Source organism: Botrytis porri (genome assembly GCF_014898465.1).
Source record: "Botrytis porri strain MUCL 3234 chromosome Unknown BPOR_002, whole genome shotgun sequence".
NCBI lineage: Eukaryota > Fungi > Ascomycota > Leotiomycetes > Helotiales > Sclerotiniaceae > Botrytis > Botrytis porri.
This window is the reverse complement of record NW_024066076.1, coordinates 1-72,089: the sequence shown is the minus strand read 5'-3', so window position 1 is coordinate 72,089 and position 72,089 is coordinate 1. Positions and strand designations below refer to the sequence as shown.

Genomic DNA, 72,089 nt, shown 5'->3' with positions numbered 1-72,089 from the left:
AAATTGTTATTTTAATTATTATATTTATTAGTTTTATCATAAAGTTTTATAAGGTTATTTAAAAACTAATTGATATGAAGTGAATCACATAGTATTATAAGAAGAGTTGAATTGTATTCGTTCTCCCCATTGCCTACTACTCGAAGGGTAGTATATATATAGGGATTTTGAGTACCTGTAGGGCCCTTACCAGGCCCGAAGAGGCCCGGTTTCTCACTATGTCACATGATATATTATATAAGCGTGACCTTCGGCCCCGGCCGAGATTCCCCTGGAACCCCACATTCTTCACATGATATTTATAGGTTTTTAAAAAGATAAAATATTTTGAATAATATTAGTACCTTTTAGATTATTTCTTTCTTTACTTTTATAGTATCAATCCTAATTTGAAATATTGTTTTTTTTACTTCTATTATTTCCTTTTTCCTTGTTTATATTGTTATTGAGTGGATTATTAATTAATTGTTTAAATTATTATTGTAGAATTGTATTATTATCAAATTAATAAAATATTTATAACTTTATTAGAATTAATTTTGATTATTCTTAACCAAGATTTTAGAGATTGAATTAAGGATGTAATTGTAGGAGTATCGGGATAACCTTAGTATTAAATTATTAAATAAATCGAATAAATATTAGTTTTATCAGACTATAATACTCTTTTATGAATAATAAATTAATTATAATAATTTATTGAAAAATATTAGTAATATAATTTTGAATTATTAGTGTTTATTATTATAATAATAGTTTTAATAAAAAGGAATATATAATTTGTACTTTTTGATATTTTTATTTTTATTTTTATTATTATGTTAATATAAATGAATATTTGATGGTTTAAATATAGTATTTAAAAGTTATAGAAGTCTACCTTGATTATAAATAATTAATCTAATTGAATCTTTTATTTTGATTATTTCGGGGGTAATTAATAATATTTTTAATTTTCTTATAATTTTCTTAAGTATACTTAATAATCGAAATTAAAACTCTTTTTTCTTAAAAATATTTGTAATTTTAGAATTCAATTATTATTAAAATATTATAAATCATATATCAATTAATACCTTATCAATCATTTATTTCAAGTAAATAATATATTTTATAATAAGTAATTTATATATATAGAGTTTATATTATAATTTATATAATAATTATATTTTAATAAATAGAAAATACTTTAATTTAAAGTTCTTAAAATTTATAATATAATTTAACTACAGTTCTTTATTATAGAAATTATTGAATTTATATTTATATAATTTATATTTGTAGAAATCTCGTATTTCCTTTTTGTTTGTATAATTAATATCAAAAGAATAATCTTTTTATCTATTTATTATTAATTTATAATTAATAGACGTGATTTTTAATGGAATTAGAGATTCGATAATAAATTTAATAAATTCAGTATTATCAAGTTGTTTTAGGACTAAATATTCAACATTTTTAATACAACGCTTTTAAAATACAAAAGAATCTACAAATGATTCTGTTATATTCAACAAATAACAAATAGATAATGGGATATTAACTCTACCAAGATATAACAAAGTTTGAATTCAAAGAATATAATACTGAACTCGAATTAAATACTACTGATTCTTATTCTTTAATATATATTGTAATAAAGAATAAAATATAAACTAAAGTTAATATAAAAACTGCCGCCACATTACCGACCATTTTTATTCATACAAAAACAAATATTAAATTACATTAAAATAATATAAAAGTTTATACCTCTTCAAAAAAATACTAACCTTAATTCAAACTATACATTATAGTTTTAAAATTAAGGTGTCAGGCTTCTGATCTATAATATCACTAATTAGTATTAACATTATTATAGGAATAATGAAGTTAATATAGTACTATGGTTTACACTATTATTATATTACTTGAGGTTCTAAAAGCTAGGACTACGAAACGTATTACTATAGTGTCGGAAGACGCTAGCGTCAACGCTAGCGTAGTCACATGATCCCTGTCCCAACAAATATTAATAAGTATAATAAAAAATACTTTCTTTAATAATAATATAAATAAATCAACTGTCAAGGTACAGGTAAAGACTTATATTGTATCATAAGAATAAAAGAACTATGGAAGGGTGAGGCCCTACTTATAGGAGATAGGGCACGCTAGTAGTCTATGCCTTCGTGCCTCAGGCAACTACAGATCATATAGTTGGCGCCGTGACATTAACATACTTATAATTATTAAGAAAGATCGAGAATTTATAAACAAAATTATTATCTTAATCATTATATTTATTAGCTTTATTATAAAGTTTTATAAGATTATTCAAAAGCTAATTGATATTTATAGATCTTTATAATTAAGAAAATAAAGTTTCTTAAATAATATTACTACCTTTTAGATTGTTTCCTCCTTTACTTTTATAATATCGATTCTAATGTAGAATATTATTTCTTCTACTTTATTATTTCCTTTTCCTCTACTTATATTATTATTATTATCAAATAAATTATTAATTAGTTATTCAGCTTACTATTATAAAACTATATTGTTATCAAACTAATAGGATATTCATACCTTTATTAAAGTTGATTTTGATTACTATTAATTAAGATTTTGAAGATTAAATTAAGGATATAATTATAATGATATTAGAATAATATTAATATTAAATTGTTGAATAAATTACATAGGTATTAGTTTTATTGGATTATAATATTATTTTATAAATAATAAATTAATTATAATTACTTATTGAAAAAGATTAATAATATAATCTTAAATTATTAATATTTGTTATGATAATAATAATTTTAATAAAAAAAGAATATTTAATTTGTTCTTCTTAATTTCTTTATCTTTATTATTATATTGATATAGATTAATATTTAATAATTCAAATGTAGTACTTAGAAGTTATAGAAATCTATCTTGATTATAAATAATCGATCTAATTAAATCTTTTATTTTAATTATTTCGGGAATAATTAATAATATTTTCAATCCTTTTATAATTCTCTTAAGTATACTTAGTAATCAAAACTTAAACTCTTTTTCCTTAAAAATATTTATAATTTTAGGATTTAATTATTATTGGAATATAATATATTCTATATTGATTAATACCTTATTAATCATTCATTTTAAATAAATAATATACTTTATAATGAATAGTTCATATATATAAAGTTTATATTATAATTTATATAATAATCACATTTTAGTAAATAGAAAATACTTTAATTTAAAATCTTTAAAACTTATAATATAATTTAATTCTAATTCCTTATTATAGAAGTTATTGTATTTGTATTTACATAATTCGAATTTATAGAAATCTCATATTTCCTTTTCATTTATATAATCAATATTGAAAGGATAACTTAATCTTTCCATTTATTTATTATTGATTTATAATTATTAGACATAATTTCTAATAGAATTAAAGACTTGATAGTAAATCTAATAGATTTGATATTATCAAATTGTTTTAGGGCTAAATACTTAACATTTTTAGTATAATATTTTCAAGATATGAGAGAGTTTGTAAACAATCCTATTATATTTAATGGATAATAAGTAAATAATGAGATATTAATTCTATTGAAATTTAGTAAAATTATATTTGAAGAATATAATACTAAACTTAAACTGAATACTACTAATTCTCGCTCTTTAATATATATTATAATGAAGAATAAGATAGAAATTAAAGTTAGTATAAAAATTGTTATTATATTATCAATCATTCTTATTTATATAAAGGTAAATATCAAATTATATTGAAATAATATAAAAGTTTGTGTCTCTTTAAGAAATACTAATCTTAATTTAAATTATACATTATAATTGAAATTAAGATGTTAGACTCCTAATTTATAATATTACTAATTAATATTGATATTATTATGAGGATAATAAAGTCAATATAATATTATAATTTACATTATTGTTTATATTGCTTGAGGTTCTAAAAGCTAAAACTATGAGACGTATTATTATAGTGTCGAAAGATGCTAGCGTCAATGCTAGCGTAGTCACATGATCCCTATCTGTCGGAATACGTAACTAACGGCGTGACATTATATATCACGCTTTACCTTACATACATATTTCGTATGTATATAAGGGTAGTACACATATATAGATATAGCAATTCCCTCTTCGTACAAAGAGGGTAGACAGAAATAAACAACCCTTTTACCTATACATATTGTATATACACACCTTACCAAGTCTGCCCAACACTATCCCAACAGACTGATTCGTAATAATAATATTAATTCAAACTTATATTGAAAATTTAAAGAAAATAAAGGAAATAATAATCTCAAATACAAAAAGAAAAGTAACAAATTGAAATAATTAAATAAGAGTATCAAATTAATTAATAAAACTTCAAAGGAAATTCATAAAAAGATTAAAATAATATATTTAATCTCATCAAATATTCTAACGATTTAGAAATTATTATTAAAAACCTTTCCTTAAATAAAAAACAATTAATAATAACAATATTAAAGATAATAATTTGTTTAATCAAAATAAATATAAACCTTACTAAAAGTACTATATTAATTAAGAATATTAAAAAAAACGGTTAATTTCTATTTCAAAATATTAAAGAATATCAAAATAACTCTTTATAGTTTAAATACTTGAATAAAAAATGATTTTAAAACTAGTTGTAAAAATATTATTAAAATCAAATTGAATCTTAAGATAAAGAAAATTAATTAAAGGAAATTGATTTAATAATTCATTAAGAAAAAAATCGAAACAAAATATAAAAACATAATTAGAAAGATATCGATCGTTTCTAAATTGAATAAAAAATTACACATAAAAAGAAACCTCAAAAGATAATAAAATAAGAGATATAAGAATAATATAAGAAATGAGGAAAAAAGATAGTGTAGGAAATGATATAAAGAATGGAAAAGGGGGTGGCACAGGATAAAGCACTGGATACAGAGGGTGTAGAAATAGTGGGACAAGATTTGCCATCTGAAGTTTCCTAGAAACAAGCCTATAGACTTTTCTGATTAGGTCATTCACCGTATACAAGTTGGTTGTGCTTAATTTTACATGGTCACATTACGATTGTAAACGCCCATTTAGAGTGATTGTTGGTTCGAGAAGGATACGGAAGACGTAGCACCCACAGTATTCGTAGGTCCTAAATGTCTATATTGTATTCTATCTAAAGAGCTAGCTAAGTACAGGAGATTGTAGGTCTTATATAGACGCTACAAGAGCTAGTCTCTTCTGCTTTCGCTTGAGGCTACTGTATCCCACATTCGCTAAAGACTTCAATACAGTAGCTAATGAATTGAAGCTATTCACTAGATCCTAATGATCAGTGTCCATACAGTGATGCATAGTTTCATTCAAACGAAGACTACCTTCAACACTAAACAAATGATATTCCCTACATAGACGCAGGCTTTACTCCCCTCAACGATATGCTAGCCCGTACCCTCGCTCCATCACCAATATCAAAATTATCCTGTAGTGTCATATCCGGAGCCCCTTGTAGATCCTCAAAAGGTATTTCCACAGCACCAACTTCCGACTCTCCATTCATACATACAATCCGCAAATTTCCATCGGTTATATCTGTGGCAGTGACTGGAATTCGGAAGTGCTGATCAAAGGTCGGATTGTTAATGTCTGTACCGGGTGCATCTGTCTGTACAGCTGTCTGGAAACGTTGTTTACTTCCCCACCTCACAACTACACTTGGTTTTAAAGTTTCTCGCTGGCCTTTGATGTCGAAAGCACCTGCGACAAGTACATTGAGGATTCCGCACATGAGACCATCACCACTATGATTAGATGCCGAGAAGCTATTGCTATCCTCAGAAGTGAATTGGAAGAACTCGCATGATAGCGCGACTTTACTGTCGCTCTCCGACCCCTGATGCAACATTGCGAGCTCTTGCTTACCACCAGCCACAAGCATCTCCCTGACTGTGGTAACAGCTACACCGACCTCATCATCAGAATTCAGGTCGTGATCGGATACAACGACTTTGATGCGTTGATCAAAATCTGATACCACGAAATCATGTGTCTCGCCCCATGCCGGAGTTGTAGTATTATCCTTAGTCGTCGTCCTCCATGGTGCTTCGGCGCCAACTTCAATCTCAGCATAGCAATCCGGACTCGCCCTTGTCAACTTAGAAAATAACTTCTTCGTCTTGGACTGTGACTCCTCCGCAAATCCCCATGCTTTTTCTGCGGTGATTCGAACGATTCCTAATGGTTGATGGTACGTCTTGAAATAATCATTATTTGCGTCAAGTTTGACCATGATACGGTTGGGCAAAACGACCACACTGTTAATTATGCCAATTAACACCTTGCGAACGGCGTCGTCAATGAGGGACAGGTCAGCGATGTTAGCGGCGCCTGTGAAATTTAATTTGAGTTCGGGTGGGTTTATGAAGGATATTTGAGTGGCACCAATCTAAGGGGTGATTTAGTACGAGAAACTTAACTGTTCGGCTTTGAAGTGCTACGGTGAGCCACTTACTAATGGAATAATATTCGTAAGAGGACACAGTAGGATGGAGAGTCTGCCGTTTAATAAAACCTCTTTAACTCCCTATTGAACGATAAGTCATTATATGTAACTAGTGAATGTGTCGGTGACTTGTCAAAACTTACAACTTTGGGCATCATATTTCCATCCAATTCAATGTCACACCGGCCATTCCAATTTACATTCAAATCGAGCTTAATACCATCGTGAGCGGTCTTTGTAACCTTGACATCAGAAAAGACGATTGGTGTGGCGCCAAGCTCAATCTTGGTGAAATGTAGGGTCGCCAGCGGACCAGGGAGCATGGTTTTAAACATGGGTTCGACGATGTCCTTAATCATTTTGCTGCCGGCAACCTCGATGTTGGGCCATAGCTGTGCGACGATATCGTTTAGGAAGCCTACTCAATTATATGGTTGGTCAATTTTAATTGCTGTAATCCTCTATCGAGTTCATGGTTAGTATTATTCAGAGCCATTGTGAACATACCGGCAGACTCTCCACCACCTTCAGTCGTCAATTTTTCGATGAGTGCGGACATTTTAGCGCAAGAACTTAAAGATCTACCAACTTTGGCTTTAAGATCGAGATGATGATTGAATCTGGAAGTTCCTCGTGGTGAAATCAAATTCTTTTGTCGACGAGATCCAAGATCGTGAGTATATATCGTGGAGGAGAATTTATCGTGGTCAATTTGCGGGGCAATCATGATAGTCGTCCGTAGCCATTCGCCATGACATCAACGTGCACCACGTCAGTTGTTGTGGCCACGTCGTGTGGGGCAGATCCAATGGGAACCAAGCCAAGCTATTCGCCAAGACTTAAATCAGGACAGCAATCAGGTAAATAATTACTAACTGAAGCTTAAGACTTAAGCATACATCATGAGTACGAAGAACAGGCTTCATGAGACCGTGCCTCTCGTGGTGCATAGTATGAACAGGGGGACTTCGACTGGATAATTTGTTTGATTTAAAGATTTCTATATTCAGGAAATACTATTATAAAATATTCATATTAATTGAAATAAATATGATTATCCCTTGAATTATACTTTTAAATGTAATTAGATGTTATTATTAAATAAATCTCAATAATCTTCTTGACTTATGTTAAGGTTTATATAATATAATAATTAATAACTTTAAGGAACCTAAGTATTAGAGAAATGTACTTTTGAAATAGAATAATATTTCATTTAAAACATATATCAAGAAGAACCCTAATATAAATCTCTAAGAAATATTCAATATAATATTTACAGATCTTTGTTTTCTTTAGTATATTATTCCTATAAGAAATATTCAATATAATAATTACAGATCTTTATTTTCTTTAGTATATTATTCCTATAATAATATATAACTTCTAATCATATTATATTAAGATTTTATTTATATACAATAGTATCTCGAAATATTATAATACAATTTACAATTCTGATCTTAATATCACTAATCTCATCAACTATTTTAAACAAACTATTAATTCTTACTAAAAGATATTCTTAAAACGGAACATATTAATAATCAAGACTTTTCTTATAAATCGATATTTCTACAATAATAACTCTTCAAGCTCTTCTTTTCGAAAACTCTATAAACATAATAGAAAAAAATCCTTTATTATATTATTAAATAAGAATAAGAATAAATACTACTTTTCTAATTATAAGAAAAAAGACTACAAATATTATAAATACAATAAAAAAAAAGATTAATTTAAATTAAATTACCATATTAAATATAACAATCTTAATAATAAGAACTTTAAGAAACAATATATTTAATTTATTATAGTTATTAAGCAAAACAATAATTAAAAAGATAATGATAATAATAAGAATCGTTTTATTAATTAATATTTCATTAATAATAACAATATTAAAGAATTTTCTAAAATATTCTTTATATTAATAAATACTTTTAATAATTTTTCGGTAATAATTATTCTCAATAATTTAATAAATACTTATTTATTAATAGTCAAGATATATACTATAAATAACGGAAGATATTATATAAATAAATTCTTTAGAATTATAACTAATATAGGTATAGTTTGAAAATGTATTATTAAATATGATTGATATTTAGTATAAAAGAAGATTAATAATGTTAAGTATAATTAGTTTATTACTAATTAGATAATAATTTAATATAATATTATTGAGATCACTTGGGGGGGGGGGGGGGTCGTTAACTCGAATCATCATATATAGTACTGTATAGTCTATATAGTCTATATAAAATAAATAATATAAATTGAAATGATTTAGAATAAGATATAATTCTTCTTATTATATATATAATGAAAAGAATCATATGATTTGCTTAAGTATATAATTATATATTTCAATATAAACAGAATTTTCATTTTTAATGAAAATTCGGAATATATAATATAAAGAGTGAATTATACTAGCTAAGTCTTTTAAAATCTAAAACCAATCTAACTAAAGATTCTCCTTCTCCTTCGTTTTATAATCAAATTAAAGAAAGCAGGAAAAGAATAAATCGAATTGAAAATTATATATAAATAAGGAAAAGTTTTATCTATTAAAATAGAATAATTGAAAGAAGGAAAAGATATTAAATTAATTTGATTAAACAAAGTATTGAAATTTAATTGATTTTGAAAAAACTAAGAATAAAAGGGAAGGTTTAATTATTATATAAGGATAAATAGAAATAAGTTATTTTTCTACTTTTTTGTAAAACTTGAAATATAAATAATTGAATTCTTTTTGATAAGGGAATAGCGGTTTGAAGCTTGTAAGGCTTTAATTCAGTATATTTTTTTAAGAGTACAAATAAAGGTCGAATTCTTATAGAATTTTTAAAGCTATTTTATTAAATAGCTATTTATATTGTAATAGACTCTTCAATTTTATAACCTTTTTCCTTTGCTCTTTTGATTCGAATGAATTAGGTTTATTGAAGATAATAGACAGGCCTTTTTTTTTCTGACTTAATAGTTGCATGAAGAAGAGTGTTTCGTACTATAAGGTAGAGAAGGAGGGTCTAATAAAAGGGTTCTAATGAAAAGGGGGCGGCGGAGCAGTTCTTTTTGTTCGAAGGGAGGGAAGGGGGCTTCGAATTCGAAAAAGCATGTTGGACTTTAAGCAGGATATGGTGGATGTAGATTGAACTATCGATTCATTGAATTCTATAAATATAATAATCTAATTTATAAATCAATTAATCCATTCAATCCTAAAGAAATCAACTATAATTAGAGATTCCTTTTTAGTATATTAATCGAAAAAAAAAATATAAAGAATATAGTATTCTAGTTTTTAATATAAATTATATATAAATATAATCTAATACAATCTTATTCATCTTTTTAAAGAATATCTTATCAAATAGCCTAAAGCACCTTTTTCATTTTTATATAAATATCTTTATGTAAAACCTTAAAAAGTAATCTAATTTATAAATACCTTCAAAGAAGGTAAACACTAATTAGTATTGAAATCACTTAAAAAGAAAAGAATCATCAACTCGAATTATTATATGCAGTACTGTATAGCCTATATAAAATGAATAATATAAATTGAGATAATCTAGAATAAGGTATGATTCTTCTCATTATATATATAGTGGAAAGAATCATATGATTCGCTTAAGCACGTGATCATACGTTCCGACAAATATTAAAACAATTATTCCTATTAATTCCTTCTGAATGAAATTTTTATCCGATATTATAAAATAGAATATAATAAAAATAAATATTTTATTTCTATTTGGCTTCATAGATATGAATAGATTCAAATTTAAATATAACAATCTTAATAATATTATTATTATATCTAAAGACATTTAACATGGTTTAACATCGAGTGGCTCATATCACCGAGTGGCTTATTTAAAAATATACTAAAATTAGGCTTTTTCTAATATTCATATTTTGATAACTAAATACTATTTTTGAGAAAGAAAAAGATATTAGATATTAATAAAAATTAGCTTTTTATAAATCTAGTTTATTTTATAAATATCTCTATCATATTCTAAAAAAGTAGAAATTATTACGATTTTTGTTACTAAAAAGTTTTTTTTATAATAACTAGTATAATAATTCGAATTTTTGATAAATAACTAGATTTTTATAATATTTATATAACTAAATTTTAGTATTTTCAAATCTTTTCAAATTTTATTAATAAATAAAGAAAGTATATTACGAATCGGCCTTAATCGTAACTACGATCGCTTATATACGCATATATATATATATACGATTACATATATATAACTAATATATAAGTACATTTTATAAACGCTTTACTCTCGATTTTATAATTATAGATTCTAAGAATAGATTATATTCTGTTTTTATAGTTCTTTTATAACAAATTGTTATATTATTTATAACTTATTATATAATTATATAATTATTTAATGATTAGTTAAATAATACTACTTTATAATTTAATATTTTCTTGAATGAATTATATAAATTCGATATTACTTATAAAAAGAAGATCTATTTCAAGTAATTTTCAATAAAGATATATTCTTCTAAACATCTGAATTATAAGTATTATTATTTATATCTATATATATAAACCTCAATATTAATTCATTTACATTAATATCTAACATATATCAATCTCTAATCAATTAATTTATTTAATATAAACAGAAACAATCTTATGAAAATAATATTAACGTTACTTCAAGCTTTAATATTGATATTAATAAAAAGAAAAAGGATAAAAAAAGAAAAATTATTTATTAACCTCAAAACAATATTACTATAATTGAAATACAAGTATACTAACTTATAAAACAAATATAAACACTTCAATTTTTATAAGAATAAATTGTTTGATTTTAAGTAGAAATTAATAATGCTCAAAACATTATTAATTTATCTTATACTCTCTTAAAGTAATCTTATATAACTCTCCTTATAAAGTATAATGTCTATCTTTATCTTATTTATATTCCAACTTTATTTAGAGTATATAATAATTAGCTATACATATAACGAATGAATTTCCTATATCATTTTATTTTAGTGAATCTAAAGTCTCATATATATTCCAAAATTTATTTCACTTTTGAAATTATAATCTAATAAATGTTAATAACTTTAATGTTATTAATACTTTTGATTCTTTTAATACTTTATTAAACAAATTCAATTGTACCTCAATTCCACCTCGTTCTTAAACACTTAAGTTTTCTTTTATTAAAAAAACCCTTTTATATAAGCAAAACAAGTATATTTAATAAAAAAGTATTTTCTATTAAATACACACCTGTTTACTTAATTTATATTAAAACATTTAAGATCGAAAAGAATCTATTCTAATTGTTATATTCATTTCTATTAACTATAAGAACAATAATAATAATAAAGATTTAAATAAAATAATTAATAATCAATATTTTGAAAATCGTTTAAAAAAAGCAAAAGCTTTTAATGATATTTTCCATTTAATAACAATATATTTAACCTTTTAAAATGTTTTATAAAATATCGATAAAGAAAATAATGATATTTGTTGGGACAGGGATCATGTGACTACGCTAGCGTTGACGCTAGCGTCTTCTGACACTACAGCAATACGTTTCGTAGTCCTAGCTTTTAGAACCTCAAGCAATATAACAATAATATGAACTATAATACTATATTGACTTTACCATCCCTATAATAATACTAATATTGATTAATGATATCACAAATCAAAAGCCTAATACCTTAATTTTAATTACAACATATGATTTGAACTAATGTTGATATTTCTTTAAAAAAATATAAACTCTTATATCATTTCAATCTAATTTGATATTTACTTTTATATAAATAAAAGTAATTGGTAATATAACAATAACTTTTATACTAACTTTAATCTATATTTTATTCTTTATTATAATGTATATTAAAGAATAAGAATTAATAATATTTAGTTTAAGTTTAGTATTATATTCTTCAAACTCAAACTTTATTATATCTTAATAAAATTAATATTCTATTATCTATTTATTATTTGTTAAATATAGTAGGATTATTTGTAGATTCTTTTATATCTTAAAAGTGTTATATTGAAAATATCGAGTATTTAGTTCTAGAACAACTTGATAATATCAAATCCATTAAATCTGCTATCAAATCTCTAATTTTATTAGACATTATACTTAATGATTATAAATTTATAGTAAATAGATGAAAAGATTATCCTTTCGATATTAATTATATGAATAAAAGGGAAATATAAGATTTTTATAAATATAAATTGTACGAATATAAATTCAATGATTTCTATAATAAGGAATTGTAATTGGATTATATTATAAGTTTTAAGGACTTTAAATTAGAGTATTTTCTATTTATTAGAATGCGATTATTATATAAGTTATAATACAAACTTCATATATATAAATTATTTATTATAAAGTATATTATCTATTTAAAGCGAATAATCGATAAGGTATTAATTTATATACGATTTATAATATTCTAATAATAATTGGATCCTGAAATTACAAATGTTTTTAAGGAAAAAGGGTTTTAATTTTGATTATTAAATATACTTGAAAGAATTATATAAGAATTGAAAATTCTATTAATTATTCTCAAAATAATTAAAGTAGAAGATTCAATTAGATCAATTACTTATAATCAAGGTAAACTCTCGTAAATTTTAAGTATTATATTTGGATTATTAGGCATTAATTTATATCGATATAATAATAAAAATAAAAATGTTCAGAAGTATAAATTAGATATTCCTTTTTTATTGAAATTATCATTATGATAGCAAATACTAATGATTTAAGACTATATTATTAATCTTTCTTAATAAAAAATTATAATCGATTTATTATTTATAAAAGAATATTATAGTTTGATAAAACCAATATTTATTCGATCTATTTAATGATTCAATATTAAGACTATTCTAATATTATTATAATTGTATCCTCAACTTAATCTCCGAAATCTTAGTCAAAAGTAATCAAAATTAATTTCAATAAAAATATAAACATTTTATTAGTTTGATAATAATATAGTTTTATAATAATAAATCAGATAATTAATTAACAATCTATTTAATAATAATAATGATATAAATAAGAAAGAAAGAAATAATAAAGATAAAAGAAATAATATTCCAAATTAAGGTCGATATTACAAAAACGAAGGAGGAAATGACCTAAAAGACATCAATATTATTCAAAACATTTTATCTCAAAGATTTATAAATATTAATCAGTTTTTAAGCAATCTTATAAAACTTTATAATAAAACTGATAAATATAGCGATCAAAATAACAATTTTGCTTACAAATTCTCGATCTTTTTTAATAATTATAAGTATATCGATATATTTATAGTATTATTAAAAAAGATATTTCTTATTATACTTATTAATACTATACTCAACTTTTATTATATAAATCTAAATAATTTACTCAATATAATAACTAAGATTTATAATCTGATAATATTTATATTTGAAGGCCTAGAATATAAGCACAACCTTATATAACAATAATAAATTATTACATTCAAAAATATAATAACAAAATTAGAAATAAAAGGGAAGATAATACTTTAATATCTATAATTTATAATTATAAAACTTTGTTATATATATAAAGGATTTAGTTTTATAATAAAAACAAAAGAATTATTTTATTAAAAGATTATTATTATATATATTTTAATACAGATATACTCTTTAATTTACTTTCATTTTACTAAAAATACTTTAAATCTTTTAAAAAAATTATATTTAATTATTATAATATAGAAATAAGCTTATTCTAATGAAGTCATAATATTCTATAACAATTATAAGTACTATTATAATCGAGATAAATATAATTAGAATAAAGGTTTTAAATAAAATAATCAATGCTCATTCAAATTATATATAAAGAAGAAATGCTTTATTTATAAGAAGGAAGATTACTGGTTAATCTGATATAATAAAAAAGAATATAAGGAATTCCAATACAAATATAAGGAATAATTTAAAAGCAATAATTTCAATAAAAGCTTTAAATAATTTCTTATCGAATATAAAGAATTTGTTGAAGATTCTAACCCTAATATAGATAATAAAGTTATAGTTTATTTCATATAATTCGAACTTTAAAATCTATTTGTATAAAAATTATATTCAAGCTTTATTATTTAAAGTAAATCTATAAATGAATAAAAAATTATTAAGGATTTATTTAATAAATTCTTTATATATATTTTAACATATCAATCTCAATCTAAAAGTATGATATATATTAGTAGATATAATATAAAGGAATTTCAAGAAACTATTATTAATATAGTTATAATATAATAATTAATAATGGATTATAAGTAATATGTTGGAAGTTGTGGCACGTGCTCTAAGCTACTGTGCATATATCACTTCCACTTCGTAGTTAGATTTTACCTTAGTACAATTAATCTACATAGTCAATAATACATGCATTCCACTGGCCTGCTCCTTTATTGTGAACAGGTTATGAGCCCGGTAGCTCTGCAGTAAGACTAAGGCCGAAAGCTCTTTGAATAGCTTACGTTGCCAAAGGAGAGGTTGACGACGAGAAGCTCCTACGCAACGCGACGTCAACATACGAGGTGCGCACAGCAAACAGATTGCTGAGCAGCGACAGCGAAGTAACCACTTACATCGCGCCTTTTCCTCAAGTAAGAAAACTACGAGTTATTACTGAAAAGACCATTCATTCCAGCTTAACGCTGAAGAGCATCACCTGCTACATAGTGTTCGATATCACTTCAAAAATCATTATCTACAAATCAAAATTCACTATTCTTAATTACCCCGCCTTGAAGAGAATTTCTCCCTTCAAACACTAGTACATCCCAATCGGGACAGCGCAGTCTTAAACAGTTCCTCTTCCACTCTTTCATTCCACCATCAATCACGCCTAGGTCATCGACGCAAGCTTTCTACTTGCAGAACCTTCAAAATGAACGAAGACACTGGATCCAAGGATTACTCCAAGCGCATCCCTCCTCTCACTCAAGAGAATCACGAACGCTGGACTCGTCAAATAAGAATTCAACTTCGAGGAAAAGGTTGGTTCTATACATGCGAAAAGACATTGCATGAATATGCACGGATTGCAGCAGCCGACAACTTAATCCAGGATTTCGAAGAACTTCAAGTCTCCAGCGGCAGCGGCAGTACCACTACAAAGATTCGACTCAATATCGACAAAAAGGCCACCTTTCTTAAGGACGACGCTAGTGCATTATCTTACATCTGTCGCTCATTATCTGACGATGATGAGGCTTTAGTGGACGAATATGATACAGCAAAGAAACTTTGGGATTATCTAGCCGTCAAATACTCCAGAATCGATGATATCGCAGCAGACGAGTACCTCCTCAAGATCAAGACCTTCTCTTTCGACGATACCCCTGATATGACTATTATAGGTGCATGGGATAAGCTCAAGGATCTTCGACGAAAGCTCTTATCTGCGGATGCTTCAGCCGGTGCTTTGTGTACAGATAAATCACTCTTTCAAAGCCTGACCTTGTCTCTCCCTGATGAGTACAAAGTCATCATTGATATGATCCGTGTCGTCAGTTCTACTCTAAGCATTGACGATAAGATCAAGCATCTACAGGTCAAAGAGGCAGAGATCCAGACCTCTGGAGACTCGGCACACCTTGCAAAAGGAAAGAAATATGTCCCACCTTATCGCCAGCGTAAGGCTAGCACAAGCTCGGAGACCGACACATCCATCATCACTTGCGAACTCTGCGACAAACCTGGCCACTCAATCCTAAAATGCTTCCAGCTCCGTCGCGCCAAGCGTCTCTTGAAATCCGATTCAAAGCACAAACAGAAGAGAAGACAATCCACCTCTCCAGTGCGAAAAGACAAAAAACGCAGGGAGCACAAGGCTCATATCGCCGAATCAAGCTCCGATGCTACTGAAAGTGTCGTCGATAGTGAGTCTGATTCTGAGCATTGTCATCTCACCAAAGAAAGTATTAGTAAGGCATCCCCATCGCAATGGTACGCTGATACCGGCGCCACTTCACACATGTCTGACCAACGTTCTCTATTCAGAAGTCTAATTCGTACTCCGCGACGAAGGATAACGGTTGGTGGGGGAGCTATGTACTCGGATGAGCGAGGAACAGTGGACATGGTGTGCAAGGATGGAACAAGGACATCATTAGCTGGTGTGCTATATGTACCTGGATTGGGGGTCAACCTGCTCTCAGCCAAGAGAATTTGTGAGGCAGGACTCAAGGGTACATTCAGTCTCAAGAAGATGTATTTCACACCAGAAAACGATAAGAATAATAAGATCATCAAAGCAACAATGAAAGATGGGATGTACATCATCTCGCATGTGAAACCAGGATACGAAGATTCTGCATTCTTTGCGCTCTCTGCAGAGATCATTGATGGTACAAAAGGGGAAGTCGAAGAATTAACCATGACGGAGAAGGAAAGATACCTTATCTGGCATAGACGCTTCAATCATCTCGGCCCTGACAAAATCAGGAATCTGCACAAAGTCACTACACTCCAGAGACCGATCAAGGTCCCTTCAACTCTTGATGTCTGTGAAGTGTGCGCTCTCACAAAGATGACTAACAGAATCCCAAGTCAACTAAGTGCACGAAAATCCAAAAGGCTAGAATTGATCCATTTCGATGTTGCTGGCCCTTTCCCAAGGACCATTCGAGGGCACAGATACTTTCTCCTTATTATCGATAGCGCCACAAGGGTAAATTGGGTCATCCTATTGAAACAGAAGAGCGATGCAATACCCTTACTGAAAGCCTGGAAGCAAGAAATTGAACTTGCTACAGGAGTAGCTGTAATTGCTGCCAGAACCGACAATGCACCAGAGCTTCTTCAAGCCGTCCGGGAATGGAAGACTGGTGTGCGATCAGAGGTTACAGTGGTTGTATCGTCTCACCAAAATGGTCCAGCTGAACGCAATATACGCACCGCAGAAACCGACATGAGAGCAATGTTGAAAGAAGCTCATTTACCATTAGAATTTTGGGACGAAGCTGTCGAGCACGACGTATACATTCGAAACCGCACTAGTATTGGCCCAGATGCAAATGGAATCGATCGAAGCCCACTCGAAGCATTTACAGGCAAATTACCAGATATCGATACATGCAAGGTCTGGGGGAGTCGATGTTACGCCTATATCAACCCCAAAACCATCCCAAAAGGACAAAGGCATGATAAACTTCGCGACACAGCAAGGGTTGGGATATTCCTGGGATACTCAAAAGACACCACCAAGCATATAAAGGTTTATTCACCAGAGCTAGGTTATACTTACCGCTCTTATCGTGTTACAATCGACGAAAGCTACAAAGGAGGGGATCTGGATCTCAAACTCAGAAACTGTGTAGCTGGATCACAAGGTACCAAGAATATAGAACCTGATCGCAGGCCTCGCGGCAGACCTAAGAATGTCCCTGAATCATCGTCTATTCCAGTCGATCCACCAATATCACCAAATGAAATAATCACAGACTCGATAGAGGTGCGCTTGCCAATACCAAAACGAACAAAGACTGAAATACCACGCTTTGATGAAGATGAATATGGAAATATCCGACAAGTGGCTGATGATTTAACAAGACCGGCAGGGGAAAACAACAAAGAAAGTGATGTTACTTTACCTGATATAACTTCACCACCTGATCATACACCACCGAAGTCAAGGGCACCTGAGGATATAACTTTACCACTTGATCATACACCATCGAATTCGAGTACATTACCTGAGAGTGTATTACCTGATATTGCACTACCTAATGAAACTTTACCACCTACTGCATCTACATCTGCATCTACTTCCACACCACCTTTGAGATACAATCTTAGGAAGAGAAAGAGAAGCGATGACGACGATATAGAAGAACAGAGAGACTCCAAAATCATTCGGGCCTTACTTGCTTCCTTAAATAAGCCAGGATCAGAATCAATTGAGCACGCCATGATTGCCATTCCAAATATTCATCAATTCGAACAGGAGACGAATAATGAAATTGCTTCGAAGATCTTGACTATTTTAGCAGATGCACCAGCAGAAGCTGAGACCGCTCTACCAGCAACGGAAATACTCGGGATCAAGATACCGAATACATATAAAGAAGCAATGGCAGACAAAAAGCACGCGAAAGACTGGCAAGCTGCAATTCAAGAAGAAGTAGACTCATTGGTCAAGAATGGCACTTGGGAAGAGTTCATTTTACCACAAGGGAGCAATCTAGTTTCAACGAAATGGGTATTTGTTGTTAAGACGAAGGATAATAAGGTAGAGCGATTCAAGGCCAGATTAGTGGCTAGAGGGTTCAGCCAAGTTTTAGGTAAAGATTACAACGAAACCTTCGCCCCCACTGTTCGACTCGATACTCTTCGCCTTTTCCTTGCAATTGTTGCAAGAGAGGACCTCGAGTGTTCCCATTTCGATATCAAAAATGCGTTCACCGAATCACACTTGAAAGAAGAAATCTATTTAGCACCCCCTCAAGGTGTTCATGTTCGTCGCGGCCGCGTTCTACATGCACTTCGGAGTCTTTATGGGCTAAAGCAAGCTGGTAGAGATTGGAGCCTTCTTCTGAAAGGAGAGTTAACCAAGATGGGTTTCGTACAAAGCCTTGCGGATCCGTGTTTATACACCAATCACCCGCGCCAGCTAATTCTCCTAGTGTATGTAGATGATATTGTTACTGCTGCTGCACAAAAACGAGATATTCAATGGTTTTATCACAACCTTTCTGCTCGATTCAACACCAAAGACCTGGGGGAGATTAGTAAGATCTTAGGAGTGCGCATCATTCGTAACAGATCAGAGAGAGTGTTAACTATGGATCAAGAAGAGTATCTGGATGCAATGCTTACCCGATTCGGGATCTCCCATGGTCAACACACTCCAAGGAAGATACCAATCTCGGATTACAACCAACTACGACCAACGCTCCCAGACGACGAGCTCACTGATGTAAACGAATACCAGCAAGCAATCGGCAGTACGATCCACCCTATGGTTTACACTAGACCGGACATCGCATTCGGTCTCGGGAGATTAGCACAAGCTATGTCTAACCCTGCCAAACATCACAGCGTTGCACTCAAAAACCTTATGAGATATTTGAGGTCAACTATTAAACAGAAACTACGTTTTGGGCCTGGGGGAGTTCAATCAGATATTTGCAAAGAATATGACCTCCTACAACGCACCATCAAAGTATACACCGACGCAGACTGGGCAAGCGATAGAACCGATCGAAAAAGCATCTCTGGTGGGGTAGTAATGTTCTATGGTGGACCAATCTCATGGGCAAGCAAGAAGCAGACATCTGTAGCTACATCTAGTACAGAAGCTGAGTACATTTCCATGGCGATGTTCACCAAACAAGGGCAATGGGTAGCCCAACTCTTGAGGGACTTAGAGCGACCACAGTATATCGGGAGCAACAGCGGAGTTCAAATGCTCGGAGACAACCAAGGAGCGCTAGCGTTAACCAAGAACCCACATCTACACGAGCGATCAAAGCATATTGACATATGTCACCACTTCATTCGAGATCTCACAGAAAAACATCTAGTCAATACCAGCTATGTCAATACAAGTGATATGGCTGCAGATGGATTAACAAAACCATGCGCAAGGGTGATATTTGAGAGATTCAAGAACATGCTGGGGTTTCAAAGAGAGTAAGCTCTTTGGGAGAGTATTGGAAGTTGTGGTATGTGCTCCAAAATCGACTAAATCGACCAAATTGACCAAATCGACCAAAATCACTGAATCCACCCATTTCACCTATTTCATCAGATTCATTGGATTCATCTTACGTCGAATTTATCAAAAAAAAAAAAAAAAAAAAAAAAAAAAAAAAATTAATGATTTCAAGAAAATCACGTGGAATAACAGATAAGCTTAAGGTCTGTTCGCATACGATCGGATTTTGATGGTCTACCATATTAAAACAGTAACCCTACGATCAAGGAATAACGAATTTCGAAGCAATCAGTTATTGGGCGTATAAAAGGAATTTTAAAGAAACTAACTACTGAAGCTGAGAGAGTAAGCTCTCTGGGGGAGTGTTGGAAGTTGTGGCACGTGCTCTAAGCTACTGTGCATATATCACTTCCACTTCGTAGTTAGATTTTACCTTAGTACAATTAATCTACATAGTCAATAATACATGCATTCCACTGGCCTGCTCCTTTATTGTGAACATATATAACTATTCATTCTTTTAATCTCTTTTAATCTATTTTATAACCTTAATTTTTATAGTATTATTATCAATCAGATCTTTTAGGGTTTAACACAGCTCAAATTTAATCATTATATTTGTAGGGTCAGAATTTTCATTAATCTATTTGATCTTTACAATCTCTTATTTCTTATACAGCTTTTGGATTATTATTATATCAATTATTAATCTCTTGTCGTTAGTAGTTTTGAGTTTCATAAAACAATTGTAAAATGATTTGAAATTAATATATATAACCAATAGGATCTTATAATTTAAAAAGATCTTGTTGATCATACCTTTGATTGTCGTGCTAATATTAAAGCCTAAAATCATAATGTAGAGTTCTAATACTAGTATACTTTTGGTAATTCTTTTGCATTTGATGGATGACTAATGGATGATGTTAGCTTTGTTGTACTTGTCCATTAAAACGACAATTCGTCTCGTAGATTGAACTTGAATCAACCTGGTGATTTTCCATACTTTTGATAGTATTAATAGAACTTAATAAGTTTATCAATTTCAACTTGTATAATATTATTATAACCAGTTTATTAAAGTATTTATAAAAGTCTATATACTAACAAATAGCTAAAACAATAGTATAAATATTATAGTTCTATATTAATAAGATAGTATACATTATTATTATTAATTTGTTATATAAATTATTACATATTTATTATAAAGAATATATGAGAATTGTTCTTCTATACTACTTATAATAATTATATCAAGAATATTATTATAATATATTCAAATCTGTTTATATTCTTAAGGAATAATAAGAATAGTGTTTTTATATTTATAACATAAAATTCGACAGTTTTTAATAATAAATTTAATTATATTAAACCAATTAATTTAGCTTTATCAATTCCGAATATTATACTTATGGTTTCTATTGTTTTTATATTCAAAATAACATTCTCAATTATCATTTTATATACTATATATTATGTTCACAATAAAGGAGCAGGCCAGTGGAATGCATGTATTATTGACTATGTAGATTAATTGTACTAAGGTAAAATCTAACTACGAAGTGGAAGTGATATATGCACAGTAGCTTAGAGCACGTGCCACAACTTCCAACACTCCCCCAGAGAGCTTACTCTCTCAGCTTCAGTAGTTAGTTTCTTTAAAATTCCTTTTATACGCCCAATAACTGATTGCTTCGAAATTCGTTATTCCTTGATCGTAGGGTTACTGTTTTAATATGGTAGACCATCAAAATCCGATCGTATGCGAACAGACCTTAAGCTTATCTGTTATTCCACGTGATTTTCTTGAAATCATTAATTTTTTTTTTTTTTTTTTTTTTTTTTTTTTTTTTTGATAAATTCGACGTAAGATGAATCCAATGAATCTGATGAAATAGGTGAAATGGGTGGATTCAGTGATTTTGGTCGATTTGGTCAATTTGGTCGATTTAGTCGATTTTGGAGCACATACCACAACTTCCAATACTCTCCCAAAGAGCTTACTCTCTTTGAAACCCCAGCATGTTCTTGAATCTCTCAAATATCACCCTTGCGCATGGTTTTGTTAATCCATCTGCAGCCATATCACTTGTATTGACATAGCTGGTATTGACTAGATGTTTTTCTGTGAGATCTCGAATGAAGTGGTGACATATGTCAATATGCTTTGATCGCTCGTGTAGATGTGGGTTCTTGGTTAACGCTAGCGCTCCTTGGTTGTCTCCGAGCATTTGAACTCCGCTGTTGCTCCCGATATACTGTGGTCGCTCTAAGTCCCTCAAGAGTTGGGCTACCCATTGCCCTTGTTTGGTGAACATCGCCATGGAAATGTACTCAGCTTCTGTACTAGATGTAGCTACAGATGTCTGCTTCTTGCTTGCCCATGAGATTGGTCCACCATAGAACATTACTACCCCACCAGAGATGCTTTTTCGATCGGTTCTATCGCTTGCCCAGTCTGCGTCGGTGTATACTTTGATGGTGCGTTGTAGGAGGTCATATTCTTTGCAAATATCTGATTGAACTCCCCCAGGCCCAAAACGTAGTTTCTGTTTAATAGTTGACCTCAAATATCTCATAAGGTTTTTGAGTGCAACGCTGTGATGTTTGGCAGGGTTAGACATAGCTTGTGCTAATCTCCCGAGACCGAATGCGATGTCCGGTCTAGTGTAAACCATAGGGTGGATCGTACTGCCGATTGCTTGCTGGTATTCGTTTACATCAGTGAGCTCGTCGTCTGGGAGCGTTGGTCGTAGTTGGTTGTAATCCGAGATTGGTATCTTCCTTGGAGTGTGTTGACCATGGGAGATCCCGAATCGGGTAAGCATTGCATCCAGATACTCTTCTTGATCCATAGTTAACACTCTCTCTGATCTGTTACGAATGATGCGCACTCCTAAGATCTTACTAATCTCCCCCAGGTCTTTGGTGTTGAATCGAGCAGAAAGGTTGTGATAAAACCATTGAATATCTCGTTTTTGTGCAGCAGCAGTAACAATATCATCTACATACACTAGGAGAATTAGCTGGCGCGGGTGATTGGTGTATAAACACGGATCCGCAAGGCTTTGTACGAAACCCATCTTGGTTAACTCTCCTTTCAGAAGAAGGCTCCAATCTCTACCAGCTTGCTTTAGCCCATAAAGACTCCGAAGTGCATGTAGAACGCGGCCGCGACGAACATGAACACCTTGAGGGGGTGCTAAATAGATTTCTTCTTTCAAGTGTGATTCGGTGAACGCATTTTTGATATCGAAATGGGAACACTCGAGGTCCTCTCTTGCAACAATTGCAAGGAAAAGGCGAAGAGTATCGAGTCGAACAGTGGGGGCGAAGGTTTCGTTGTAATCTTTACCTAAAACTTGGCTGAACCCTCTAGCCACTAATCTGGCCTTGAATCGCTCTACCTTATTATCCTTCGTCTTAACAACAAATACCCATTTCGTTGAAACTAGATTGCTCCCTTGTGGTAAAATGAACTCTTCCCAAGTGCCATTCTTGACCAATGAGTCTACTTCTTCTTGAATTGCAGCTTGCCAGTCTTTCGCGTGCTTTTTGTCTGCCATTGCTTCTTTATATGTATTCGGTATCTTGATCCCGAGTATTTCCGTTGCTGGTAGAGCGGTCTCAGCTTCTGCTGGTGCATCTGCTAAAATAGTCAAGATCTTCGAAGCAATTTCATTATTCGTCTCCTGTTCGAATTGATGAATATTTGGAATGGCAATCATGGCGTGCTCAATTGATTCTGATCCTGGCTTATTTAAGGAAGCAAGTAAGGCCCGAATGATTTTGGAGTCTCTCTGTTCTTCTATATCGTCGTCATCGCTTCTCTTTCTCTTCCTAAGATTGTATCTCAAAGGTGGTGTGGAAGTAGATGCAGATGTAGATGCAGTAGGTGGTAAAGTTTCATTAGGTAGTGCAATATCAGGTAATACACTCTCAGGTAATGTACTCGAATTCGATGGTGTATGATCAAGTGGTAAAGTTATATCCTCAGGTGCCCTTGACTTCGGTGGTGTATGATCAGGTGGTGAAGTTATATCAGGTAAAGTAACATCACTTTCTTTGTTGTTTTCCCCTGCCGGTCTTGTTAAATCATCAGCCACTTGTCGGATATTTCCATATTCATCTTCATCAAAGCGTGGTATTTCAGTCTTTGTTCGTTTTGGTATTGGCAAGCGCACCTCTATCGAGTCTGTGATTATTTCATTTGGTGATATTGGTGGATCGACTGGAATAGACGATGATTCAGGGACATTCTTAGGTCTGCCGCGAGGCCTGCGATCAGGTTCTATATTCTTGGTACCTTGTGATCCAGCTACACAGTTTCTGAGTTTGAGATCCAGATCCCCTCCTTTGTAGCTTTCGTCGATTGTAACACGATAAGAGCGGTAAGTATAACCTAGCTCTGGTGAATAAACCTTTATATGCTTGGTGGTGTCTTTTGAGTATCCCAGGAATATCCCAACCCTTGCTGTGTCGCGAAGTTTATCATGCCTTTGTCCTTTTGGGATGGTTTTGGGGTTGATATAGGCGTAACATCGACTCCCCCAGACCTTGCATGTATCGATATCTGGTAATGTGCCTGTAAATGCTTCGAGTGGGCTTCGATCGATTCCATTTGCATCTGGGCCAATACTAGTGCGGTTTCGAATGTATACGTCGTGCTCGACAGCTTCGTCCCAAAATTCTAATGGTAAATGAGCTTCTTTCAACATTGCTCTCATGTCGGTTTCTGCGGTGCGTATATTGCGTTCAGCTGGACCATTTTGGTGAGACGATACAACCACTGTAACCTCTGATCGCACACCAGTCTTCCATTCCCGGACGGCTTGAAGAAGCTCTGGTGCATTGTCGGTTCTGGCAGCAATTACAGCTACTCCTGTAGCAAGTTCAATTTCTTGCTTCCAGGCTTTCAGTAAGGGTATTGCATCGCTCTTCTGTTTCAATAGGATGACCCAATTTACCCTTGTGGCGCTATCGATAATAAGGAGAAAGTATCTGTGCCCTCGAATGGTCCTTGGGAAAGGGCCAGCAACATCGAAATGGATCAATTCTAGCCTTTTGGATTTTCGTGCACTTAGTTGACTTGGGATTCTGTTAGTCATCTTTGTGAGAGCGCACACTTCACAGACATCAAGAGTTGAAGGGACCTTGATCGGTCTCTGGAGTGTAGTGACTTTGTGCAGATTCCTGATTTTGTCAGGGCCGAGATGATTGAAGCGTCTATGCCAGATAAGGTATCTTTCCTTCTCCGTCATGGTTAATTCTTCGACTTCCCCTTTTGTACCATCAATGATCTCTGCAGAGAGCGCAAAGAATGCAGAATCTTCGTATCCTGGTTTCACATGCGAGATGATGTACATCCCATCTTTCATTGTTGCTTTGATGATCTTATTATTCTTATCGTTTTCTGGTGTGAAATACATCTTCTTGAGACTGAATGTACCCTTGAGTCCTGCCTCACAAATTCTCTTGGCTGAGAGCAGGTTGACCCCCAATCCAGGTACATATAGCACACCAGCTAATGATGTCCTTGTTCCATCCTTGCACACCATGTCCACTGTTCCTCGCTCATCCGAGTACATAGCTCCCCCACCAACCGTTATCCTTCGTCGCGGAGTACGAATTAGACTTCTGAATAGAGAACGTTGGTCAGACATGTGTGAAGTGGCGCCGGTATCAGCGTACCATTGCGATGGGGATGCCTTACTAATACTTTCTTTGGTGAGATGACAATGCTCAGAATCAGACTCACTATCGACGACACTTTCAGTAGCATCGGAGCTTGATTCGGCGATATGAGCCTTGTGCTCCCTGCGTTTTTTGTCTTTTCGCACTGGAGAGGTGGATTGTCTTCTCTTCTGTTTGTGCTTTGAATCGGATTTCAAGAGACGCTTGGCGCGACGGAGCTGGAAGCATTTTAGGATTGAGTGGCCAGGTTTGTCGCAGAGTTCGCAAGTGATGATGGATGTGTCGGTCTCCGAGCTTGTGCTAGCCTTACGCTGGCGATAAGGTGGGACATATTTCTTTCCTTTTGCAAGGTGTGCCGAGTCTCCAGAGGTCTGGATCTCTGCCTCTTTGACCTGTAGATGCTTGATCTTATCGTCAATGCTTAGAGTAGAACTGACGACACGGATCATATCAATGATGACTTTGTACTCATCAGGGAGAGACAAGGTCAGGCTTTGAAAGAGTGATTTATCTGTACACAAAGCACCGGCTGAAGCATCCGCAGATAAGAGCTTTCGTCGAAGATCCTTGAGCTTATCCCATGCACCTATAATAGTCATATCAGGGGTATCGTCGAAAGAGAAGGTCTTGATCTTGAGGAGGTACTCGTCTGCTGCGATATCATCGATTCTGGAGTATTTGACGGCTAGATAATCCCAAAGTTTCTTTGCTGTATCATATTCGTCCACTAAAGCCTCATCATCGTCAGATAATGAGCGACAGATGTAAGATAATGCACTAGCGTCGTCCTTAAGAAAGGTGGCCTTTTTGTCGATATTGAGTCGAATCTTTGTAGTGGTACTGCCGCTGCCGCTGGAGACTTGAAGTTCTTCGAAATCCTGGATTAAGTTGTCGGCTGCTGCAATCCGTGCATATTCATGCAATGTCTTTTCGCATGTATAGAACCAACCTTTTCCTCGAAGTTGAATTCTTATTTGACGAGTCCAGCGTTCGTGATTCTCTTGAGTGAGAGGAGGGATGCGCTTGGAGTAATCCTTGGATCCAGTGTCTTCGTTCATTTTGAAGGTTCTGCAAGTAGAAAGCTTGCGTCGATGACCTAGGCGTGATTGATGGTGGAATGAAAGAGTGGAAGAGGAACTGTTTAAGACTGCGCTGTCCCGATTGGGATGTACTAGTGTTTGAAGGGAGAAATTCTCTTCAAGGCGGGGTAATTAAGAATAGTGAATTTTGATTTGTAGATAATGATTTTTGAAGTGATATCGAACACTATGTAGCAGGTGATGCTCTTCAGCGTTAAGCTGGAATGAATGGTCTTTTCAGTAATAACTCGTAGTTTTCTTACTTGAGGAAAAGGCGCGATGTAAGTGGTTACTTCGCTGTCGCTGCTCAGCAATCTGTTTGCTGTGCGCACCTCGTATGTTGACGTCGCGTTGCGTAGGAGCTTCTCGTCGTCAACCTCTCCTTTGGCAACGTAAGCTATTCAAAGAGCTTTCGGCCTTAGTCTTACTGCAGAGCTACCGGGCTCATAACCTGTTCACAATAAAGGAGCAGGCCAGTGGAATGCATGTATTATTGACTATGTAGATTAATTGTACTAAGGTAAAATCTAACTACGAAGTGGAAGTGATATATGCACAGTAGCTTAGAGCACGTGCCACAACTTCCAACAATATAGGCAAAAGAGGTATTAACTAGAAGAATATAATTCAATGATTTTAAAGAATTGCCAGTATTGGAATAGGGATTATGTAATTACATTAGTATTGATGTTAATGTTTTCCGATATTATAGTAATACATTTCGTAGTTCTAGTTTTTAAAACCTCAAGCAATATAATAATAGTATGAACCATAATACTATATTGACTCCACCATCCTTATGATGATACCAACAATATTGATAATAAAAAAAGTATTATTAATTATATTTTATACTTAAATCATTTATTTAAAGTAACTTCGAGATAAACTTTTTTCAAAAAAAGAGTAATATTATAAGATACATATAATCATATTTAATCAAACTAGTATAACACTAAGCTTTTAACTAATCGTATATATAACTCTATAGTATACTCTCTTTAGCTCTATAGTTTTTAATTTTAAGATCGATTTCTAAACGTTTATTGGGTTTGTCACATAGTCTATAAATAAATCTTAGGGAATATAAATTTAATATTAAATTTATCAAAAATTTAAATTTCATTATCTTTATTGAAAAAAAAAATTAGTTTACAAAAGAATGAAATAATTATTACTTGATTTATTCTATTATAATAAAAATTATTTAATTATTCTTCAAGTTTTATAACTTTTGTTATCAATTTATTAAAGATTATAATATAATAATAAAAACTTTTTATGAATTTACAAAAATAAATATTGAATTCTACTTTAATAAAATCTATTAAAATGTATCTAATATATTTAAAAATTGATTTATTTTTGTTTTTCTTTTGTAATATTACGATTATGTAGTACCCTATATATTAGAAATCAATATATTTAATAATATAATTACTAATAAATTTTCCTAAAAGTATAACAATAATTAACTATTAGTTGTTTACTTTTTAAAAACAATAATTTTTATTAAGTTGGATTACAAAGTTTATAATAAAGAAATGTTTATAATTACTAAATTTCTAGGTTATTAAAAAGTCGAATTTACTAAATCCTTGTATTAGATCAAAGTATACATCGATTATAAAGTTCTTGAATATTTTACATCTATTAAATAACTAAATGCTTATTAAGCATATTAAATAGAATTATTATTAATTATAACTTCTTTATTATATACTATATTAAAAAGAATAATTTTTTTATAAATGTGTTTATATATTATATTAACGAGTTAAATTAATAAAATAATATTAAAAAGATGATTAAATGAATATAAAGATTATATATGAGTTTTTATAATAAAATCTGAATATAATTATATATATCGATATATATATAATTACATTACTTTTCAATATTATAAATCGGATTATTAAAGTAAATAAATCTTCTTTAAGTTTAAAAACTTTATATAATTATATAATCAGATTAAATAAATATTTTACTTTTGAAAAAGAATTTTTGTTTTATAATAATCGACTTTATATACTAAATACCAACAATTTACAAATTTATCCGATTTATAAAGTTTATAATTTAATTTTAATTATATATTCTAATATAAAGATGACATTCGCTCTTTTAATAAAATAATATTATTAAAATAAAATAATTTAAATCATAAATTAATCTATATAGAACTATTACAAATATAAATATAACTTTGTTTTAAAAGATCATATCCCTAGTTTTTTATATTTGTTATTTATTCCAATTTAAATTTGATAATATATTATTATAGATCATTATAATTTTAATAAAGATAAATATGATTATAATAATATACTTATTATAATGTTACGGGAGCTGCCTCTAGGGTCACGTGGAAGTGTCTAGAGATCTCTCGAGATGGTTTAAACTAAACTTCAAGTAGGAATTCAATAAGGTTGTAACTGGTTGCAATTCTCGTAACTATAGTAATGAAACTAATGATTGTTCTTGAGCACGAAGCTCTACATTGTAATGAAATCCCATTCCCTTATATAGATCTTCGTACTCTGATGTTGGTTGGAGTTTCTTGGAGTCCTGGCTCCCAAGGACCTCCTTGGAGCCCTGGCTCCTGGGGACTCCACCACGTGACACTTGTCACATGGCATTCTGTTACCCATCGTAACATATAATTAATTAAGTAATTAAATAACAATTTCTAAACCTTATTATAAATCAATTAATCTAAGAAATCAAGTTTGTTTATATTTTTACTATGTTTATAAATATTACAAATCTTTAAAGTTTATAATTTCTAATCGTTATCCTCAATTTATATTAATTTTCTAGGAAAGATTCAATAACATTTTAGAAATATAAATCAAATGCTTGATTAATTGTTACCTATAAATTAATAATTAATATTTTCAATAATGCTTACTATTCTTAATAAGCTATTTGTTACGACAGACATCACATGACACATTCGCGTGTCACGTGAGGGAGCCTTGGGGAGCTACGGGCTCCAGGAGCATACGGATCCCAGGGGCTCCAGAGGACGAAGGTCTATATAACAGAATGAGTTTCATTATAATATGGAGCTTCGTGCTCAAGAACAATCATTAGTTTCATTACTATAGTTACGAGAATTGCAACCAGTTACCAACCTTATTGAATTCCTACTTGAAGTTTAGTCTAAACCACCTCGAGAGAACTCTAGACACTTCCACGTGACCCTAGAGGCAGCTCCCGTAACACTATTATCAAGATAATTGATCTGAATTTTTATTAATAATAGATTACATTCAGTTTATACTTCTATATAAATCTTTAGGTGACTAATCTCTATATAAGACTTTATATAATCACCTATTCTATAACCCTTAAGATTAGAAACTCAATTCAATACTATCAATTAATACTAAAGAGTATATTAAACATAATAAACTAGCTTTTAATCAAACAAAAGAGAATATCTTATATATATAAGAAAAAATGTTTCAATTAATTAATTTATATTATAAATCATTTATAAATAATTTAATAATAATTTAAACTAAAGATTTATTCGATAATCTCATTTTCGATTAATTATCTTATTTCTTCTAGCTGTTAAACTTGAAAAAGGCATTTGAACTTATTTAAATTATTAAGAGTTAAATAATTTTATTATTAAGAATTAATATTTCTTATTATTAATTAAAAAAAACCTTTTATACTTTATACTTTATCAAATTTTATATTAAGTTTGACATTATTATTATTTTTAATAAACCATAAATTATAAAAGTTTATAAGTAGAAAATTGCTATTATTATTTGTTTTAGTTTATTTAAGTTATTGATAATATTCTTTAAACTTTATAACATATTAATCTCATTTTAGAACTATATTAATTATATTCTTTTTAATTTTCTAAATAGAACTTATATAATATATTTGAATAATATTTTGATTTACTTCAAAAATATTATAAATTATAAAAAACATATTTATAAGATTATTTAATAATCAATTAATGTCGGGCTATAAATTTATATTAATAAATATAAATTTAAAATGAAAAGAATTAAGTACCTGTTACGACGGCATCCAATATACCGCGTCACATGGTCAGGAAGTCACGTGATGGACCTAGAGGATCTAGGGGATCGAAGAATAAACATCTAGATCCATAGGATCCAGAGGATCCAGACAAGACAGAACTGTAGGTTCTGCAGAGCAGGAAGGTCTATATAAGAGAACAGATTTCATTACAATGTAGAGCTTCGTGCTCAAGAACAATCATTAGTTTCATTACTATAGTTACGAGAATTGCAACCAGTTACAACCTTATTGAATTCCTACTTGAAGTCTAGTCTAAACCACCTCGAGAGATCTCTAGACACTTCCACGTGACCTTAGAGGCAGCTCCCGTAACACTTTGAGCACCATTTCTGCTTCAAGTACCAATTCAATACCAACCGACGATATGGCACCCACCAGTGCATCCGCGAGCAGTCAGGCACAAGCACCCGACACCGACGATGTCGAGATGACCGACGCTCCCAAGGAAATTACCATCAACGAAACACTCAAGATTGCCTTACCAGACAAATACCAAGGAAGTCGACAGGAACTCGACACCTTCCTCTTACAACTTGAAATCTACTTCAGATTCAACGAAGACAAGTTCACCGAAAAGGAATCCAAGAGTGTATGGGCTGTATCATATCTCAGAGGAGAAGCAAGCAAGTGGATTCAACCATATTTACGAGACTATTTCGAGCATGACGACCAGGATCGCATGCAACCCACTCGAACAATCTTCAATAGTTTTGAAGGATTTAAGACAGAGATTCGTAGAATCTTCGGGAACTCCAATGAGCTAGAGGTAGCGGAAGATAAGATCTTCAACCTCAAGCAGACAGGATCAGCATTGAAGTATGCTACGGAATTTCGAAGATATGCTGGAACAACCAAGTGGGACGAAACCGCCATTATGAGTCACTATCGTAAAGGACTCAAACCAGAAGTCAGACTGGAGTTAGAAAGATCTGCCGAGAGTGTAGACTTGAACGACCTAATCCAGGACTCCATCGAATCAGATGATCGTCTTTACCGATATCGACAAAGTCAAAGATCATACAAACCCCAGGGAAATCAAAAGCAAGAGCGTTACCGCAAGAATGAGGGAAGACCACGTTACAATCCACAGAGATATGGAGACCCTATGGAACTCGACGCTACGCACCACAAAGGTGGGAATGATGATCCGGAAAAGAAACGAAGACGAGAAAACAACTTATGCTTTGAATGTGGAAAAGCAGGGCACCGGGCAGCGGATTGCCGAAGTAAGAAGACAGGAGGAAAGAAAGGCAACTTCAAACCCAAGTTCGGCAAAGGCCAACTTAACGCTACCTTTGTATCCCAGGAACATCCAGCTAAGACCGAAGAAACTGAGACCTTCACCAGTGAAGAATTCCGGAAATTATTGGACGAGTTACCGCGAAACCAAGAGGGTATGAATGCAGTAGACTTGTGGGAACAGGAGTACTACCGAACCCCATCACCATCGGTAACGGAAGAATGTATTAAGGAAGAGATACCAGCAGATCACGCGATGATGAGCTGGACTGCTTGCTATGATGAATTCTGCGGAATCCATCGATCAGATAAAGAAGCAACCGGATGGTTCCCCAAGAAAAGAAAGACAAGAAACCAACAATCCAACGAAACAGACAAAAAACAAGTTACCCAGCAATTGAATGCTACAGGACAAGCAGGACAGATATACTGCAAGGTCAAAATAAACGGACAAATACAGCAAGCCATGATAGATTCAGGGGCTACAGGAAACTTTATTGCACCAGAAGCTGCAAAGTACTTGGGAGTTCCACTCCAGAAGAAACAAAAACCCTACCAATTGCAGTTAGTTGACGGACAACTAGCAGGATCTGACGGGAATGTTTCACAGGAGACACGACCAGTACAAATGAACATAACCCAACATTCAGAGGTTATACAGCTTGACGTTGTGCCATTGGGCCAACAACAGATCATCTTAGGAATGCCATGGTTGAAGGCACACAATCCTAAGATAGATTGGTCACAAGAGACAGTGACATTCGATCAGTGCAAGAACGGTCACAAGGACACGTTCAAGGCGTCCGCGAGACGGAACACGCGCCAAGGGGAGTTGAACGCGAACAATCCCGGCGACGTAGGACACCCAGTCCAGGGTCCTCCATTAAGAGCGAAGGCCAGTACACCTCCTCTACAAATGCAGAAGCCAACGACACGGCAGGAAATCGCAATCAAGGCAGAAGAGCCTATGATACCAGAACAGTACAAGAAATACGAACATGTGTTCAAGGAACCAGGGATCCATGAGGCTTTGCCAGAACACAAGCCATGGGATCATGAGATAATATTGGAGGAAGGCAAGATGCCTGTGCACACCCCAATTTATTCAATGTCAGCCGATGAGCTGAAGACGCTCAGGGAATATATCGATGACAATTTGGCCAAGGGATGGATCAGGGAATCCACGTCCCAAGTGGCAAGTCCAACTATGTGGGTACCCAAGAAGGATGGTACTAAGAGACTAGTTGTGGACTACAGAAAGCTCAACACGCTTACCAAGAAGGATCGATATCCACTTCCATTAGCTACGGAATTAAGAGATCGATTAGGCGGAGCTACCATATTCACCAAGATGGACCTGCGCAACGGGTACCATTTGATCAGAATGAAGGAAGGCGAGGAATGGAAAACCGCTTTCAAAACAAGATACGGGCTATACGAGTACCAAGTTATGCCGTTCGGGCTAACTAACGCACCAGCTACTTTCATGAGACTCATGAACAATGTGTTGTCACCATACTTAGACACTTGTTGTATATGCTACTTGGACGACATCCTAGTATATTCAAACAACGAGAGCCAACACATCAAGGATGTTAGCAGCATCCTCGAAAGCTTAGCCAAGGCAGATTTGCTATGTAAACCAAGCAAATGCGAATTCCACGTCAAGGAAACAGAATTCTTAGGGTTCACCGTATCAAGCCAAGGGCTCAAGATGAGCAAGGACAAGGTTAGGGCAGTGCTCGAATGGAGGCAGCCAACCACAATCAAAGAAGTACAGTCCTTCTTGGGATTTGTCAACTTCTACAGAAGATTCATCAAGGGTTATTCAGGGATTACTACACCCTTAACCACGTTAACCAGAAAAGATCAAGGAAGCTTCGAATGGACCGCCAAGGCGCAGGAGTCATTCGAGACGCTCAAACAAGCAGTGGCCGAGGAGCCAATACTGTTGACATTTGATCCAGAAAAGCAAATCATAGTGGAGACCGACTCCTCTGATTTCGCTATAGGGGCAGTTCTGAGCCAGCCGGGCCAGAATGAGAAATAGCAACCAATCGCATTCTACTCTCGAAAACTATCACCAGCCGAATTGAACTACGAAATATATGACAAAGAATTACTGGCGATAGTCGACGCATTTAGAGAATGGCGAGTATATTTGGAAGGATCAAAATACACAGTACAGGTGTATACGGATCATAAGAACTTGGTTTACTTCACCACAACGAAGCAGTTAAACAGACGACAGGTCAGATGGTCGGAAACCATGGCCAACTACAATTTTAAGATTTCATATGTCAAAGGATCAGAAAACGCTAGAGCCGACGCTCTTAGCCGAAAACCAGAATATCAAGAAAATAATTCGTACGAATCGTACGCTATATTCAAGAAAGAAGGCGAATCACTGGTTTACAATGCACCACAGCTTGCAGCTACTCATATATTGGAAGACAACCATCTCAGGAGTCAAATCCAATCACATTACGACAAGGATGCTACAGCTATACGCATACGCAAGACAATAGAACCAGGATTCACGATAGAAAACGAGATCATATACTTCCACGGAAAAGCATACATTCCTAGTCGAATGACTAAGGAATTCGTGACGGAACAACACGGGTTGCCGGCACATGGACATCAGGGAATTGCGAGAACATTCGCAAGATTACGGGAAATCAGTTACTTCCCACGAATGAGAACGATAGTTGAAGAAGTTGTTGGAAATTGCGATACCTGCATACGGAATAAGTCCTCTAGACACGCTCCGTATGGTCAGCTCCAGACCCCAGACATGCCTTCTCAGCCATGGAAGTCCATTACATGGGACTTTGTGGTCAAACTACCACTCTCGAAAGACCCTACTACAGGAGTTGAGTACGACGCAATACTCAACGTAGTAGACAGATTGACAAAATTTGCATACATGATACCATTCAAAGAAACATGGACTGCTGAGCAACTAGCATATGTATTCTTTAGGGTTATAGTAAGCATACATGGAGTACCAGATGAGATAATCTCGGACAGAGACAAGCTCTTTACCTCGAAATTTTGGACTACCTTATTAGCACTAATGGGTGTTAAAAGAAAACTATCAACAGCCTTTCACCCACAGGCAGATGGTCAGACAGAGAGGACCAATCAGACAATGGAAGCATATCTTAGATGCTACATAAATTATCGACAGGACAATTGGGTAGAGCTATTACCTATGGCACAATTCGCATATAACACATCGGAAACGGAAACCACAAAGATTACACCAGCACGCGCGAACTTTGGGTTTAATCCTAAAGCATACCAAACACCGATACCACAGGAAGTTAATGCCGAATCAGCAATAATACAAGTCGAACAATTAAACGATTTACAAGAGCAGCTTGCTCTTGATCTAAGATTCATATCTTCCAGAACAGCAGCGTACTACAATACGAAACGTAGTATGGAACCTACGCTTAAAGAGGGGGATAAAGTTTACTTGCTACGACGAAACATTGAAACCAAAAGACCAAGCAATAAACTCGACCACAGGAAACTAGGACCATTCAAGATTGATAAAGTAATAGGAACGGTTAACTATCGATTGAAATTACCAGACACAATGAATATTCACCCAGTATTCCACATATCCTTGCTCGAACCAGCACCACCAGGAGCGCCGAATGCGCCATTAACGGAAATCGAACCAGTCAACCCGAACGCCGTATACGATGTCGAAACAATACTAGATTGTAAATACGTCAGAGGCACGATCAAATATTTGATCAAATGGTTAGATTATCCACATACCGAAAATTCATGGGAACCAAGAACAAACCTCAACTGCCCTGAGAAGTTGGAGGCGTTCCACCAGCAATACCCGGATTTGCCCAGAAAGAAGGAGAATCCATCGAGGCAAGAAGCGAAGGGTCCAAAGAAGTATCGAAAGCAAAAGGATCGTCGCCAGAGGCAACAGTAGAGTCGGAAGCCTTTTCCTTCTCAGCACGTTCGGATTCCAGCCGTTCTTGCTCCTCAGCTTCTTCTAGCTCATCCATAGTTTTCAAACCACGACGAATTAGCTCGCTACCTCGAGCCTGAAGAAACTTACGCTGTTTTCGCAAACGCGCAAGGCGAGAGGCCGTGGCCGCCATAAGAGAAGCAGCCTTCTCTTCTTCCTCATCCAACCTTTCTTGCTCACGTATCAAACTGCGAAGATCGGCTGCGGATGGACCAGAAATATCACATTTCGCACCCCTGCGAACACATTCACTACAACGAGAAGAATTTTCCTTAAGAACAACACATGTGCGAGAGTGCGTTTCGCAATAAGTACAAGATGGCATAATATCACCTTGGAGCTCGATTAATAAAGCGAGTTCGAGACGTTCTTTATATTTCTTTGATCTTATAGGTGGCATAGTAAGAAAGGAAAGATGGCACCTAAGTTAAGTGTATTAAGGGAAACCGCTGACTATATAACGCTTGGGACAAGCGCTAAGCTAAGAAGGGGATAGTGTTACGACGGCATCCAATATACCGCGTCACATGGTCAGGAAGTCACGTGATGGACCTAGAGGATCTAGGGGATCGAAGAATAAACATCTAGATCCATAGGATCCAGAGGATCCAGACAAGACAGAACTGTAGGTTCTGCAGAGCAGGAAGGTCTATATAAGAGAACAGATTTCATTACAATGTAGAGCTTCGTGCTCAAGAACAATCATTAGTTTCATTACTATAGTTACGAGAATTGCAACCAGTTACAACCTTATTGAATTCCTACTTGAAGTCTAGTCTAAACCACCTCGAGAGATCTCTAGACACTTCCACGTGACCTTAGAGGCAGCTCCCGTAACAGTACCTTAAATTTATTATTATTTTAGGAAGTATAAAAATAAATCTGGAAAAAGTTAATATTATATCTAATCAAAAATTACTAATTGAATTTAAAAAGCTTTATTATTTTCTTAAATTTGTTAATTTTTATTAATATTTTATTTAAAACTTTTTCAAGATTGTAAAGCTCTATAATTGTCTTTTAAAAAAGAAACAGATATAAAATTAAATCTTTAATTAAAAAAATGTCTTTAGAATATTGAGAACTATTTTTTTTCCTAATTTTTATTATATTTGATTATTATTATTTTATAGTTATAAAAACTAATACTTTTAATTAGACTATAAATAGTATTCTTTTATAATATAATAATAAAGGATATCTAAACTTAATAGTATATCTCTTATTAAAATATAATACTATCAAATATAACTATAAGATTTATAAGAAGGAATTTCTAATTATTATAAAATTACTAAAGAAATAAAAATCGGATTTATATAGAATTTAGGAATCATTCGAGATTATTATTTATTATAAAGATCTTGAATATTTTATATTAGTAAAGATATTTGTTGAGATCACTTGGGAGAAGGGAGTCATCAACTCGAATTATTATATACAACACTATATAGTCTATAAAAAAAATTAAAAAAAATTGAGATCATTTAAAATAAAGTATAATTCTTCCTATTATATATATAGTAAGAAGAGTTATATAATTCATTTAAGTATATAATTATATATTTCAATATAAATAGAATTTCTATTTATAATGAAATTCGGAATATATGATATAAAGAGCGAAATGTACTAGCTAAGTTTTTTAAAACTTAAAATCAATCTGAACTAAAGACCCTCCTTCTTCTTTATTCTATAATCAAGCTAAAAGGAGTAGGAAAAGAATGAATCGAATTAAAAGTTGTGTATAAGTAGGGAAGAGTTTTATTCATTAGAATAAGATGATTGAAGAAAAGGGGACATTGAATTAATTCGATCGAGTAGGGTATTCATATTCAATTGAATTTAAAAACATTAAGAGTAAAAAGGGAGGTTCAATTATTATATAAGAATAAATAGAAATAAACTATTTTTCTATTCCTTTATAAAATTCGAAATATAAATAATTGAATTGTCTTTTTAATAAAGGAATAACAATTTAAAGCTTACAAGGCTTTAATTTAATATATTCCTCTAAGATTATAAATAAACATCGAATTCGTATAGAATTTTGAAGTTATTTTGTTAAGTAGTTATTCGTATTATAATAGGCTTTTTAATTTTATAATCTTTTTCCTTTACCCTTTTGAATTAAATAGATTAGGTTTATTGAAGATAGTAGGCAAATCTTTTTCTTTAATTTAATAGTTATATAAAGGGGGCGTTTTGTATTATAAAATAAAGAAGGAAGGCCGAATAAAAGATTCCTAATAGAAGGGAACAACGAAGTGGTTCTTTTCATTCAAAGAGGAAAGATAGAAGCTTCGAATTCGAAAAAGCATACTAAGCTTTAAACAGAACATAATAAATACAAATTGAATTATCAATTTATTGAATTCTATAAATATAATAGTTTAATTTATAAATCAATAAATCTATTCAATCCTAAAGAAATCAACTATAATTAGAAATCTCTTTTTAATATATTAATCGAAAAAAATAATATAAAGAAAATAATATTCTAGTTTTTTATATAGATTATATATAAATATAATCTAATACAATCTTATTCGTCTTTTTGAAGAATATTTCATCAAATAGCCTAAAGCACCTTTTTCATTTTTATATAAATATCTTTATGTAAAATCTTAAAAAGTAATCTAATTTATAAATACCTTCAATAAGAAGATAAATATTAATTAATATTGAAATTATTTAGGAAAGAAAAGTCGTCAACTCAAATCATCATATACAGCACTATATAACCTAAATAAAAAAATAAAAAGATAGAGATCATTTAGAATAAGATATGATTCTTCTCATTATATATATAGTGGGAAGAATTATGTGATTCGCTTAAGCACGTGATCATACGTTCCGACAATTTTAAATCTAATAATTAAATAAAAAGAATTAATATCATAATCAAGTAATACCTTTAAGTCTTTATAAACTTTAACTAGAATAATTAATCTAATTAACCCTTATTCGTAAAATTCATATTAAATAATATTATATTAGAGATTATTAACATCTTTTTATTCTTTATTGATTGCAATTTTTATTTATAATTTAGTATTGAGTTATTTATATTTGTTTTATTAAATTTATTATATTAAAAAAAACAAGAATTCCTTAAAATTAATAAGATTATAGATTAATTTAATCTCATCTTAACTAAATTAAAAACATTTATAATTTAATAATTTAGAAATATAAAAATTATATTAATGCTTTTCTTTATAAAAAAAAGTAATAAAGTGTAAGTAAAGATAAAAAATATAAGAATCAGTTATTTAATGAAAAAGGATAATAATCAATAAAATTGTTTCTATAAGATTCTTAAGGTTTATAAATATATCTATTTATTCTAGCTTTTTAATATTTTATAATTTATTATTTCAACTATTTCACCACTCATTAGAACTATTAAATTAAGATATTATTAATATTACTAAATTATATAAGAATAGAAATTAAGTTTTCAAAAAAAATAACAGAATATATAAAGAAATTAAATAATAAAAGTATAAAGAAATTCTTGATTATTATAATAAAAACAAAGTCTATCATTAAATCAAATGGAAATATTATTTGGCATTTTAATAACCTATTAAAATCTTTATAACTAGAAAATATAATTTTTTTTCATTTAATAAATTTAAATAAGCTAGATCTATTACTTCTAATTCTATTAAGCTATTTTTAGTACTTATATTAGGTATATCTTTAAAATAAGATTAAGGTAGATTTAAAAAGCTCTATTAATTAACCATTTATCTCAAAAATATTCATTTTAACTCAATATTGAAAATCAAAATATTTTAATATTATTTAATTATTTTAGAATAATTTGTATTACAATTATGAACTAATTGTTTTAAATAAAAAGTATTATTATAATGTTAATTTTTTAATCTATAATTTTCTTTATATTTTAATTATAAGTTATTAGTATACTTTATTCTCTATAAGTAGGGTTTTATTTTTTTTATAGTTTTTTTATTCTTATAGTATAACATAAGTCTTTATCTATACCTTGATAAAAATTATAAAAATTAATTTAAAGATTCGATATTAATACAACGATTATTTCTATAATTAGTATTATTCTTAATAAAGAAATTCTATTAATTTTATATACTAATTTAAAGTCATTATATAACTTGCTCGTTAAGTTAAATATAATTAATAAAAAGAGATCAATAATTAATATTATAATGTTATATTAATTTTATAAGAGAAAAGAGATTGTTGAAGTTATATAAGTTAATAAATCAATTAATACAATTAATATAATAATAAGGAGAAAACTATACCAAGCATTTATTAATCTTATCAATTTAAATAAAATTGATATTAAAATAATAAGATAAATTGAGAGAAAATAGAATAGTAAGAAAAATAACTTTATTAGGTTTTAGTAAAGTTATAAATTAAAGTGATAAAAAGAGAGTTTTTATTATATAAATATTGATTATTAGGATTTAATAAATAGCTTCAATTTATTAGCTATTATATTATAATTATAAGCAAATATGACATATAATAACTTTAAACAAAAATAAAGAAAACTAGCTCTTCTTATAACATCTATATAAGACCTACAGCTTTCTATACTTAGCTAATTCTTTAAAAAGAATATAATATAGATATTTAAAACCTATAAATACTATAAATACTACATCTTTTATATTCTTCTCAAACCAAAATTAAACTAATATATTTCTTATTTCATTTTCAATTTGTTTTTATTGAAATTATTAATAGTCCATTTTAAAATAATATAACAAAATTTAGAAATCTAAATATTTGATTGTTTGTTGAAATAAATAAAAAGAAGTCGAAATTTATTATATTTAAAATAATTAAATATCAAAGAATATTAAATAAAGAATTAAATTATAAACATCTTAAAGATTTAAGGATTAATAATATAAGATTTAGAAAATTAGTTGAAATCCTTCTTCTTATCAATTATTCTTTTATATTCAAAGGAAATAGTTTTGTATATATTAATAATAGTTTTTTTTAATAATAGTTTATATATATTGAAAATGCTTCTCTTAAGTTGAAATATTAATTATTTAATATATATTTCGAAAATGTACTAACATAATATAAATATTATTAGATTAAACTACTAAATCTTATAATAATTATATTTTCATTTTATTTTACTTTTTTTTAATAAAAATGTATTATTTAAGGATTCTTATCCAAAATATATTTTCAAATCTATATTCATTAATAACAAATTATTAATATTATAAAATTTGTAAATGCTTTGAGACTCCTAATATTAAATAAAGATATAAATTAAAAAATTGATAGTAAAAATAAAAGGATTTAAAATTAAAAGAATTATTTTGTAAAGATTTAATAACTTTAACTTAAATAAGAATTTTAATAGAAAAAAAAATTAATTAAATAAAAAATCATTTTTATAAAGAATAGAACTAATAGAATTTCAAATATTAGATACATAAGTAGAAGACATTCTGAAGAATTAGAAATATAATAAAATAATAAAATCAATAAATATTTATATAAAATCTTTTAATAAAACTAAGAGATTTTATATTTTTAAATAATAAGAAACTCAAAATTATTAATGATTTGATATTAATTAATAATAATTCAATTAAATATAGGATTTAATATTATTTAAATCTAAGAATAACTTCAAATTCGTATATTTTAATTATTTTATATCAATTAAAGATTCATATTTCTTTATTTTATCAAAAATATTTAATATTAGAATAATATTGAATATCTTCAATAATATTAAATTCTATATTATACACATATATATTTCGAAAAAAATCGATATATATTATTAAACTAATCTATATACGAATTATAGGAAATACTATTATCTATATTATAAATTACATATTATATACAACTTATTATTACTATAAAAATAATTATAAAGATTGAATAATTTTAAAGAAAATCAAAATCAAATTAATCTTAAAGAATCAGTTGAATTATTCAAATAAAGACGTTCAAATCATTAAAGAATTAATCTAAATCCCCTTTCCTCTTCAAAACATCAAACGTTGATAGACTAATCAAAATCAAGAGTTTATAAACATCTAATACTCTTCTAAGAATTTGATTTTGATTTAAACTTTATAACATATCTTGGTATTAAGATCTAATATAAAACTACGAAAGTGTTAAACATTAAATACTTGGTACATCTATTCCCTCTCCTTATCAAATAAATCAAATTTCCGAAAGTATATTTTCACAGATAATAAGTAATCCTCCAAAAATAAAAGCAAAGATTTATATCGATTATACTAATTACTATTTGTATCTAATATATAGTTAAGAAGATAATTGAAAGTATAATCTGTAGATTATTTCCCATCTCCCTTTCTCGAATATCAAAAAAGTATAATAATAAATTAGAGTTTATGACACAATCACCTAACAATTACATCTTCATTTATATTAGATAAACTATACTTTCATTCAACTACAATCAAAAATTATAAATAAACTTAAAAGTGAATAGTCAGCGAAATATTTCTCCTATTCTTCCCCGAGTATTAATAACACACAATGACAAATAAAAGTCTACTCACCTACAATCCAGAGATGAGAATTTGATTTCAGTTCCAATATATATACTTTTATCCCTATATAATTAATAGTTATTGAAAAAATTAAAAGTGAGTGATCAATAAATAATCTTCCCTTGACTTTCCTCAGCTATTAACGAATCAAAATTTCAGTTATAAGTACACTTAACATATCTTTGAGAATTAGAAAATGATCAATATTTAAATAAAAGTATTTTAACTTAAAAAAAATATGTTTTAATAAAGATGATAAAGGTTGAATGCCCGATATAACGTTTTCGCTCGAAATAACTGTTTAAATGAAATCTCTGTTTCGTTAATTTAAATGAGAAATTTAAGAATTGAAGGAAAGTCCAATTTCTTTGAAAAGTCTTGAAATAGAGTTATCAGGTATAATAGCTTAAATATAATAGATTGAATACTCTATATTTCATTTCCCCTCGAAAAGTTGTTAGAACGAAACATTATTTTTAATGAATTTAGATAAGTGTCTAGAAATTAAGTATCTCTTTCAAATCTCAAATCATAAATCTCATTAATTTATCATTCATAATCATAAAAATAATTAAGATTAAATACTTGACAGTTCATTTCCCCTCAGTTAAAATCAAACAATATTTCCAATATTTTAAAATGATTATCTAAGAATCAAATACTCGTCTATATTCTTTCAATATAAATCTAACTAATCTATAATTCATACTCATAAAGATAATCAAGATTAAATAATCAAATCATTCAATATAAATAATAGTATTTCTTGTAATTCATATACAATTTGATTTAATACTTATCGATTTATTTGGAAATACATATATATATTATATAGAATTCAATATTATCCTAATATTAAATATTATTAATAAGATATAAAATCATAAATCTATAATTAATATAGAGTAAATCAAAATATACAAATTTAAGATTATTCCTAAATTTCAACAACATCAAATTCTCTATTCAATTAAATTATTATTAATTAATAATAAATTACTAATATTATCGAATATTTTAATCTTTTGATATCTTTAAATATGAATATTAATATTATTATATTATTTTCATGAATTTGAATGTTTTGAGAGTATTTTATTATTATCTAGGCTTCATTATCGAGGTCGATATGAATCATTTTATCAATATACTAAAAATAGAATTTCATTTAAGTTAAAAGCATACTTAATATTTCATAATGTGATTTTGATAGCGTCTTATTGTTTCAAACCTCTTAAACTCATTATATATTCAAATTTTTATGAAAAAGTAATATTTTAAGCAATAAGATTATACTCTAGATTAAGCAAACTCCATTAATCTTATTCTTAAGATTTTAACTTCAATATTGCTTTTAAAATTAATTATTAAACTTGAAGTAATTGAAAAAATCAAAAGAAAAGAGTTGAAGAAAAAACAATTTCTTATTTTATTAATTAAACGAATACAATTTCATTTTATCAAAATAATTTATATAATATTAAATATATGACTTTACATTAATTTATAAAAGAAATTAAAGAATAGTAAAGTTATTGATTAAAATATAAAGAAACTATTAATATTAATTATAAGAATTTAAACCAAAATTAGAGTTTTTATAAATTATATGAAAATCTTAATTTTAAATTAATATTAATATTTTAAATAGAAGAATTTATAATTAATTCAACTAATCTGATATTAACTAATTAGCGTACTTTTAATATTAGGGGTTTTAAGTAAAATAATTTCAATTAATAATATCAATCTAAATGAAGCGATTTCTTAATCTATTAATTATTTAATTTTCAAATTAGTATATGACTTCAAATTAATTTATAAAATTCAAGAAAAAGTATTTTTAGTATTAATTAGAACTTTAGCAATCGATTAATATAAATTTCAATCTTTTTTTAAATAAAAATTGAAATTATTATTAGATTTATTAAAGTTTGAATCATTTAATTATAAGAATTACTTACCTCATTATATACTTATCTTTTCACAATTTTAACATTCTTATGTTTAATATTTATATTCAATATTAAATTCAATTTTCATTAAAAGAATTTAAAACTTATATTAATTAATAATAAAATATTCTTTTTATATTGAATAGACTGATTTAAAGCTGTATATCCACTAACTATTATTCCACGGACTTTTTTGGTGGTCACCACCGGTGGTGATTCATTTCGACAGGGGGGTAGTGACCCAACCAAAAACCCTTTAATTGGTCACCACCTTCTTACCCTTTAATTTTAGATTTTTTAGAAATCTGAAAAAAGAAATGAATAAAGATTTAATCGAATTACTTATATATAAAATTAGATTTTCGATATTTTTAGTATTAATTGATTTATAGAGATTATAATAAAAGTTAGATTTAGTGAGGTTATTGAAAAGCTATAATAATTTATGAAAAATAAAAAAGTAGTGATTAATGAAAAAGTATTAAAAGTTATTAATTGATTATTACCTCTTTTATCTTTAATTTAAAGCTTTTCGAAAATTAAAAAAGGGAGATTTATAAAGATTTAACTAAATTACATTTATTCGAAATTAGAATTCGAAAAGCTTTAGAATTGAAGATCTTATATTGAATTAAAATAATCCTAATTTTGAAGATATTGAAAAGATTAAAGAAAAGTTATAGTAATTTCTTAAAGACAGGGGGGGTAATGATTAACAAAATAAATAAATCTGATTATCATTTTAAATTCAACATAAAATAGAAAATTGATTCATACTTTATAATAAATTAAAGCTTAATCTTATTTAAATATTAAACTCTAAAATTAAATTTTAATTATCTTTTGAATTGATTGATTTGTACTACTTCTGAAAAAGCTTCAATTTGTAAGGACAGGGGGGGTGGTGACCAGCAAAAAAGAGGTCGTTTTTTTATGTGGGGTAATTATTATTATTATTATTATTATTATTATACATTAAAAAGAATAGCTATTAAATAGCTTTTAAAAGATTATTATTGAATAATTCAATAGAACTCATTATTACTATAATAAAATAAAAAATAAATAAAAATATAAATAAGATTTATTATTTAATATAAATATTAAGATCTTATAAAAAAATTAATTTAAGAGTTTTATTTAATAAAAAAGTTAAAGTTTATAATTATTATAAAAGAATTATATAAAAGAACAATTAAATAAGATAATAAAATGAATAATAATAAGAGTTATTATGAAAAAGAAATTATAAAACGAAATTGAAATAAAATAAGAATAATTTATAATCAAAATTCTAACTATTATTTTACGGATTTTTTTAGTGGTTAGTATCGGTGATGATTATAACTCTAAGGGGAATAATGATTCAGCTAAAAAGTCACTATTTAATTACTCCCTTTTTATTCTTCAATTTTAGACTTTTTAAAAATCTGAAAAAATAAATGAATAGAAATTTAATTGAATAATTTATATATGAAATTAGATTTTCGATATCTTTAATATTGAATAATTTATAGAAATTATAATAAAAGTCAAATTTAATAAAATTATTGAAAAGTTATAATAATTTATAGAAAATAGGGGAGTAATAATTAATGAAAAAGTATTAAAAGTTATCAATTGATTATTACCTTTTTTAATTTTAATTTAGATCTTTTTGAAAATTAAAAAAAGAGGTTTATAAAGATTTAATTGAATTACATTTATTTGAAATTAGAATTTGAAATTAGAATTTGAAAAACTTTTGAATCGGAGATCTTATATTGAATTGAAATAACCCTAATTATTATTCTACAGATTTTTTTAGTGATTAATATTAATAATAATTATAACCCTAAAAGAAGTAATAATTCAAATGAAAAGTCGCTATTTAATCATTAATTTTTTATCCTTCAATTTCAAACTTTTTAGAAATTTGAAAAAAGAAATGAATAGAAATTCAATTAAATTATTTTTATATGAAAACAGATTTTCAATATCTTTAGTATTAATCGATTTATACTACTAACCTTAAAGCTTAAGGTTAATAAGATTGAAAAAAAGCTATGATAATTTTCAAAAATAAGAGAATAATGATTACAATCTTAAGGGAGGTAGTAATTCAAATAAAAAGTTGTTATTTGATCATTACTTCTTTATCCTTCAATTTTAGGCTTTTCAGAAATTTGAAAAAAGAAATGAATAGAAATTCAATTAAATTATTTATATATAAAAACAGATTTTTGATATCTTTAGTATTGATTGATTTTTATTATTAACCTTAAAGCTTAAAATTAATAAGATTGAAGAAAAGTTATAATAATTTTCGAAAACAAAAAAGTAATAATCACAACCTTAAGGAAAATAATAACCTAAATAAAAAGTTGTTATTTGATTACTTTTTCTCTACCCTTCAATTTTAAGCTTTTCAGAAATTAAAAAAAAATTGAATAGAAATTCAATTGAATTATTTATATACAAAAACAGATTTTTAATATCTTTAGTATTAATTGATCTAGATTACTAACCCTAAAGCTTAAGGTTAATAAAGTTGAAGAAAAATTATAATAATTTTCGAAAACAAAAGGATAATAATTTATGAAATAAGTAAATTTGATTATTATCTTCGATTTAATAAAAAGTAATAAATTAAATAAAACTTTTTAATAATCTAAAGTTTATTTTCATTTATATATCAAATTTCGAAAACAGATTTAAATTATCTTTCGAATTATTATTTTATATTTGTTTTGAAAAAGCTTGAATTTAAAAGGATATAAGAAATAATAACTTAATAAAAAGAGATATAGAATAATTTAATTATATAATTGAAAATTCAATATTAATAAGAATACTATTAATAAGAATATTAAGAATACTATTAATAAGGATATTAATAAGAATATTATAACAATATTGATAAAATTACTTATAAGAAATATATAAGAATATTAATATAAAATATATAAAAATATTAATAAAAATACTAAAAGTTTTATATTGAAAAATTAGTATAAAAATTAGTATATAGATTAATATAAAGATTAATAACGTAACGTATGGGGAACTCGGACATATGGGGAACTCGGACACTTTTAGCCCATCACCAACTTGAAACCGCAATAACTTTTATTATGCATACCCAATCACCTTCTACATCTGCTCAAATTGAAGAGAAGCTTCAAAAGGCTATAATTTCACTTCAATTGAAAGAATTTAAATCAATTAGAAAGGCTGCAGAGCATTTTGAAGTCCCTAAGTCTACCCTAGCTGATAGGCTGGCTGGGAAGAAAACACGTTCCCAAACCCACGAAATGGCTCAAATTCTTTCAAACGCAGAAGAAAATACTCTTGTACGATGGATTTCACGACTTACCATCACTGGATTCCCTGCTACACCTATGTTGGTGAAGGAAATGGCCGACGAAATTCGTCTTCGACGCGTTCGGGTCGCGTCATCTCGAAATCCTACCTCGACAGAAATTCCACCTATAGGCCACGAATGGATCTATAGATTCCAAAAACGACATCCAGAACTTAAAACATGCTATTCACGTCAATTAGAGTCTAATCGGGCTAAAGAAGCAACTCCGGAGAATATTCAGGCTTGGTTTGACGCGTTTCGCACGCGTCTCATTGAGCGAAAGTATGAATTAGATGATATGTATAATATGGATGAAACCGGATTTGGAGTTGGAAGTACTCAAAGTACGCGCATTATAGTCGATTCTACTCAGAAATCGAATTGGAAAGTTACAGCTGGCAAGCAAGAATGGATAACTGCATTTGAATGTGTCAATGCAGCTGGAAATGCTCTATCACCTATGGTCATTTTCAAGGCTCAGAATACGAATTCTGCATGGATTCCAAAGGACACACCTCAAAGCTGGCAGTTCTCTACTAGTACAAATGGATGGACCTCAAATAGCCATGGATTAGAATGGTTAAAAAGGGTTTTCGAACCAGAATCCAAGAAAGTGTCAGGTGACCGACCTCGACTTTTGATCATGGATGGCCATTCAAGCCATATTACAGGTAGCTTTATTGCTTTCTGTATAGATAATGATATTGATTTACTTATATTACCTCCTCATTGCTCTCACTTGCTTCAGCCACTTGATATTGCGGTGTATGGGCCAATGAAACGATATCATGCTTTAGAGGTCGATCGATATTCTCGAGCTGGTGTAAAGCGAATCCAAAGAGCTGAATGGGTAGAACTCTTTCAAAATATTAGAAAAAAAGCATTGAATTCTTCTAATATTAAAGCTGGCTGGAGAGGAGCTGGTTTAGTACCTTTTGCCCCACGAAAAGTACTCGATTCATTACCATTTAACTCCTCCCAGCAACCTTCTACTCCACAAATGAGAACCCCCAATCAAGACCTAGACTTGTCTATACTCAGGAGTTCTCCTCCAGATGGAACAGAACTAAGGCAAGCAAATCAGATCTTTAATACAGCTCTAGCAAGCAGTGGTTCTCCTGCATCGCCAACTCGTCGATATGCCAAGAGAATGACTAGGCTTGTAGAATCTCAAAATGCTGAGATAGCCCTACTTCGGAAACAGCTCTCTGATGCTCAGGAGGTAATTGAGACTCGAAAGAAAAGAACTAAAGGCAAAAGAGTCAAATTACAAGGTCAATTTGTCTTTAGTACTAAGGAAGTATTGAAAATGGTACGTGAGGCGGAGGAAAAACCGAAGGAGAAAAAGCCACGAGGACGGCCACGCAAACGCCTAATTGAAGAATCAGAAGAAGATATTGAAGAAGAAGAGCTAGAGAATAGTTCAAGTGATTCGGAATTGGAATTGGAGGATTGTGTGGCTCGTAGAACAAGATCGCGTGTAGAATAATTGAAAAAGTGTCCGAGTTCCCCATATGTCCGAGTTCCCCATACGTTACGTTATAAAACTTAAATTTTATAATTTATAGGATTCTATAATATATGTTAAAAAAGTAATTATATTTTAAAAGATGAATATTAAATAATATTAATAAATTATTAATAAAATATTAGCTTCGAGATCATTACTAATATGTTGTAAGATCTCAGCTTAGATTGTGTGTACTTAATTATTGATATGCTTAACAAATGTGTAATAGATTTGTTAAAGTTATTAAACATTATTGTGTAAACTTTGTTAATATATTTTTATATTAAATAGATTGTTTTTAGTTATAATTAACCAAATATTAAAAGGACCTTTAATATTGTAATATAAAAGCTAAGGCTTTGTTTTAAGCTTAATAAAAAATCCATTTTTGTTATTGTTATAATATTTATTCAGTTCAAAATAGAATGGCTAGTAAAGTAAAACAAATATTATAATAATATATAAGAAGCTATCCAATAATATTTAATATTAAATATAAACAATACTTTTTTTAAGTAGCTTTAATTTGCTAAGAATTATTAAATGTTTCGAAATAAAAAGTTTTATAGAAAGTAATATTATTTCTGTTTGAATTTAATACCTTCTACCAGCAAATATTAAATTAAATTATAGATTTAAAAGATACTAAGCTTTATAAAAATATACTAGTTATTGTTTTGACTATATATTAACCCGTTATATTAAACGAATTGATAGCTTTTATAAATATATTTAATAAAGTTGCTAGCGATTATAAAGCTTTATCAAAGATTATAGGTCTTTGTGGTTCCTTTTTAATACTTCAGGAATGTACTATCTTCTTTGTTTATCAGTCTGCTAAGAACTCTTTTTACTCGGACAAGTATTGAACAGGGTGTTTCCTTTTGGTAAAGAAAAAGTGAACTATACAATCTTCTCGAGATCGATATAAGTTATGTCTAGTGTACTACAGCGTGATATTTATAGTCTACACACTCCGGGAATATCTATCGATCAAATCAAGCAGCCTAATCCAGATCTACTAGCCACAGTACAATACTCTTATCTCTATTAAATGAACTATCGATTAGACTCAAATATTAAAGGAAATTCTAATAATAACCTTAAAGATAATAGCTTAGTTTATAAGTTTTTATGTCAAAGTTTCCTTTATTGGTTCGAAGTATTAAATCTAATGAGAAGCTTTATAAATAATATAGTAATAATTAGAAAGCCTGAGGACTAAATACAAATAAGTTTCTGTATAATTTTAAACAACAATTTAAAATATAATTAGAAAACTCTAGCTAATTTAGTAAGGTTAATAAAAGTCCCAATCTATATGCATTTGTGAATAATATAAAGAGGTTTATTCTATACAACCGATTAGTTATTGAGCAGACGCCTCTTCAATCTTACTGCTCGGCCCTTATCTTTACCCCAGAAAAGAGTATTGTTCAAAAAACATTCGAGTAGTGCATTCCTTCTTGGATTCAGCAAAAGCTGATAAATAGTAGAACCATATTGGAACACTATGTTACAAACGCTCGAGGGCCATACTAATTCGATCAGCTCAGTTGCTTTCTCGCCTAATAGCAAGCAGATAATATCCGGATCTTCGGATAACACACTACAGATCTGGGATATAGCAACAGGAGAGCAGGTTCTTCCAATACTCGAGGGTCATAAAGACTGAGTAAGCTCAGTCGCTTTCTCGCCTGATAGCAAGCAGGTAGTATCTGGATCTAATGATAATACAGTACGAGTCTGGGATATAGCAAGAGGAGAGCAGATTCTTCCAACGAGGGCCATACTAGCGAGGTCTACTCAGTCGCCTTTTTATCCGATGGTAAACAAATAATATCTGGATCTTACGATAACACAATGCGGGTCTGGGATATAACAATAGGAGAGCAGATTCTTCCAACACTTAAGGGCTATATCAGCGAGGTTAGCTCAATCGCCTTCTCGCTTGATGGTATACAGGTAGTGTCCGAATCAGATAATCTAATGCTACCACATACTCTAGTTTTATCAAATAATTGGGTCATAGAAGGTGGTGTAAATATTCTCTGGCTACCTTCTGAGTATTGTATAATGGTTGTTGCTATTTATCGTGGATTTGTTGTTCTAGAGCAAAGTTCTAGGAGAATTTCATTTTTTGAATTTGCGCATACGTCAAAGTTTCCGTAATATACTGTATATAGATTATAGCGTTTTAATCATTATTTTCCTTTTAGTATCTTCTTATTATATCGCTTTTTCATTTTATCTTTGTTTCACAGAGAGTCTTAGGGGAGTTGTTCTGTTTAAAATAAGTTAAATTGCCACTCAGTTTCTAATATCTTCCAAAATTATCAGGTACCAGATCTTAGTGCATCTAAACACAACTACTATCCTATTTGAAGAAATAAATAGAACAAGCCAGAGGCAGCTAAGGTGATCACTTTGTAGGAATTACTTATAGAAGTCTTCCTACAATATAGTAACTCCGAATATTCAAAAGTACTGTAATGAGAAAACACTATCAGCTGGCATTGCTACCATATATCCCTGCTACTTGACTATAGAAGTATGTAAGACTAAGAGCGGCAGTCTATAACCTGAGGCTGTCAATGATGGCACAGAAACAACTAACTAGAATCATTCTAGTGCTGACGAAGTGTGGCGTATATAAAACTCAAGAGAGTGTACAAAGAGGACACCGGAATCGAAGCCCACTGTATAGGACCATCGATTATATTTAACTTGAAATCTAAAAGTGAAGAACGCCTATATATATATATAAGTTACTACTTTGAATATACGTAAATGAATGGCCCTTCTCATGAAAATAATGTTTTGAGAAACCTGAAGTTCAGCTTTAGAGATATTCGTACATATCATAATATTGATGAAATGATACTGATTTTCAGCAGAGCCAGTCAACATGATCAAATCATTGCGCTAGGCCAGATTGATAATTGAGATAGCTTCACACAAGCTATCTCCGATCAACTCCTTTTTTGCTCAAAACAACACTACGCCCCCTAGACCTAGGCTCCCATGTAAGTGACGACAGAATACTATGTGGCCATTATGGGTACTATTCTTGATGGGTTATTGCACCTATCTGTGTATATGGTGGCATCTTTTCATTTCAAGAGTTAATGGTTTACTTGAGTTTACAATAACTTCATCAAATTAACCCCGATTAGAATAAAGTTTAAATCGATGGGTTTGTCACGGGGTCACTTCTGGGAGCATTCAGAAGCTATACCACTGAGCTAAACGCCCAAAAGACTAGGAGGTAGAATTAGAAGTTCTACCTTGCTCTCACATATATAGCAGGACAGGTGATCAGAATGAGCTAGTGCCAACCCCGTGACAGGGTTACAGAATAAACATTCTATTAACTAAGAGTTAACAAATTCGGTGTTAAGCTTGTTTTGTTGATGAACTAAATAAGGCAAAATGTGATATTTTTACACTAAGAAACATGGTGTATATAGACTCAAATGCTCATCTATAACGCTTGTGTTCAAGGCATAATGAACGAACTAGATTCAACAAACTAAGTCCATTACCCACATCTCGGCCACCTCAAAAAAAACAATACATAGATTTTAAACCTCAATAACTCCACCATCATTCAACTTCTATACAATCACCTGTAGAATCGCTTTCTATAAGTCGGGTACCCCACTTTCGGGCCACCCCTCTTTTGGGCCACTTTAAAAATTTACATTATATAATATTAAAATATTAATTATTTAACAATTATTTGGTATTATAATAAATATTTGAGGATATATTTTCATCATTATTATTAATATCTTTCATATCAATTTCATAGTTTTTTGCTTCAATTTGCATTTTCTTAATCTCTTTAATCTTAGAAAACTTTAAATTTGGATTAGTTTTCATCTTGTGTTTCTTTTTAGGAACAATTTACTTTGATTAATGCTCTAATTGCTTTATTCAATACCCAAATTATAGAATTTCATAATCCTTAATATTGAATCCCTTAATAATCTTCCTAAAAAGCTAATGGTGAATATAAAGATCAATTTCTTCACTCTAAAGGAATATATATATATATAATCTTAAATTACTAACTTTTTAAGGCATTTTAAAAGTTGAAATTACAAATTCCTTATTTTATTGATACATAGAATTATTATTAGAAAGTAAATTCTGATTTGTAACTTCTTTATTATTACTTTCAAATAATAATCTGAATATAATAGACTTAGTACGATTTAAAGACTATAAACCTATAGCTTTTCATCCAGCTAATATATTATACTTTGTTAAACTATTTAATCGTGCTTTTTGATAGTACATAAGAAAATTAGTCTTTTCAATTATTCTAGAATCCAATAAAAAGGCTAATTTATTAAGGTAGTGCCTATATACTCTTTTGAGAAGTAAGAAAACAAATAAATTAAAAGGTTGTAGGATGTATAATGTATATAATGAAAGGAATAAGAAGTATATATTATACTTAAAGTATTTATACATAAATTTAATAGTTTTATAACTTTTATACTTATTTAATATAAGGAGTCTTAGCTCATCCAATGAAGGAGAGGCTGTTTGAGATATAAAGACCTTTTTAAGCTATTCTAGAGCAGTATTATTTATAGTCCACTTATTATTTATAGTAATGAAATACCACCTTTTATAAGGTTTCAAATCAGCCGGAAATCATTATTATTATACTGATTTCCCCTTCAATATAATAAAAGAATTAAAGACTCTTTCCACAATTAAAATATACTCTATAAATAATAATTAAGTTTTAAAACCAAACTCCTTTTTCTAAATAAAAAAATGTTCTGAGCTTCCTAGAACTAGTTCATTTAATCTCTAGTCTTTTTATATACCTACTTCATTTATATTATAATAATATTGAAGCTTAATATAATAAATTAAAAGTAAATCCAACTTTAAAAATAATTAATTAATAATATCGATAATTATATTTTTAATATATATTACATTAATCTTAACTTGTTTTTTAATTCTAATTTCTAAATTCCTTTAAAGAAAGTTTTATATTCATTGTTTTTTAAGTATAAAATTACTTTCCTTAATATTAAAAAGGTGCTCCCTAATTTCACAAATTTATTAATATATAAAACTAATATTTAAAGACTCTTAAACTAATATTTAATTTATTGATTGTTTTTTTTATATTAAGGCTATCTTTTATATATATTATATATCTTTATTATAAAATAAGTAACTACTTATACAATTTTGAAAAATAACCCTTAAAATTCTATAATTCGAAATAGATTATTGAATTGAACATTTATTTATTACTACATATAAAGTTGAATTAATATCAATTTCGATATATATCTTAGACATAATATAAATAATAATATATTAAAATTTTAAATCAATTGATTCAAAAATTGTAAAGTTATTAAAGATTTAAAGTGGGAGGTTGTTTTCTATAGTAAGCTTTTTTAAGGTGGCTTAAAAGAGGGATGGTTCGAAAGTGGGGTACCCGACTTACTAAGTTCAGTGCCCTACTTTTAGGCCATCTTTCTTTTAGGCCATCTTTCTTTTAGGCCACTTCTCTTTTGGGCCACTTTTTCGCACCAAAAACAATAAAAATCACGATTTTTAATTTCTTTATTTATCAATATTATTGATTGAAATTTAAATTATAGATACTTTATATAAATATAAGCTAATTCTGAGATTTTCAGATTTTTAGTAATTGTAGCTCTTTGAGTTATATCTTATTATTTAATTTGAAGTTATTAGAACCCTGTTCCCACCTACCTGCCCCATAATAATCACATACAAATTCGAAATTTTGATAAAAATATTAATAACTTTTCAAGAAAAATTATTAAAAATAAACTATAAAATTTTATTATATCATTTTATATAATTATATATAAAAATCTAAGCTTCGAATTTTTATTATTTTATATTAAGATTTTATTTGAAATTTTAAAATTTACAGGGATTAGAAATCAATGATTTCTTTATAAATCGATATCCACTTATTTTTTATATATATTTTTTTCGAGCTTTATTATCACAAATATCTAAAAACTTTTATGAAATTTTATAATTTATTTTTAGTAATTTTTGTTGAAAAGTTATTATTGTTTTTAATAAGATTTCAAATTTATATGTAATTCCCATACAAATTCGAAAATCAATATTTCAATCTTTTGAATTTCAATCAAAAGAATTATAAAAAATCTAAAACTTTTAAAACTGATTAATATCTATATAAAGATTATTTATATAAAGTTTTATTAAAACATATTTAGTTTTAAAAAAGATATTAATATTGTTGGAAATCACATGTGTAGCACGTGTGTGGCACGTGCACACCACTATAAAACTCCTCTATCCGGGCCTTCCGGATATATAGACTTTAACCATATATTCAATATACTACTCTATATGCGTAACTTGCTGTTTATTTCTGACAAATATATCAAAATGGCTAGTTTTGGTGTAAAGGGTGGCCCAAAAGAGGGGTGGCCCAAAAGTAGGGCACTGAACTTACTTGAAGATTCATCTATATCAATTTCACGATCTCCTACATCAAGTTGTGCTTTCCTAATAGCTTTGATCCCTATAAACTTCGAATTTGGACTAGTCTTTACTGCTTTCCTTTTCTTGGGAATAATAGATTCCAATTTGTGTTTTAATTGCTTCACTTGATTCTTTGATTGCATAAGTTTATAATCTTTAGCATTAAAACCTTTCGAAATCTTATGAAAAAGTAAGCGCCATATGGTAAGATCGATATCTTTCTTCTAGGTCATAATATATGTATATTTTCGAATGTTAGATGCTTTTTGAGGGGGTTTCCATTCAACAAAAGATGAATTTATATTCCAAGTTAATATTAAATTATTATCTAAAGTAGGATTAAATAGTAGTATCTCTTTATTACTATTTTCAAGCAAAAGTCGACTTATAAGAGGTTTAGCTATATTCTTAGACCATAAACCACTAGCTCTTCATCCTGATTTGATATTTTTTGCTAATAATACTTCTTTTCAAGCTTCTTGATAGTAAGAAAGGAAAGAATACTTTTTAACTAATGTAGAATCAAATAATAATATACTTAATTTATTAAGTATATATTGATATACGTTTTTTAAGCTTAAAAATATTAATAAATCAAAAGGCTGTAGAACATGTAATGTATATAGTAATAAGAATAAGAGATATATATTATTTTCAAAGTAGAGCTTTATAAGTAAAGTGGTTTCATAACTTCCATGCCTGTTTAAGATAAGTAATCGAGGATCATCAGGGACTACTAGTATTGCAGAGAGGGGATAAATACCTTTTTTAATCACTCTAGAGCTGTTTCATTGGCTATATATTCATTCTTTGTGGCGGTAAAGCTCCATTCATCATACAAAAAGAGATTTGTAAGGAACCATTACTGTTAAATATTCTTTTCTTTGAAAATAACTAATAAATCGAAAGCTCTTCTAATAACTGAAATGTATTCAATGAAAGAGATCTATAGTTTTGAACTAGGTTGCTTTTTTTGAATAGCTTTTTGCTAAGAACTTCCTACTACTAGCCCATTTAGACCCTGACCCTCCATAATACCAGCTTCGTCCATATTCCACCTATTTTCTGGCTTAATATGCTTGATATCGGGGAGATCGAGCTTTTTAAACCACTCCTTTAATGTATCAGTAGTAGTACCTGTAACTCGTGCTGAATCGATTCTAGTCTGATATTTGGTTCTAATCTCTGGATTCCTACGAATAAAATTTCGTATCCATCGCTTTCCAAGTGTTGGATCCTCCTCTCGTTGAATAAGGAGAATCTCGCCAATCTCTCTTATTTGTCGGTGTGTTGGGCTAACTCCCAATGCTTCTTGTATCAATATCCAACTTGCTAGCTGTTTCTCCTGAATTGGAGCTATCTTTTGCTGGTTTTGAGTACTCAATCGATGCGATAAACCTCCATTTATACGATCTTGAAGAGTAGCTCTTGGTATACCATAATCCAAAGCAGCTTTTCGTATTGATTGATCATTCACGATCGCTCTAAGTGCCATTGCAATATCGTCTTCGGTATATGACCTCATCACAATCTAATTAATAAGTCTTCAAAATTTCAGATTAATTGATTGAAGGGTTGTAGAGTTATTGAGATTTTAAGAAGATAGGTTGCTTCCGGAGGTGTAGATTTCGAGGTGGCCGAAATGAGGGGTAATGAACTTAATACTATGGCATCTCAAGTTGTAGAACACAAAAACAAAGATATGGAAGTTCTTCTATACCTGTTAGCAAAGCCTTTCCCTGAGCCTTTTCCCTGGCAATAATTAGCATAAGCTAATCTAAATAGCCGATACTATCGCTCATCCTTTCGATCTATTGTGTCGCGATGCATCGTATCCTTGAGCCTATGGCCCCGTAGTCACGTATTTATTTGATTAGTGACATGGAATTACACCACTTCTTTTACCTCGGGGTTATTCTCAGTCTCTGCTTGTCTAACTTCAAAAAGTCAAAAAAAAAACATTAATAAAGTTATATAACTTAGACCTGATACAGCCCAGCAAACTGATCAGATGGCTAGAAGTATGGTTTAATACAGGACTAAGTTTCTACAGCAATCAGGGGAGCTCAAGCAAAGTTAGTCTTCTAGGCTTACTAGCTTAGAGATAGAATCAAACCTAAGACAACTCTACTTAGCATGTGTTACCAGCATTGCTGACTACGGATCAATGATTTGATGGCAGGGATAACCCCAATTCAGAAACTATCTTCAGATTCCGCTAGGGAAGAATATAGAGAGTGTATTTTATTTTATTTTATTGAGGTATAGTTACTTGATGTACAGTAACAGAACTTCGTTAATATAGCTTCGATTTTACAAATATAATAATTATCTTGTAATAGAAAGTAATTAAGTTCATCAATGATTTCAACAAAAGTTTTATAAGGTTACAGAATTATGTTTTGAATGCTAATTAGAAAACCAAGTGTATACATATGAATGTGAATATTTTATACATAACGAATATTTAAATCACCACTATATACGACGGGCTAATATTGCAGATGCCTTTTTTATTATAAATAATACGAATCTTAATTTGCAAAAATAAAATCAAAATGTATAGTAATGCCTCATTCTGCCAATTGGAAAGTACTTTTTTGCCTCTGGATGACTAGGAAAACGATTCCGTGTAGTCTGTCATTGGTAGATGTCGTGTTACGCCCGTCTCCAATATTTTTCCAGTGTGTTGAGAGCAATTTAGGTAAATCATTGCAATATGCGCTGAAAGTGATTTCCGTCTGTGTAACATTGTAAAAATTGGACCATTCGTCGCTCTCTTCTTTATTAAAGGAACCCTTTTCTTTACCCTCTATTAATATATCACCAATGAGCTTAAGATATTTTTTTGCTTCGGATCTTTCCTTTATAGTTCCCCATAGGTGAATATTTGCTAGAAATTTCTCAATATAATCTCAAGTAGTAGCATTAATTATAGAACTCATTGAGTTTGAATCCTTCTCCCGTAATTAATACATCACTACTTGTGAATTCGCTTAAAGCAAGCTCATTCTTAGCCAAAAATCCGAGTACGCTCAAAATCTTTACCAGTCAGTACGAAACATCTTATAGCTTTTTGACTCAACCTACATCTTTGTATATCCTATGTGCGTCTCTTGTATTCCATTGAAGTTGCGATATCGCTGCTTTAGTAGTTACAAATAATGGAGTTTTTGAAATATATAGCTCACACATTCCTGATGTGTGATCAATTAGAGTAACATGGGTATCAATTTCTTTCCATCCACCGTCATCAAAGCTGATGATATTGTTATGATTGAGTTGATATAATGTTTGATATTCCGCATTAGTCTTTTCAGTAGTGATACGTGTGAGATTCTATAATAAGTATACTAAATCACTTATTAATATCTTACTAATCAAGTTATATATATATTAATAATATAAGTATAATATGATTTTATATTATAAAATTATATTATTATATTATAATATAGCTATATCTCTTATCAAATTAATTTATAATGAAATAAAATGAAATGGAATTATATGGAAGATTGTTAATAAATTAACTAAATTGATTAATTGTATTTTTCTTTTATAATATAAAATAATTCTATAAGATTTAATTCAAATCAATCTTATTTATAAGTATAAAAACTATTAGAATTTCATTATAAATTATATAAATCTAGAATATTCTTTAAAGAAAACCTAGGAAAAAGCAAGTAAATTCAGCTTAATTAAGCTCTTTCTTATAATTTATCTTCAATTCAACTCTTATATTATATTCGATTCGTTCTTTAAGCTAAAGTGACTAAGTCTTCCATTATTATTAGAATATTATTATTATTATTATATTCTGGAAAATTACCTCTAAAATATTTAAAGTGTAAATTTTATAATTACTCAAAGTGGTGTGGTTTTTGAGGTGGTCGAAAAGAGGGGGTGGTCGAAAAGAGGGGGTGGTCGAAAAGAGGGGGTGGTCGAAAAGAGGGGGTGGTCGGAAAGTGGGGTAGTTGACTTATAAGTGTCAGTTCTCGGTATCAAGTTAGATGAATGAGGTAAATGAGTCGAGAATTGTGATATAGAGTGGTGTTATTAATGAGTTCGATATGAAAATAAGGCGGGTGGATAGGGTTGAATAAGTAGATAACAAGTGAGCAAGGGATGATGATTTCACGCTTTGGATTTTCCACAAGCTCCTGCGTTCTACATTTTCATTCCACTGTTACCCAATCTTTTATCTCAGGAGTCGCTGCGGTCTCTCTTTATGATGGTTACACAGCGAATTGGAAATCCATTTATTAATCTGCTAACAATGTAAATATCAAATTCCTACTATTATTACGCAAGAATTATATTTTCGATAATAAACCTATTCAACCTAGAATGTTTGTTGGTATCTTTAAAACAATTATTAAGTAGTCTATTAGGGTTATTTTTATTAATAGGTTTATTCAAAAGTATTAAGACTATGATTTTATTTATATAAAGCTTATTTCTTTAGTATTTCTTAATACCTTTTTCTCTTTGACGTTTTTTAATATTTCCTTTTTATCTGTTTTTTATGGTGGCTGATATAAAATTATTGATAAATAAAAGGTTAGGAAGATTTTGTTTGAGTAATACCTTTTGGAATAGGAATGGTCTATTCCTTTCCAAACTTATTGGAACTTTATGATGTATATGACTTAATTTGAGATCTTTTATCAAAACATTTCAGCTCTTTCTTTATTTGAGTATATAGACTTTTCATTTGAACGGGATTTAAGATGGGAGGGTGATGGAGAGTGGGAGGGTGTTAGTTATGTATTTCACTTTCGTTGCAACTAATTTGTACGAGATCATATACATAATTACAAAATCATCGAGGGTAAGCATCCAAGGATAAACTTAGCACCTTTTACAAACCTCAAAACCTTATCTCGATATCCATTCTAGAAAGCCTGACGCATGAGATAGCTTGAGAGGTGCTAATTTGATCTATGCAACTCATGATTTGTGCAATCTTATCGAAAGAGGATCTCTCGGGGACGGCCCCAAATATTAAATGGTAGTTCGGGACCGAAATTTTGACATCCCCTATCGGCATTACGAATTTACCGCGGTAGTCCTCCTATTATATAACATATTGCGATTCAGCTTTTTTGGCACATCAATTTCAAACTTTACCCAAGAGTTTACTCGTTTCGATTTTAATTCGTCCAAAAACTCATATCTGTTTGAATATTGGGCTCAATTAGAACATACAATATAAAGCCAAAAAATATTTCATTTTACAACTTAGGTGAGCCAATGAATGACAAATTTGAATAAACTCAACACAAAACTATATTTTCCCGCTGCCTAAGTAGACAAGGATACTACGAAGAGGAACTGCCAAGGCAGTATTTTGTAACAGTTCGTTTATTCGAGTTTTGAGTATGCCATGCATGGCAGAGGTTTGACTTTACCGTCTCAAGAATGGCCCCCAACCTGGAGGATAGTGACCTCCCGACTCTTTTTGTCTATCAGAAACGAGATTCTATCACCTTGAGAGGCCCTGATCTCGTACTGTGGCGGTTTCGACCCTCTGAATTTCGTAAAGTTCATATCACCTGCTCGATCGGCGGCCTGTCTAGGAGAAAGTCTCTCCTCCCGGACCAACCTACGAAAATCGACAAATTTTTCGGACGCTGGACCATTTTTGCCTCCCACATTTGGCAAATCCTTTGCTTGAATCCACGTCCAGGGCTCTCTATTTTCAATCTCCTTGATTCTACCCTTCATTTCCATTAGACCTTTGTTGAAAAGTTTCTTTTCTGCAGCACTCATTTTGTTCCATGAATCGAATTTGCTAAATTGATCCGCTTGTAATTTGAATCGTTTAAAGGAGTGTACCGTGCCAATCTTGCTAGGCATAACTGGTTTACCGCCTGCCACGCGTAGCTTCTCTGCACCAGCGAGCAGCTGTTCGAGCGTCTCACTAACTGACTTGAAAACCTTATTTGCACCCCGAGATAGACCCCTGCTGACCATATTTCCTATACCGCCGAAAATAACATCGCTACCAACACTCTGCAAATCAGGGATTCTCCCTGCGGCAACGTCGTATACAGCACCAGTTCCAACATCAGATGCAACAGCAACAGCCAGATCCACGCCGACTTCGATTGCCACCGAGGCACCGTCCGTGAGAATACCTGCTAGAACACTCAGTGCAAACCCGACTATAGCTTGGGCCAGATTTCGCCAGGTGATCTGGATACCAAATATGCTAAAGTGACCTGAAGGGTCGATGCGGTTGATTGGATCACCATAACAATAGGCGTAGGAATTTATATCGCCGGAAGTGAATGGACTCCAAGAGTCTGGACTATGGAAGCGCATCAGGACGGGATTATACACGCGATATCCGTTTCCGAGATGATACCAGCCAGTAACGGGGTCTCGCCACTGTCCGTTCCAACCGATAGCAGACTGGGCGTTGCTGAAACCGTATGGTGTATAGACTTGGTTGTAGATTTGAGAGGGCTCACTTGTGTCCAGCCAGGCGAGAACAGATTGGTGATTGTCGGAAGTCCAGAGCTGGGTGGATGTCTCGTTACTCTCCTGGAGTATTTGACCCCAGTGTTGGTCTCCGCTAGATACATAGCTAATATTAGCACCGCCGCTCGTAGCAGCAACTAGTATCTCTCCTCGGTAATGTAGATGATAATCTGGTTTGCCAGGTACTTTCTGAGTAAGCAATCTGCCATGAGAGTCGTAGTAGTACTGACACAAGATCGTCTGGTCTTCGTTGCGTACAGCTTTCAAGGTACCAGAAGTGTCATACTCCAGAGTCTGGCCCTGTTCATCCTGGGTCAAACATCCATTGTCATCATACTCAAGCTTAACCTGTGGTTTCTCATCAGGGTGCGTGTTTGAAATAAGAATGAGTTGGCAGGGGTCTTTATCAGAGTATGTGTAGCGAGCAATGTTCTGACTGTCATCTTGGAAGTGGGTAGTGACCTGCTTCAGACCACCAACTTCCGTGAATGTGTACTCCTGATGGAGCACTTTACGTCCATGTTCATCAATTGGAAGTTCGGTTCCTTGAACTTCATAGTCAAACAATCGGCCCATATTGTCATACTGAAAGTTTTCTTGTCGGATCGTGTTTCCACTACCGTCTTTCAATTCACGGATTTGGACTCTGTTTTCCGTATCATATTTCACCTGGCTTAAGACATAAAGCACAGTCGGGCCTTGGAAGACTGTACGCTTGGTCTCACGCCCAAAATCATCGTAATCCAAGACTGTCATTAGACTCGTATCCTTCTTGTTATCATGTACGATACTTTGTGCAAGGCGGTTCGCGTCGTCGTATTTGAGTGTGATTGTTATTGGTCCTTGTGATAGCTGTTTAAGCCTTCCATAATGATCATAATCTAGTACTTGGTCTTGGCCGTGAACATCGGTATAGTCCTGGAGTTTACCATTCATGGAGTAAGAATACTTAGCCGAAAGCTGCATCTCCATTCCTTGACCAATAGTTATGCTTTCGGACTTCAACAAGCCCGATGGCAGATAATCCAACTCCTCTGTACAGTATGGATTTGTGCTCTCCCGTACTTCAGCTGTTTTCGGGTCGTACTGATAACTGCACGGATTATCACTGGTTGCCAAATCCTTCAGAGCATAGTTCAAAGCTTTCTCATAGTCCAAATGAAGCTTGTCGTTCTTAGGAGTCGTGATATCGCTAGGCTGAGGCGAGCTACCTTCATAGGACAGAAGAGTTTGACGATTAGCTATTTGCCGACTTTTTGCACGGCTTAGCCCGTCGAAAGGCTGTTGGCCAAGAAAAATACCTGATACCTGGATAGATTCAGGGAGAGGATCAGTAGTATGAGCTGCGTATCGGGTATTTCCGAAACGATTATCCTGCCAGGTTGTATGGCTCACACGATTGAAGCAATCGTAGGTGTACTGGCTGGTATTGTCAAGACTGTCTTTCTCTTGAATTGTTCTCCCTAGACCATCATTGGTGTAGGTAACGTTGCTATACATGCTACCATTTGCATTAAAAAGTGCTGTCTGGATAAGATAATCTTGAGACTCGAAGGAGGCCTTCTTTTGCCCTTGAGCCTTGATTCCCTCCGTGTAAGTCTGCTCAATTGGATCTGTCACTGCCAAAGTAATAACGCCATTACTATCAGTCACCTTGCACACATATCCCCAGTCATCATATTCATAGTCATGACTGGCGGACTGTTTCTTGGGCCCGTCCGAAGCCCTTAACCAGTCGATATCCGTCATTCTAATGCATTGTCCAAGTGCGTTGTAACTTTGCTCCTGTACAGTGCGGAACGTTCCTGTGTAGGCATCAAGCTTCCATTCTCCGTCATCGTCTTGCCTCTCTACTTGGCAAACTCTCTGCAAACCGTCGGTGGTAGATCGGGTCTTCACTCCCTTGGCATCAGTTACAGTGAGACTGCAACCTGCTGTATCGCCCAAAAAGGCATATTCATGAATCTCTGTTGCTTCATATACAGTGCTTGGAGAAGTTGTAGTATTGATTTGTCGACCAATCTGATCGTATGTAAATTGAGTCTCAATGCCGGCTTCATCTACATGGCTCATAATTCGTCCTTCAGCCATAGAAAAAATCGTTTTGTTTTTCACTTGGAAATTATCGAAGCTCTGAAGCTGCGTTGTCTCACTAAATCGATCGGCTTCGTACTGGTAGGTCCAGGATTGCACCATGGGACTTTTATCATACAACATTGACGTCTGCTGCTTATAACGGCCATGGTCTCTTTCATCTAGCTGGCTAACATATGTCCTGTCAATACTGCAGTTACATGGGCCGTTATCCGCGAAAGATTGAGACTGTTGGAGTAGAACAAAGGAGGGGTTTGGCGCACCCTGAGCTGTAGGAAGCTCTCTATAGGTGTGGCGTGCAGTCCGCACAGGAGCCTGGCCAGGCTTCTTGGGAGGGGTGATAGTTTGCTCTTTTAAATAGCGTTGAAAACCATGAGGGTCAGCAGGACATTTACTGGTCTCCCCATTTGGCTGATAATAAGCACGCGTTGTCTTGACGCCATCTATCTGAGTGTCCGAAGTAGGGTTGCCCCATTCGTCAAACTCATGAGAAGTTATCTCATCCCGAAACAACGATGGGTTAGCCAAATCACAGTATGTTGTTTTAACGCTTTTTGGTAGTTGGAACTGTGGTGGCTGATGCACTAGTGCAACATTTGGTTTGACATAGTATTCAACAGTTTGCGTAATCTGCTTTCCATTTAGGTCTCGCTTAGTCTCAACGATCAAGTGAAATTTGTTGTAGGTATATTTGGTCTTTTGACCACCATCGACGGATACAGTAGCAGTGTATGTGTAGTTGTCTCTCACGCGATAGAGATTGTCCTCGCCATATTTCCAATGATCAACGGCTCCGTACCCGAGGAAGTTGTTAGTGCCGTAGTCGTAGAGCGTTTTGATAGCAGGCTGTTGGTTTCCAGGCTTGATGATGTGCTGTCTGACAACTGGAATGGACTCATAGGGGCCTCCTGGTGGCACTTTAAACCCAGATGAATTATATGTGACCTCTTCCACCAAACCCAAAGGACTGCGGATGTTGGACAGACAAATGAGCGGCCCATAAGCAATGTAAGCAAACTTCCATTTTGCACCATCTGTCAAAGGCAGCCAAAACTCCTGTAGCTGACCTCCTCTGATTACTGCAGTGAAGGTAGAGAGGCTTGCAGCCCCTGGAGAATGAACAATCTCCACGTGCGGATCTCGATAGTTGATCTGTAGCAAAATCTCGTCGCCATCTTGTACTTTGCTCAGTCTTGGTTGGCCATTAATTGGAATCCAGACAAGAGTCAATGCGCGCCCATTAGCTGCGTAAATTTTGACAGGGACATTCGTGTTATAGACGTTGTGAGCGTTGGAAAGAAGTTCAATTTTTCCATCCTTGTGGATAATCTCGAAATCGGAACCTTTCTGCTGAAACTTGAAGCTTTTCAGCTTTTGGTCCTCGACAAGTAGACCTCCACTGTTGGAGACTTGGTAGTGTTCTCCAGTAGAGAGTATAAGGCTACGTGGTGCAATGTGCTGGTACTGAGAAAGATTCAATGACCAACCCTTGCCGAAGCCAATGTTTGCAGTGTTCAAGGGGCTAAACCGAAGAGATAGCTTGAATGGTGCACAATTACGGGCTTTGGCCGGGGCCTCATACAAGGCGATGGAGGAGGTATATTGTCCGGTTCGAGCATCAACACCTTCTTGGACAAAGCTTCCAAAGTTGACTCCCTGTGAGTACAGTGTGTTTTCGCTGCTTGGCATTGTTTACCGCTTTTAATATAATCGAGGTTTGGAAAAGTGTGTGTTTCAATATCGATTTTAGTAGAGCAATGTTTTCATTCTTGAGGTAGACTTTAAAGTAATGCTGGGGTGTGACTTTAATTCTTAGTAGTTAATTTAGCTGAAGAAAATGCACACGTTGAGAAGAGCGACATCTCAATTTAACTCATTCGAACTTCACGACATCACGGACACATAGCACAGCTATACACAATCAGTGGCATTGGCATCCTGGTGAGATGACATTTCGTTATTTTCAACTCTCCCATTGGCAACGATAAAGCCTCCAACCACCCTAATTTTTTTTACTGGCTTAAAGATCAATGTGAGACCAGTCTAATACTACAGTTTTAGCTCCAAAAGTTTTTAGTACGCCTCAAAGTGTATGGAAATTATTTTGTGGAGCATGAATCCGAGCAGGCAGTACCAAGATTTTCCTCACTTATATCAAGTTAACTAAACGGCTTGTCTTTTTAAAGTTTTCAATCACCTTACGAGTATGTTTCATATCGGCGGCGCCATTTGCGCCTTCCGACGCCTCTAAAAGTTACACCTCTACTTTAAAGTCATCCATTTAGCGTCAGTCAGCCGCTAGATCTGTATTTTGACATTTAGCTAGATCCCTGACGCCGCATCGCAGTTTAAAAAATAAAGCCTCAAATTCATCAAATATCGAGATATCGTGCAGATCATTGAGGAGTGGCTGGCTGACAGTGTTAAAGTTTTCGTTAGCTCGCTTACACTACAGAGCATTACCTGAACTACTAGCTCTTTTACGTCCATAAAATGCCATGCATTTAACTTTTTCTGGGATGGTTTTGCATCTGGTTCCTCCAAAATTTCGTATTTATGCGGAGTGCTATGGAGATTTCCATCCCCAACGCAAGGGCCTAGTCAATCTGTGCATTTTAGAAATCAAGTAATACAAAATTTGCCATTTGTCGGGTGCTTGTGTAGTGTATCACTTCACATGGTGGAGCAGAAAGATGATCAATTTTCTGATTCTCTCGGTAGACCAGGGATGCTACACCGGCATATGTAGCTAGTAGATATTGCATCAATATCTCCATACTTCGTTACATCCCGCTACACCATGACATAGTAACCAACCTACAAATGACTGTATCTTCCATCAAATCTTGCCCCATCACACATATATACTTGAACCAGATCCTTCTTTGGAATTGAAGCAAAATTCTTTCAAGACAAAAACCAACCAGTAACTTTCCCTTTACTTGCAAGCTGAGAGAAGTAGAAATTACTGACTCCTATAGCTCAGTACAAAACCCACATTACACCATGCATTTTTCGAGAATTTCCAGCGTTTTAGCTCTTGCCTCGACTGTCCTAGCAGGCCAATGCTACAACCATGCCGAGGGCGCCCACAAAGTAAAGTGCGTTCACAAAGACGAGTTATCAAAATTTGCCGACGACTACTGTCATGAGAACTGGAACAAGCTTGTTGGAGACTGGATCGACTATAACGATCGAAGCGGAAACACCGCCAACATTGGCAAGGTTGCTAATTTCGGTTCCAAACAAGCCTGTGTTGTTGCCTTTTCTCAAGTTGTGGAAAGTTGCTACAATGGCTGGGATGGCGGTCAGTGGGTCGCTGATGGAACTTTGTTGAACATCAACTTCTGCAAGTGGTCGGCGGAACCTAAGAGAGTTCGATATGATGCATTGAACGCTAGACCTGAGGCTCCAAGAGTTAGATATCAAGGACCAAGAGAAGCTAAGAGAGTTGCATGGGATGGACTCAGAGGCGATCATGAACATACAGCCAAGAGAGTTGGATACCAGGGACTGAGACTTCAATCTAATGATTTGTAGGGAGAATAGGTCGTACAACTTGTCTTCCTTCTTATTCTTCTATGTTCTTCGATGGAGTGATGGAAGTTGCGATGCAGAAATAGTGGCATTTTTGTATTTTGCTTTGGTAGATTGCCCGCGATGGACTTTGAGGTAACTCCTCACCAAGCTCCATAAGAGTCTATCAGCCAGAGGGGAGATTTATGGTCACAATGGAGGTTCAGTTGTATGCATATTTGAGTATCAAGATTCTTGAATCGATATCATTCATTTGATTTGAACATCAGCTTTGTAAGAAGTGAATTTATATTGTTTATGAACTTCATTCAATTTTTTGTTGACCGTATTTATAATCACATCTGATCATCACTCTATCTTATGACGATGGAAATCTTATGGTCCCAGAGCCCCTAGAAGCGTAGAGTATCAAAGAATCCGAAATGCAATTCCGACTATCATGTGGATGATCAAGAGACATTCAACTACTATCATTCTTAGGGACTATGGACGTGCTTTGCTATAAGACATTCCTATTAACTTTGACCTCTTGCCTCGATAAAAATGATTCCAAAATAAAAGAAGATGGGAAAAAATCGGAATTCCATTTTCGACGAGTGTTGATCCAAGTGAAAGCGAGTATAGGCAGGAAAGGAACATCATGAGGACGGAAATTTCCATGCACTAAATGTATACTTTCGTATACATTCTTCGAGCAATAACTTGTCTTCCATTACACCAAAAATGATGTGGTGATCGACATAACGGGAGACAAGTCCACCAAAGCACGATTTCCTAATGGGAAATACGAGATAATACCACGCACTATCATCTCGATTCTTGGGAATACATATCTTCCCGGTACCAGCTGAAATAAAATTCAATGCAACGTTACTTCGTAGAGATCTCGATGTTTGTTTCACAACACATCATTCTCAAGCAAAGTATACTCCGCATTTCACAGCATCATTATTCTCGGGGTGAAGTATTCACTGACATAATGCTGATACAATATGAGGAAAAGCTTTCGAAATATAGTAAGAGATAGTATAGAGTAGGCTACTGATTTAGTAATGTGTACCACAGTCCATCTGTAGATCGATGTCATACAAAGTAGGTTTATAATTAGCGCGATGTCCCGTCAGGCTTACCGAGAGCGGTGAAAGCTAACGATCATGTAATATTGTACGTATATCGAGAGAATTAAACTCGCTCCATGTGGGCAGAAAAATGGCACACCCAAAAGGTACTCCCTTTTCAAAGTTATTCACAAAATCAATTCAGGAATATTTCGAATTGAAAATTAAACATAATCTTTTAGAAATAATCAATTTAACGTACATGTAAAATTTATCGTATCTGGTCCATTATTCATAATATTATACAGTATTAAAGTACAAGTGTCTTTGATAGGTTTTTGGTTTTGAGTGGTTAGGCGTGTGGGTTTTCCCCATCCACATGGAGACTCGGTAATCTAACTTTGATCTTGGTGACATATCATGTGTGATGTGGTTGTAGGTCAACGTGAATGGCGTAGCTGATGGGAGACAATGCGACAGGTATCGGCACTGCAAGGGGCTGTTATGTAGTTAGCTGAACCATTTTTGTGGGGTACATAGACTAACTATGCATATGCATAGATGATCACGGGTCTACAAATGGAAACGATAATCGCTCTACTGTCCTACTTGCTGCTAATAGTTTCATTTGACAGAGGTAGTTGAAATTATCGGCAAACAGCAGAAAATAAGATTATCGCCATGCACATCGTGTCTTACCAGCGACTTGTCTTGGAGACAGAACCGGCCAGAGTGAGAGTGCCAGCAAATAACGACGTCATGGTAAATTTTACCTCCTAGAGCTTCATTTTTGCCAAAGGACTCTGTGTATAAATAGTCTTTCCTAGACCATCATATCACAACCATCAATCATCATCCAACTCTCACATCTTCAAATCTCAACAAATATTCACACAAGCATTCCATCTCCTTAACATCGAACAAAAAATCCCTCCCAACAATTTTCACCATGAAGTTCATTTATTTCGGATTCCTCCTTGCTGCCACCACTGCATACGCCTGCGGAGACAACGCCTATAGATGCAAGAATCCCGACAAATCAGTAGATGAGATGTGGCAAGTCACCCACAAGATTTGTAACAATCTTCAGGAGGACGATTGTTACTGTTCTCACTGGGCCGAATACTACTGCGACCCCTATGGTGGCAACGTTGAAAAATTCAAGCAGCAATGTGAGGATGAAGGCGAGAACTGGTACTGGAACGAATGTTAAGCAATGTAAGAAAATCTTGCCTAGGTACCTTTTTTTCCCCAAAGCTAACTTTTAATCAGTTCTCAGTTTAGGTGTCAGTGAAGAGGACGAAGGGATGGTATGAGGAGTGTTCAACGGATGGCTTTGTTAGTTCTGGACTCCACATCTGTCATTTGTTCTGCCTCGACACTATCTGAGTCTTGTTCCATCTCAGAAATTTGGTAAAGTATTGTTTGAGAAGGTCGTGGAACCTTAGATTCCACTCTTTTGGTTCGCTCGCAAGTTCACAGCATGTATTCAGGCTCTAGGCCCTTTTTAGCTAGAACCCTAACCAAGGAATCTTATATGCTGCATACTAAATGAACACAGAAAGACTTATCTTTTCTAAATGCAATTGTGAAATTCTTACAGCGAATATCTTGGGTATGAGAAATATGTCAATCGGGGCAAGAGGTTCTTTCAGTATTGAGTTTACGTAAGGAGGCTTTTGAAGTCATAAAGAAATCGAGTATATAGACTAAACAGTTTGATATCCTCCTCTAGCTCTCTCATGTCTAGGTCCTTGTCTGGTGAGTATCGAATAATTAGCAACCTGGTTGATTTCCTTCCGCGAGGTGTTCATACTTTCTGGACACCTCTCTTCCACAGCACAGTTATTGCAAACGAATTGTCGATTTTCTCGATGATATTCACATACCCAAGTGCGCAACAACTTTGTCTAAGTTTAAATATTTCGAACTCTATATCAGGTCAATCTAAGCTTTCCCGATCCTCTCAAGACAAGATATTAAGAGCCTGATATCAAGCAAAAATCTGGTGCTGCCAATTTACTGACATTCAAGGACTTCAAAACCATCCCTCCCCATCATCTTAAACAATATCAACTTGCCCAACGAAATTATCCCCAGACCTCAGTCAGCATCGTACCAAGTTCCCACTTCGTTATCATGAATACTGGAAAGATCGATTGTAAGCATACAAACTACCGAGATTACGGACTCCATTCCAATTCCACTAGAGAACCTTGAAAAAAAGATGAGATAAAATGAACTGTGTGCAAACTCATTTATAATAACCACGCAAAATTCCTCGAACTAGTTACCGAACTTTATAGCGAGCGCCGAGTCTGTAGCTATAACGTAAGTCATGGCGTAATGCGTCTAATGGCGTAATGCGTCTAATTGCGGGGAACCACTCTATTAAAATCTCAATTACTCAACAATCAACTATAATACAATCTCCAGTATCACTTTCAGATTCATCTTCAACTTCTTCTCCAATATCCTCTTCAGTTTCAGTTTCATATTCAATTACTTTCCCTTTCCCTTTTCCTTTTTTCATTGTCTGTACCTTAGTAGCTTTTTCGACTTCCACTACTGCATCACATAATTCTTGCGTAGAAATATGAAAATGACCCTTCAAAACTAGTC

General features: G+C 31.9%; 6 protein-coding genes across 6 annotated transcripts; 3 read left to right on the top strand and 3 right to left on the bottom strand.

The window, feature by feature from the left end:
• Positions 1 to 5,144: 5,144 nt before the first annotated feature.
• EAF01_001114 (uncharacterized protein) lies at positions 5,145 to 7,079 on the bottom strand (the record flags this gene model as incomplete). Its single annotated transcript, XM_038909364.1, has 4 exons — positions 5,145 to 6,463; positions 6,530 to 6,601; positions 6,664 to 6,938; positions 7,028 to 7,079. The coding sequence occupies 4 exons, from the start codon at positions 7,077 to 7,079 to the stop codon at positions 5,423 to 5,425; spliced, it is 1,440 nt and encodes a 479-aa protein (XP_038774176.1). The 3' UTR covers positions 5,145 to 5,422.
• Positions 7,080 to 51,265: 44,186 nt separating this feature from the next.
• On the top strand, positions 51,266 to 51,924 carry EAF01_001113 (uncharacterized protein; the record flags this gene model as incomplete). Its single annotated transcript, XM_038909363.1, has 3 exons — positions 51,266 to 51,394; positions 51,438 to 51,463; positions 51,492 to 51,924. The coding sequence occupies 3 exons, from the start codon at positions 51,266 to 51,268 to the stop codon at positions 51,922 to 51,924; spliced, it is 588 nt and encodes a 195-aa protein (XP_038774175.1).
• A 5,350-nt stretch (positions 51,925 to 57,274) lies between these two features.
• On the bottom strand, positions 57,275 to 57,811 carry EAF01_001112 (uncharacterized protein; the record flags this gene model as incomplete). The annotated part of the gene is made up of 1 exon (XM_038909362.1): positions 57,275 to 57,811. One exon carries the CDS (start codon positions 57,809 to 57,811, stop codon positions 57,275 to 57,277), a length of 537 nt encoding a protein of 178 aa, XP_038774174.1.
• Positions 57,812 to 61,707: 3,896 nt separating this feature from the next.
• On the bottom strand, positions 61,708 to 66,561 carry EAF01_001111 (uncharacterized protein; the record flags this gene model as incomplete). Its single annotated transcript, XM_038909361.1, has 1 exon — positions 61,708 to 66,561. One exon carries the CDS (start codon positions 66,559 to 66,561, stop codon positions 61,708 to 61,710), a length of 4,854 nt encoding a protein of 1,617 aa, XP_038774173.1.
• Positions 66,562 to 67,878: 1,317 nt separating this feature from the next.
• Positions 67,879 to 68,412, top strand: EAF01_001110 (uncharacterized protein; the record flags this gene model as incomplete). The annotated part of the gene is made up of 1 exon (XM_038909360.1): positions 67,879 to 68,412. The coding sequence occupies one exon, from the start codon at positions 67,879 to 67,881 to the stop codon at positions 68,410 to 68,412; it is 534 nt and encodes a 177-aa protein (XP_038774172.1).
• Positions 68,413 to 70,416: 2,004 nt separating this feature from the next.
• EAF01_001109 (uncharacterized protein) lies at positions 70,417 to 71,124 on the top strand (the record flags this gene model as incomplete). Its single annotated transcript, XM_038909359.1, has 2 exons — positions 70,417 to 70,685; positions 70,740 to 71,124. The coding sequence occupies one exon, from the start codon at positions 70,417 to 70,419 to the stop codon at positions 70,678 to 70,680; it is 264 nt and encodes an 87-aa protein (XP_038774171.1). The 3' UTR covers positions 70,681 to 70,685; positions 70,740 to 71,124.
• Between the last annotated feature and the right edge of the window lie 965 nt (positions 71,125 to 72,089).